We start from the raw sequence: 72,089 nt of genomic DNA, 5'->3' as shown, positions 1-72,089 counted from the left end.
AATGTTTTCTCTATTCTCTTTTGAACTAGAGGTTTTCCATTGCTAATTTATGCCACTTCTTTTCCCTACTATGCTAATTTCCCCAAAAGCTAATTCCTTGTAAATTCCATAAAAATATAGTACTTTAAGGTTGTTGGAGAGGAACTCATCATTAGTATTACTACAGTTATAGGCTTTACAATCTTTCTAACAGTATAGCTGTCACACAAACTCACATAGAACAAAATGGATCTGAAAGATCCTAAATCATAGAATCATAGAATCATAAAGGTTGGAAAAGACCTTCAAGATCATCTGGTCCAACCATCACCCTACTACCCATGTCACCAACTAAACCACGTCCCTAAACACCAGGTCCAACCTTTCTTTGAACAGCCTCAGGGACAGTGATGCCACCACTTCCCTGGGCAACCTGTTCCAATGCCTGACTACTCTTTCTGAGAAGAAATGTCTCCTAATTTCTAACCTAAACCTCTCCAGCAGTAGTTTAAAATATGTTTTATGGGAATTATCTGTGATTTTGTTTGGAGAAAATAGCATTGAAAGCATGCAAGGAAAAATAAATTAAAATGGCATCATTTAATGTGATTTATATACACAATATACCTATTTGCAATTCTTTAAATTAATACACAGGAGGTCTGAATCCCCATGCACTGGAATGGTCTACAATGATCTATGGCTGTTTTTAACAACATAGCACTAAATTTCTATCTGGCTTTCAGTCCCAAAGTTGACTCGGTGTCATAACTTTGATAACTCTTATCCATAGCTTTGCTGTCATTTTTTGACAGAATGTTAGTATTTTATCATCATTACTTCTCTGTAGCAAACAATCACATGTTGAAAAAGATACTGAAATGTCATTATCAGGGGCCACTAACATAGAATCTCTTTTAAATTTGTAGACAAAGCCATTTTGATACCCTGTTCTGGCTGATGTAGTAATGTTTTACTGTACAATTTCATCCACTGATGTTGCCAAAGGACAATATTCTGCCACATTGACTAATACATTTCTCTGGATATAACCTTCTACTTTCAGTGGGACTTGATGCTGTGTAAGATGCCATTCAGCATGAATAAAGGCATCAAAATATGGCCGAGTTACTATCCACATAACTTAAACCTCAGTAAAGCAATGAGATACACAGATTGATGGCTAACACCTGGGATGACATTCCTATCTTAACCCATGCTGTCTGACCGAAGGTTAGTAATAACAAGTGCATGGTTTGTCATCAGACTGAAATACAGTCACAATAATATGAAATTTCAGAATAAATATCTGCCTTCACTCTCTTTTATTCCCCTTGTGGTTTGAAGTCAGGTCCTTAAAATATTGTTTAATATGATTTTAGAGATTTAATAACAATATATTGACCAAGAGAGGACAAATGTCAGTTCTTTCTTCAGTTTGTTCTTGGTGGGATAGGTTTGTTTGAAATTGCTTTTTCTACTCAGTCTTACATTAAAAAACATCTTCTCAATTATCTCTGAAGCCATCAAAAAACTTTCTTTGGTTAATTGGAGGTCCTCCTTTAATAATAGCTAATACAAGTTCTATGAAGCATTTGGAAATACCTTGAACATAAAAGGCATTACATCAAGCTGGATTTGATTTTTATGCTGTTATGTATCATCTTTCACACCAGCTGAATTACTAATAGCAACAAACTCTAACTTATATATGGAGAACATGAAAAAATGTTTGAATAATAAGGTATACTTATGTTATTACATAACTTTGAAACCTATATGGACACGAAATAAGAAAGAATGTTATTGACTGCATAAGTACACCTGCGCTACGCCGTTCAATTCATAATATATTTCTGAATAATTTAATAGAAAAGAGAATGAAATTCGTCATGATTCCTTTGGTACTTCAAAGTCTTTCACCATTGTCTTCGCACAAAATTTTCCATGCTTGCACTATTATTTAATAAGACTGTAGTGGGTTTACGTGGCAAGGTTTTGGTAGCAAGGGGCCATAGGGGTGGCTTCCGTGAGAAGGATTTAGAAGCTGCCCCATGTTTGGTAAGGGCCCCACTGCTGACCAGAGCTGAGCCAATAAGAGATGTTGTTTTGCGCCTCTGTGAGAGCATATTTAAGACAAGGGAAAAAAAAAAAAAACAAAAACAAAAACAAACAAAAAAAAAACACTGCGCCACACACAGCAGGGAGAGTGAGAGGAGTGAGGAACAGCCTTGCAGGCACCAAGGTCAGTGAAGAAGGAGGGGGAGAGGTGCTCCAGGCGCTGGAGCAGAAGTCCCCTGCGGCCTGTGGTGAGGACCATGGTGAAGCAGGCTGTCCCCCTGCAGCCCATGGAGTACCACCGTGGAGCAGGGTTCCACGCTGCAGCCCGTGGAGGAGACCACGGTGGAGAAGGTGGACCTGCACCGACGGAGACTGCAGCCTGTGGAAGACCCCTGCTGGAGCAGATTCCAGGCCGGACCTGTAGCCCGTGGAGAGGAGCCTACGCAGGAGCAGGTGACCTGGCAGGAGCTGCTGCCCGTGGGAGATCCAGGTTGGAGCAGTTCGCTCCTGAGGGATGGACCCCGTGGTACGGACCCATATCTGGAGCAGTTCTTGAAGAGCTGCTGCCTGTGGGCAGCCCACGCCAGATCAGTTCAGCAAGGACTGCATCATGTGGGAGGGACCCCACAGCACAGGGGACGAGAGTGACTGAGAAGGAGCAGCAGAGAAGAAGCGCTATAGACTGACCATAACCCCCATTCCCCCGTTCCCCTGCGCTGCTCGGGGGGAGGAGGTGGAAGAGGGTGGATGGGGGGAAGGTGCTTTTGGTTTCTTTCCTTTGTTTCTCACTTCTCTAGCTTGTTAGTAATAGGCAATAAATCTTACTATCTCCTTATGCTGAGTCTGTTTTGCCCGTCACAATAATTACTGCACAATCTCCTTGTCCTTATCTCAACCCTTGAGCCCTTTCCATCGTATTTTCTCCCCATTCCTCTTTCAGGAGGGGGAGTGAGAGCACGGTTGTGGTGGAGCTCGGCCGTCCACCCGAGTAAAACCACCACAAAGACAAGCAAGTGTGGTAGATAGAAGGGTCATGTCCATAGGTCAGCAGCCTGGGTTTCCCATTGCATAGTCATACAGAATGTGTACAAAGAAAAGACAACCCAGTGCCAAATTTTGTATCCATGAATTCAGATTAAGTCCAAAATTGTCTCAACAAAACAGCGGCAATGACTTCCACTTAAGAATAAGATTCATAATAGCCCAAGAAGCCCAAAAGAAGCACATTTTAAATGATGTCTTTGACTCAGGGCTGTAATCTATATAGGAGGAGGATATATATCTGGTAAAGTACTTCTGCATTTAGGTGCAAAGTGAGTTTTTAGGAGGATGACTGACATATCATCATTAACCTACAGTTTTGTAGCTGCCTAGAGAAGTTTACCTGAGATTAAATGTACAATTCTCAACCTTCCTTAGCCAAAAGGAATCTAAGTTCAAATCTTTGAGTTCACAGCTTTGACCTTCTTGTATGATGTCCTAAGCAGATATGTATCCAGTAGACATAGGCAGAGAGAAACTTCCCTGGCACCATATTGCAAAAAGAAATGCAGAGGACCAACAGACAATAGAGGGAAATAAGGAAAATTATGATTATAATCAGTAATGAGGATGCTTATTTGGTAGCAAAACAATATATGTTTTAACTCACCAGTTTTGATGAAGGCAAGTATTTCGTTTCATAGATGGGAGCCTGCATTAGTTACTTGTTCAAAAATTAGAGAATGACATCATCTCCTCTGGTTGCAGTTTTGATGGAAGTGCCCATCGCTGCTGTGGTTATGATGGCAATACACTGAATTTGAGCAGCAGAACAGACTCTCAGAGCGTAGAAAATGGTCTTAAGGCGTGAAATTGTTGCCATTAGCTCAGGCGTGATGGCTGTGCTACTGGTTATATACATTAGAAGAACCTGAACAACTTAGATAGTAGAAGTATGGGTGCCAAAAGTATCTTACAGACTGAAATGGATGTTAGGAGGTTTATGGATCGAGATTGCAAGTATTCTTCTTACATTGTACTTGAGGGTGTCCAGCAGGGTTGGTGTCACAAAGGCAAATATGTTTTAAACAAATTACGAACAACCTCAGGGAGAAAAAATAGAATGAGCTTAAATTTGAGGAAAACCACACATTGACACTTTTTGTCCTGCCATAATTTTATCTAAGGAGAATACCTCAGTGCAATACCTCAGTGTTCTTCATACTGGCTTAAACTGTGGAATTTTGCAGTCAAGACCTGTAAGGTCAACCCTCTTCAAATATGTTGAAATGTGCAGTGAACCAAATTATATTTTAATATACATGTGTATGTGTGTACTATACAATACGTATATATGTGTGTATGCGTACTGACAAAACTGAAATACTGTAAGGAAATAGGTATATCTAATAAACAGATGTGCTGGCAGTAAAATTGCAAACCTCACAGATAAATAAATGACCTCCATAATTACAAAATATAAACAACTCCATAAAAATAAAGAAAAAAGAGAAAAAAGAATAAGCTTATTCCTGCTAACCTGTCTTTGGAATGAGATGCGAATGTAATTTTCTGACTGTTTTTGATGTTGACAACAAACGAACAATGGAAATTGCTCTTCAAAAAAAAAAAAAAAGCTCAAAAGCTCTTAACGCAGATTTCATCTGCATCTGGTGTGATCTATAATGACTGAGGTATATTGACAACTCAATACCTTTAATTTGGTGGGAAAGTAACTCAAGGCAGTCCCCGTTGACTTCTCCTGTAATACATTAGTCACAGAAGAGAATATTTTGTGTATTTGTGATCAAGCCTGACCCCTAATCCAATTAGATGGGATCACTGATTTGTTAGTTTACGTTTCAAGGATTTGAATTCTTTGTATTTTGGATTTTTTTTTCTTTTTAATTGACTGACCAGTTGACATGATAGACTAATTCATATACTTAAGGGGCAGAATAAGCTTTTGATGTGCAGAACATGATTACAAAGCTCTGAGGTCTTGTTTTAAAAGTCATTCTTTCACTGTTCCTCAAATGGCACTGCTTGAGGGATTGTGGAAGAAAATCATTATAAAGTTGCACATTAACCAAGACACTTTCTGCCCCTCTCTTTGATTTAGCCATACACTGCCAAACAAATCAAAGATAACACTTGGGAGCTGCACGTTGCAGTGACGGATCTCTGGAGAGGAAGAGAGGAAAATGAAGGTTGAAAAAAAGAGGATGAGAAACACAAGGAACCAAAAAAAGTTTCAGCAAGTGTTGGCTCTGCTGTCAGTCAAATGAAAGAGAAGAGGCAATTTGATCAATTGCAAGCTCAAAGCCAAGGATGAACAAATAGAAGTTATCTCCCTGACAGAAACAAACATACATCAATTTTGATTCACCCAGTTGTTCCGGTTTTATTGTTATTTTATAGACAACAGCTTTCTCCCTGCTCTGGTGATATGTTGATGTACCATCTTGATCACACATACTGCATAAATTTAATGCATTGTGTCCAAATTATGTCCTAGAATTGTTAAGACTGAGAATTGAGAAGCAAATAAGGATGGTTTCCATTCGTTTCAGGGCTATTAAAGGATATAATCTCTTAATGCCTCAAAAGGCCTGACTATTGAACTTCAGCTACAACTAACGCTAATTAGAGGCCTGCAATACTTGATATGACTACAGAGAAAAAAAAAAAAAAAAAGAAAAAAAAAAAAGTTTCCACAAACCAGCTTATTAAAATTGTAATGCTAGCTCACTGCAAACAGTTGCTTGCATGGGCATGTTGGGAGTGCTTATGGAATGAGAGAGGGGAAAGTTGCTGTAAATGCAGTCAAAAGAAAGGGATGAATCAAAGAAAACATGGTGTTTTTCAGGAGTGTTTTTCAAGAGTTTATGGCAGAGTTTCTGCAACTTCCATAGCTAGAAATGACAAAAGTAGGTAAGAAGTCTTGCTTCAGGAGTCACTGCTGACAATTACACGACATTTCCCCCTTGTGTAAATTTTCTGTGGTGACAGGGCAAGCATTATTTCAAGCTGTACTCTTGGAATTACCTGACTTAATTGCATAAAACCGTTTTTACCTGTGACGGCACATGGCATCCCTTACACAATCTTTACCACAAAATGTTTTATGCTGGAGTGAAAGGGCTGAGGGAAATACACAAAATATGTAAAGGGGCTGAGGGAAATACACAGAATATGTAAATGTATGAGTCATTACAATGGAGTATAGACTGGAAAGCCACATTTTCTGCAAGGTGTCTAAATACCCTTTACAAGATGTCTAAATAACATTTACAAGACCAAAAATTTGTTATTAAGTGGTCCTCTAAAACCAATGCAAAACAAAAAGTGATGCTAAAAGAAGTTATCTCCAACTTTACTTTGCCCTAGTAGAGTTGTGATACTATAGCGTGCTCAGATTGATGATGGAAGCATCTCAATTTCATTTTTAACAGGCTGCCTTGTGGAAATCTGTATTAAAGTGAGAGAACTCATTAAAAAGAGTAGCACAGAAAAGTGTTAAATTAATCTATGAACTTTTATTCATGACTATCTGGCCTTGGAAGATTATTTGACATTGCATATGGATGTCAAATACTTGCAGACTGAACTTTATTACAAGTAGCTATCAACTCTAGCTTACAGCTATGACGGGTTTACACTTGAATACTTTCCTAACTATACATATGGCTTAACCATACCTTTATATGTGTAGAGCCTGAATGCAGAAATAACACTATGACATCTTTAAGAAAGTGCATATAAATTTTAATTAAGAATACTTTTTTTTTTTCTGCATTTGACCATGTGTCTCCACAAAAGCAGAACATATGCTTTGAAGCTGAAAGTGGTATCTGTGTGTCCAGTGACAGGATATATAAAATGCTAGTATTTTGTATGTGTGTGTGAGAAAGGAAAATGTTTGCATTTTTAGGTAAGATCATTACAGCTGGTCTAATGAAATCACAGGTGGTGCATTTTTTTGTTTTGTTTTGTTTTGTTTTGTTTCAGTACAGTAGTCCTTGGTAACTGCTTAGTGCAAGATGTATCTGGTCGTAAACCTGTGAACCAGACTTGAGTTTTGGATTCAGCTCTCTTGACTGAAGCAAGCTTAAAACTGGTTGCATTAGTGTGGCTTGCTCCACAATGGCAGTACTGGATTTCAGTATTTCAGGATTTGCTCATTACAGTCAATATCCATGAAAACTAATAAACACTCAAAGTGTTTTCCTTAACCTGGAAATTGCACTGTTTTATGTTAGCCCAGGGATGTGTAGGATCCCTGTACATGAATCTGTCCCTGCAAAACCTGGAAAGTAGAGAAGGATAAGCCCAAGAGTGTTTAGGAGAACTACTAAATTGTTGCTTTCTTGTTCTGCTTGCTCCCTAGGAAGCCTCCCACCAGCTATAGTCTCTGACCAATGGTGGGAACTCTTGATGGTGTACATCCTCTGAGAGATTCAAGAAATGTTCTTACTGGTGATATAGACACCATAGAGCTGGATGCCTGCTTAAGTTTCCTTAACCTCATTACTCTGAGACAGAAATTTTATTTATCCTTTTTAAACTTTAAGTGAAATCAAATTCTGGATGTTTCCTTTAACAAATATCAGCTTGCAACACTTTCCCCCACATTGTTTTTCAGCTTTAAAAAGTGAGAATTGATCAACTTAGATGAATGTGCATTTTTTTTCAGAAGAAAATGTAGCCTGTGCTTCTTGTCCCCTCAAAAGCATTGCATAGCAAAAGTATGGATCCACTTCCTTTTGATTTTATAATTATTACAAAACTGAAGTCTGGCAAGAAGCTGCTAGGAACTTGATTGGGATTTTCAAAACAGATCTTTTAAATTTCTGGTTTATTTACATTTTTAATGAGTAGATGAGGAAATGCAACCTAAGGCTCTCTCGTATTGCTAGAAGCATGAAGCTTTTAAGCATATGTGGACTTAACACGCTATTTGTTCAAACTATATGCTAGTAATACATGATCTGGAAATAATGTTCACCTACAGACATGCAGTCGTACATCTTAGAATTATTTTTTGTGTCAGTAATGTCTTTTAATCTAACTTGCATGAAACAAAAAGAACATAAACTAAAAATAAATAGAGATGCAATTCATGTAAAGAATTCCTAAAATAGGCAGACAATTGGGAGCAATTTATTTACTCAACATTTCATGATGGTTTCATCAATAAAAGAAAGCATATTTTTCTAAAGATATTTGCATTGATTTTAATTATATCAGATCAGCATAAAACAGTTCATTTTAAATAGATACTGACATTCCAATATTCCACATCCTATTGACTCTAAATTGTTGTTTGAGAAGATAAAAAGGGAAAAGAAAATGCAACAGTGGTACACAATACAGTCTGCTCTACAGAACCAGGTAAATCATAGTTTGCAAAATCATTTTCCCCTCTAATAGAGTCAAAAATGGTTATTATACTTTAAGGTTGCTGCATTTTATCTAATTTATTCTTCCATTCCCTAACTGCCTAAGCAGTTTTTTCAAACGTTGCACAGTCCATCATACGTTGCATCTATTTTCTGTATGAGAGGAATTGTCTTGATTTCCATAACAAAACAATAACACTTTGTGCTATTGTGATAACAATACTGCAACAATCTAAGATATCCACTAGCATTTCCATCTCTGCCTTTGTGTCCAGTAAACTCAGATTTCATCAGTGCTATCCTAATCCAGTAAACTAGGACTGAAGCGCGGGTCAGACAGTATTTTACATATTAACAATGCTATTCATATGCCTCTGTGCATAGAAGGACCTCTTTCCTACCTGCATCAATATTTTAGATCAGAAAGCTAGGACAACTGATCATGTAGAATGTGACTAGTGCTCACCTAGCCATAAGTTGTCTAAGCAATTTGTTCAGATAGAATATCCAAATACCCTCCTTAGTACTGCAGAGAGGAAAGGAGTTAGTGGGCTAGTAAAGTGTTTTTCTGATAGGTGTTGCATTGAAGCATGCGTTTTTTGTTGTAAATTGAACTTCACAAAATGGCCATCTCTATCACCCTGCTCAGACCTCTCCTTCATAGGCTCTGCTACGCAGACATTTCCTCTTTTTCACTTCTGTCTACTTAAATTTCCATCCTCCAAAACTTCAGTACCTTCTTAGGAGCATCAAGTCACTTGGCAGGCTAATTGCTTTTCTGCTAGAAGTTATCAAGTGAATACACTATTTTCTATAGTAATTACAGAATGACCCTAGGGCAGAATGTGTACAACAATAAAACTCAGTAAGAAGGCAAATCTCTCCTATTGTAAATGCATAAAACTCCTCTAATGTCAATGGGGTCGTATCTATTTCTATGGACAGATAATTTGGCTTGCATTAGTAGGCCACTGGTGGATGCTTCTCTTGTCTTTTTAAGAAGTATTCCTATATGAACTCTACCTGTCATTGCAGGAAGGCAATTACACCTTTCCTACCCCCAAGGTTATGATGACCAGTACTCTCTCAGAACCAACTGTAGCAAGTTTACTTTAAAGCCACTGAAATCATTCTCTCTGTCAACATATGGATCAGTCTGCTCACTTTCATTTTGAGAGTGTTTCAAACTGCCGCTTGACAAAATCCCCAGATAGCAGAGCATTTAACTATCCTTCCTCAATCAATAACAAATGTATGCTCCTTTTATTTTCTCTATTAAAAACCTCAGGTACAATTACATTGACTTTTTTTTTTTTTAATATGTTTTTCACGTATGCATTTAAACATGGAATTTCTGTGTATCCACTGCTACTAGGACAAGGACTTTAATGCTAGAAGCGATAAATCAGTCTGTGGCTTGTTCAGCCTTGACTGCTTGTACCTGTATAAAGCAGTAGCCATTATTGATCATGTGAGGTCATTAAAATAGAAGGTTAAAAACAAACAAAAAAACCTGTTACATACTGTTACATTAATACAGTTCATAATTTATGTATTGTATGTGTGTATGTGGGAACAAATAAGTAATTGATGCAAATTTTCTGAAAGGACATCGTCTAGATGCTAAGAACTTCTAACCTTTCTGCTTTCTTCTTTCTTTTTCCTGCAAACAACACCTTTTTATTTATTTATTTATTTATTTATTTTTAAGAAGAGATTAGATGTAAGGGTTTTAAACAATTAGCCGTGAGCTCAAGGCAGAACACATACCTGAAAAAAAAGGTGGGAACATGGTTTTATCAAACAAGGTCTTACTTCTTTAATAGATATTGTGTGATATGTAGCATGCATAGTTTAGTGATGTTCATTTAATCATCTAGTTCACAGCTTCATTTTTTTTTTCCTTGCAGTTATTTTGTCTACAGGATAAAACAATGCTGTGTTTTACGAAGGCTGTCATTAATTCTGTCAGTGCCCTGAGAAACAACAGTACCTGCAAATCAGAAGCTAAAGTCAGAGCTGTTAAACTGATTGTGGCAAGAGGGCTTAATCCATAAACCCATCTACAAAGCAAGGGATGAAGGCCACAGAGATAACGGTGATTGCTAGTGGTCAGATGCCTCACTGAGATGCTCTGGAAGAAACCCTACAGGTTGTTAAGAATACCATTAACCCTGAAATTGCAAAAAGTTTATCTTCTCTGGACTGGTCCTATTTTGAAAAATCCTAGGAAAAAAACATCACCTGGTAAGATAAATGATGACAAAAGTGGATCTCAAAGTGCATGGCAAAGTAAATAATTGACTTGACTTACAAATACATGTCTAGTGTATCTCTAGAAAATTGTGAGGTGTTTGAAAACCCCATAAGCAGAAACAGAGGAAGATACGTTATGAGAGTTCCTACTGATGAACAATCAAATCATCTCTTTGATTAAATAGTAACCAAGGTTCTTAAAGCGACTATGTGTTGACTGGGATATGTGAACTGGTGATGATATCCTATCTCCTTGGCAAGCATCTTTACACAGATTGTAACACTGCCAAGGCAGATCCCAGTATTCACCATCAGAACCTTGACAAATGATGACAATTTTCTTTTTCTTAAGTAGTACAAGTACAAACTTATTCCAAGGAAGACCCAATATGTTAAAGACAAGAGATAATTGAATCTTGGATATATGTATTAAAAAGAAAACTAAAACTGAACCTGTACACATGTTCAAACCCACCTCCATAGAAATTCAAGATTCAATAATATAACTTGCACTGTCTAAAATAGAAATACAGCTTTTCACCTATGTCAAAGAAAAGGAAATAGTATTCCTGGGTGCTGTTCACTCTACTTGAATCTCAAAAAAAAAGTAGTAGTTTCTAATTATCAAGATTAATGTTGATCATTGTTGTTTCTGAATACATTTGGTTTAGTACAATTGCTTCTTCTCTAATAATAGTCCAAAAATAAGCCTGTCAGACTCATTCCTTCATGTTCAAACAGCATCTTTCTGTTCCTCAAGTCAGATGACACTTGATTAGTTTTAATTGCATCATATGTGATCTAATTTGAAAAATTACTTCAAATATAATCTTTTAGTTTTGAATCTGGATTTTGTTTTAAAGTGACAAAATTACTATATACCTTACTGTGTTGTATCTTGTAATTTTAAAGGTTCTCACATCACTTCAGATACTCTAATAGTCTTTTGTCTCAAAGAAAGATGTCATTTGCTTGGAAAAAATTAAGTCACTGTCAGCTACCTGGAAGACAAGAATGAATCTGCCATGATTCTGACCAGACCTTTTTGTTTAGTTGTTTACACTTCAATTGCTGTCAGCAGTTCTAGATAACTTTACAGTAAAAATACTACCGTGGTTGCTACAAACAAGAGTGTTCACAACACAGCTAGCATTACTGAACACCGACATCAGAACTTTGCTATGACTTGAGGAAAAAAAATTAGGTGAGAAGAGAGACTTGGAAGGTTACCCAGAGAGTTAAATCTCTACAGGAAGAAAAATCAGGGTAGATAAGCTTCAGCTTTTCCTGAGAATGACTAGTTTCTTCTGTTGACAAGGTAAGTACATTTACCCCAAGAGCACAGCTGGCCTTAGTTGTGCAGGTAGAACTCATGGAAAGATTTGATTGTCAGCACCAAAGCCTAAAGCAGAAATAAGAAGTATGAAAGAGTGCTCACCAGAAAAATCCTCATGAGCCATCTTAGGAAGAACACTTTCATCATTTTTACATCTCCATAATGGTAGAGTCTGTAACATCTATATCAAATTCATCTATTCAGCAAACACATATATTCATTGCTCATTATCCTAAGATCACCTTCTGATCTCCAAGTGCTTCACAATCCTGACTATTTTGCAATGACAAAACATTTTGAAAAGTAGACAAAAGAGAGCTTGCTATTCTCATTTTGGATTGCTAAGACAATTAAATAACAAATAATAACCCTTTTCTCTGTGGTATAAATATAAGACTATTAAAACTTATCTCCTTTTTAAAGAGGTATTTCAATCTTGCTAATAATATCCAAGTCTTAAAGTGTAATAGATAGCAGTTTTTTTCAGATATTTCACCTCATAGAATAGGACCTAAATTTCTAAGCAGACATTTTTTTTTTTCCCTCCAGGGCACTGAAACTTCACTTTAGAACAATAACAAGTCCTTTAATCTTCATAAACAAAATCAAAAATCTAAGTGGTTGCCTGCTATTTACATTAACCTTTTAAAAAGTCTTCTAGGTTCTATTTTATTCAAGACGATTTTTACTCTTATCCTTTATCAGAAATATTCTGATTGATACTAAAAGCTGCCTATTTCCAAAATGGCATCACTCCTCATAAATTATCCTTTTCCACAAAAACAGCTGTGTGGAGAGAACTGAGATTACAGGATACTTGCCATTTACAGGAGGAAAAAACAAAAAAACAACTGAAAATAAAATTATAAAATTGAGACACTATGGTTACCAATCTGTATATATCATCTCCATTATAAATTCTTCATTGTCTGAGCATATACATTAAATGCAAAAGTTCTTAACGACAACAACGACAACAAAAAAGTCGTTGGGCATCAGCTGCTTTTAGAGTTTAAAAGGTGTTTGAGAGCAGGTATTCCAGGAGATGGATGTAAATTTCAATTCAGTTAAGTCTGGCAATTGTGAACCTGGGAATAAGATGTTTTTGAAAATTTTAACTATAGTGGTGTTTTTTTATTGTTTGTTTGTTTGTTTTTCCCCTGTACATTTGTATCCGTTAGATTATTCTTTTGCACTCTTCATTCTCTTCTTTTATATTCTTTCTCTTTTATATATTCTTTCTCTTTTGTCTGGTTATTTTCAATTTTCAATAGAGACATTAGTAACAGCTCCTTTGAATACCAGAGGAAAAGTGGTCTTTGCCAGTTCTTACGTGCATGTAAGATGATGCCCTAGTACCAAGACATAAAGTAATTAACATTGCCTCGTTATCAATTAAATTAACTGATTCTTAGAGAGTGGAACCTTGATTTTTCAAAAACAAATAAAGATTTTAATCTGTATTCTCTAGATGGTTAGAAGCAATTCCTACTTTTTGCCCTTATATTAAGAAGGAATTTCTAACCAGTTACTAAAGAATATTGAGAGTAAGAGTCAACATCACTTTAAAAATGTTATGTATGTGGCAAAAATACAGCCTAAATACAGAGTTCATACTCTGAACAATTATAGCTGAGAGATTTTTTTTCAGATAGCACATGATTTGTGATGTCTCATTAAATTGACAGCCTCTTAGACAAGGGAGAGCAATTTGAATTAATATATTACGAGTTATAATCTAAAGCCATTGGTTATACTGCCATTTGGTTATAGTAATTCTAGATGAATCAAAATTAGAAACATAGGTTATTTGGAGGGATAGCCAAAAGTGAAATCGTAGAGAAATAATTATGCAGCAAATCACTTGAACTTAATGAGAGACTTACTTGTGTATATATGCATGTGCAAGAAAGAAAACTTGTGCTACTGGTAACAGGAAGTCTTTTGATATGCTAATAATTAATAAAATATTTTCATAGATTTCCAAGTGTCTAGTATATAGGGTCTTTTTGAAATTTCATTAACCTTTGCCTGTAATAAAGACCTATCAATTGATAAGGATGTGGACTGAAGAACTGTATCCCCATGACGACAGCAAAAGAATATGCCGTAAAATTCTCAGTTACAGTGATTTAATTTATTGATTCTGACTAGTAAAATGATAGGTGTATATTTTACACAATACATTTTAGAGCAGACTTCTTCAAGCTACTGAGTGTGTGGTATACCACCAAGTACAGGGTAAACCAGAAGAGAACATACTGAAGATTTACATTTCTGCATATATATAGTTTTAAGAATCATCCTTGTGTCTATGATCAGCACAAAGTGGAAGTATTAAGACACATTTGTCAAAGCATGATGATTTCATTTATTCCTTCTTGATTTCATTATTGTCTGAAACCACAAACTTCAGAAAGTGTCATATATCATTCTAATTTCTTATGTCATGCTTGTGTCTTCATTTATTTATTTATCAATTCTAAGGATTTCAAGTCTGTAGTAAACTTATGTGCAATGCAACAAATTCTTGAAAAAAATAGGAAAATTCTTATTTTAACTGAATTGTTAAATGATTTCATAGGATATTTGTCTCTCAGAATTAAGATCACAGTTTTTATTTAGAAAAATAATTGCAACAGTTTATACACAGGCTAGAGAAGTAAGTGTATACCTAAACAGGATGGATTCACTGAATCTGTTGAGAGAAACATGAAAATCTACTTGAGAGAAACATGCTTTTTTAAATAATTAAATTGGTTTATTTAAAATAACGTCAGCTAACAAGAAATTAAAATATGAGAAAATGACCAGACAGAAGAACAGGCTCACAAAATGATGATGCTTCCAAAAACCTGTGTATAAGTTGTCTTTTAGTCTCAAAAAGCTGAGGCTTAACCTATGACAAGGTGAGTCCACTAAGTGCACATTCATAACCTCAGCTGTACCCACAAACCATTATCCTTACATCTCTACATTCTACTATCATGGAAATACATAAGCCTAATATCTGTTTAAGGGGGAAAATGTGTGTTGGAGTTGTTGGGTATTTTTTATTTTTCCTTTTGTCAATAGTGCTGATTTTACCAATGCTCTTTTGTTTTGTTTTGTTTTGGTTTTCTCCAAGCGAGATTCCTCAGTAAAACACTGCAAGTCATTGCTGCCTGCACTCTGCACACCAGGAATTACCAGAAATTATATGGGAGGTCACAGACTTTTTTTGGAAGAAAATCTTTCCCTTTTTTATAGTATTACTTTCTCCATCTGGCAATGCATAAACTAAATATTAACACTTGGGTCTTTCACTGTCTTCTCTATTCTTTGCTTTTCCATTCTTCCACTTCATTTTCCAATGACATGGCTCCACTTGTTGCATTTCACTCCCTGTTCTCTTTCTTTCTTTCTTCCTCTTTCAATTTATTCTACACCACAGCAGGTGCTGTGTAACCCCAGGGGAGTTCATTTCTTGCCCACCCTAGATACTCTAATAGCTCTTTCCACCAATGCCTTATTTCTGTGCTTTACTTTTCTTGTGTTTACAGTTCCACTGAGTGTAGTGCATCCACAGGCTCAGGTGAAGTTACCAAAAGACATTTTGAAGCATTTGTTGGATGAGAACCTGCAACCAGACTCAGTGTTTTTGTAGAAATACTCATCACACATTCCACTCACCACTTACATACCAGGAAAGTCCCTCACAACAGGTTTTGTTGGACTGAACTGATGTACAGATCTGTCTCTGACCCTTTCTCTCTACTGACAAAAATCAGAGGAAGAGCTGAGTGACAGTGTTAGAGTGAAAAGTGATAATGATAAAAAGATCCTTGGGCAAAATTTGTGAAAACTAATTCAGAAAACTGAATGCTTATTTATTAAAATTGTGAAAAGTTCAGAAAATTATAGAAGTACCTGGTATTTCTCAGTTCTGTGCACTTGTGGCATATGGTTTTATAGCAGAAATGTAAAAAAGGAGGGATATTTTTTGCCCCTGAGAATAATAGTATGATTACAACAAGATACTTTCAGGTATATTGAATATTTTAAACTATTCACTTTAATGTGTGTTTCATTAACTTTGGGGTGGAAATGAAAAGAAGGCTCCTTCATGTTGTTTTTCATACTGTTCCACTTCATTATTAAGCAATGATGCCAAGCTGTTCACCAGGATTGCTGCTAGCAGGCTTGAACAGCTCCCACCAAGTGTGATTAATGCAGATCAAACAGAGTTTATTCAGCGGAAGAGATTGGCAGATAACATTTATCATCTCTTGAGAAAATTGGGATTTCCAGACTGACGTCAGGCTGGTGATAAACTTAGAGGCTGAAGGATGTTTGACCAAGTAGTTTGCATATTCTTTAGAAGAAAGTTGCATCTATTTTGATTAGCTTTGAAACCTGAAGAGAACTGAATTTACACGCAAAGCCTCTTCCAGTGGTTAACTTTGTTTTTAAAAGGACAAGGCATATGGAGGCTCTTATCAGGGATTATAATTTTTTTTTCATAAGCATAAGAGCTGTTAGACTATGTGTTACGCTCCAGTATGGAGTAGCCTGCTACTAACCAAAACATCATCCTCAGGCTGTATCTAGGTGGGAGAATAAAGCAGCCTGGATTTAATTCCCAGATTTGCTTTGTTACCTGCAGCAATCAAGTCCTAGCATTTTTTGCTCTACTTGAGAGAATAAACTTTTCAAAAGCCCCAGTCTAAGAGGAAGGCTGAAATACAAAACAGCAACTTGCTGTCTTAGAATATCTTTTTAAATAATTAGAAGATTTTAATGAGGAAACTGAAAGATGTTTAGTCTTTTCTCAAAAGTCATTATATTCAGGTCAGTTTTCTGGGTTCTGGGCAACACAAAAGCTGTGTTGAAAAACTCATGTGGTTTCTAAGATCTATTGTTTGGCTTTGAAACTCTAACAAAAACCTCTGCACAAAGATCTTCTTAGAATAGTGGTTTTCCACTTCCTCCGAGTTCCTCAGCCAAATACAACCCTAATAGCAGACAGCATAATAAAGAATATCCAAAACATAAAAGCAACTCGCTAACTGTAGTCAGCTAATCTCTGAGACACCCTTTGCTGAATCACCTATTCTGAAGCAGCCAAAAGCTCATTAGTACCAGATGAATTATGTCCCAGGGTTCAGCCATCTCATCCCAGGGTGGTTATTGCCCCTCTAAAGCTGTCTTCGGCAAAAAGACCTTTGCTTCCCTCTCATTTTGGCAGCACACTAATTTAACCTAATCTGCCAGACTATGTATTTCTCTGCCTGACAGAAGTCCTTTTTGATATCACCTTGACCCGTGGCCTGTTTCTCACTACAGATTTCCATAAACATATTCATTTGAAAGTGCTTCAAACTAATAAGTTTGGTGTGGTTTATTTCTTACAGAAAGGATACTTCAGGAAAACAACAACAATAGTTCAGAACAAGAACTGTTTTGTTAATATACAGGAAAAGTAAACAGACAGAGGCCTTTTTTTTCTTATCTCACTGTATAGGCACTTTTAACTGCTGAAGATATTTTTGGCATAGCAGTTTCCTCAGTATGACTGAGGACATGGATTAGATTTTCCATTCCTAAATTAAAACCTTTTAAAGGTACCACTTTTTTTAACATATTTTTTTTCCTGAAACATGTTTGGAATCTCTGTACATTTAAGAAACCCTTACCTGCTATACCTGTTATTAATAACTTACTTTCATATTGATAATGCAGGTTTAGAGATATGCTCTCTCAGATACCTTTATTAGTCCTACTTTCTTCAGAATCTCACCCTCAGCAGTAGCTTTGGCAAAGAGGCTTCATTTTATCCAAGACTAAAGAGCAATTCAAAAAGAACATAACAGCAAAACCCAACAACCAAATATGTATAAACAGACACTGGAATTTTTGTCTCTGCTTATCTGGCAGATGTTCTGAAGTGCGCGCCTGTGACTATTGGAGCGCTGGTTTTCTTTCCACTTGCAAATGACTATTTCTGCTTTTGGTGGCAGTTATATGCCAGATCCCTCTGGGCAATGGTAATACCTTACACTTTGTTTCAGGCTTCACTAGGCCAATATATTTTTAAAGTAATAGTAATTTACAGTTTTGACCAGAGAGTTAATACAGCTGTGCTGAATCTATCCTTGGGGTTGTTTGCATACAGCTGGAGGACCTCGGCTCTGAAGTTATCCTATAACCTTCCACACTGTCATACCTGGGAATTTGCAGTCCTGGTCCTTTTCCTACCCTTGCACAGCAGCAACTCTAGGTTGCTGACTCAGTCAATGCCACAGTTACATGGATTGCCATGCAGAGTTCATAACTCTGTTTTACTTCTTCAGACATTCTCCACAACTTCTTCACCAGGAGGTGTGATGCTGTTCTGTTTCAGGAGCTCAGAAGACAATAATGGCAGCCCTGCGCAATATAGCAGCTTTCTACCTTTCCTTTGCAAGGTCCTTATAAAGCTTCCAGATGAAATCTTCCCCTTTTCATCTCCCTGCAATGTCACTCTGAGAACTGCCACAGCTCAACTTTCCTCCAGCAAATGTCTGCTGCTCTGCTGTCCCCCTGCACCAGTCAGCTGCAGTGCTGCAGCTATAGGCTCCTCTGATTTACATTTCAAGATACAACTGGAATCAAGATGCTTCAAGGCTTTCCAGAAGCATAGGCAAAGTCACTATTGTCATTTGAAGAATTAAGGTAATGAGCCCCATCAAGCAGATACTGTTCTTGGTAGGGACAGCTCAGAAAAAGGCATGGAGCCTGGAAAGGGAGGAGGACACTTTTTCTCCATCATCTCCAGAGGTAAGAGCATGCCTGGCCAGCTGTCACCATCCCCACCCTGCCCCAACTAAACTCCACCATGCCACTGCAGCAGCTATACAGGGGGCTGCTGGAGCCCCACCAACCTCAGAGGAAGCAAGTTAGACTACAGACAGCCAATTGGCCCTTTCTCATACACTTCTGCTCTAGGAACCTGCCTGGTATGCCTGTGACTACAACTAAAGCAAGGAACAAGTGCTCCCCCACCCTCCCTTTTCATCACTACGCCTGCCTTTAGTGAGGACCATCTGCAGCCCCTCCTGATGATAAACCCACACTGAAACACAATTCAAACCTTCATAATCTCCTATATCAGATTCTCATACCATTAATGCCACCAGTGCTGTGACCTTTTAGCAAGATATCAGGCACTAGCAGCAGGCTCAGAATTGCAAACTTTAATTAAAACGGTATTTTAAAATAAAACTCAGTTTAGATGCACTGATAAGACATTTTCACCATGTGAAAACTGAGAGTGCTTTGCTGAGAAAAAAATCATTGCAAGCCTCCTATTAATTTCTGGTCTAGCTGGGTTTCAAGGACAATTTTATTAAAAATGAGCAGAGCTTTATATAATAAACCCTTTGCAGTTGTTATGGCCACCTGTGCTACTTCCCACCCCAATCCACCATGTGACTGCACAGCTAATTTTTCCACTTCATAGCAAGGAAATTCAGCTGCTACAATTTTAGAATATAGGACTTACATACACATATTTTAGACTTTATTATTTTTCTGTACAGCAAAGCTGGAGCTGGCAGAGGTTGTACCTAAACACCTTTAAGTGTTCTTTTTCTATGCAGAACAGTATAAAAGTTCACATAAAATCATTAAAGTCTCTGAATGGATGTGAAATCAAGAATAAAGCTGGGTTCCTAGATGAAGTGCAGAGCACTGAGTATACAGAAAAGGTCTCATAGGAGACAATCTTATTGGATTACTGTTAATAAACATTACAGTTTATTAAACAGTTTATAAAACAAACAACAGGATGGCACTCATCTGAACTGAAATACAAACAAGGAAATTATGACTCTTGAGGCTTACTCACCACAGATAAATTGCTTCCTGCTCTCTCCTCAGCCCTAGGTCTAAGTTTTATGAAAACACTAATTGCTCCCCACTCTCATCCTTAACCACCAATGACTCAGTGAAAAAGAATCATAAAAGCATACACCAGCTTGATTAGGTCCCCGTGGATCAGTTTTTTGGGCTGTGCCCATCTCTCTTTAATTTCTATGGGATAGACCTTTAGTCTTAGGCACAAACAAAACCTAGATGACTGCTTCTTTCCCACACAGGAAGCACAATACAATACAGTTGGGGGAAAAACTTGGCAAGATGCAAAAATTTAAGGTAAGGGAAGAGATTATAATTAATGCATACTGGTAGTTTACATGCTGTCTCATCTCCATGGTAGAAATGTACCAAGCTGTCTAATTGGGAGCCATTTTTGGCTCCTTTTCAAGTTCCTCAGAAAGCATTATACTTCACAGTCTGCATAGTTAGATTATGTAGAATTTGGCCACAGGAGAAGCCTAATAAAAATACTGAGATGAAGAAGGCAACCTATCTCAGGCATAACATTCTGGAGCAACACAAGGAGGTCACAACTGGTGAGAATCTTCATGAAGTTGCATTAGGCACAAATGAAGTGTCCAGTCATTTTTTTTTTCCCCAAACTCATAAATGTATTAACACACACAACCATCACAGTCACATCCTGTTATTATACCCCTCAATGGTCATCTTCACTGGTCTATGACAAGTCAGATCGATTGTTGCTGTCCTTCAAAAGAGCTCTTAATTTTGATTTCAAACCCTACCTTCAGTGTTTCCAGTAGATTTGTGTCTAAAAGGGTGCACCAACATTCTTGCAGGAGAGTGGATAGAAATCTTTCTTGTGTTTGCTCAGAGCCTATGCAAGACATAGAAGTGAAAGCCTGATTACCTTACAGATTTGCAACTAAATTAGTTATATAGGTTTGAAGAAAATTCCTTAAAATATAATTCCTAATATGCAAAATGTAATGCCAAAACAGCAACACTAGCTATTAATTCAGCCAAATAAGGTGGATACTTACCTAGCAGACTATGCAATGAATAGGAAGCTTTGATAGTCAGACCTTAAAAATGAAAGCCTGGAAGCCCTTAAAGTGTCATATCTGACATTCAGGGAATTCAGTTGATTTAATGAGGAGCTGGACAACACAGCCACCTGGCAGGAAAGTGGAAAGACTAGTCATGAGCGGTTCACATGAGCTGTATTCCACTGGGCACCAGCCTCAGCTTCAAGTGAATGCCTATGCCTAGATGCTCCTGAAGCCTCTAGCCAGTCAATAAGAAGAATTTAAGCAAAATACAGACCACGATAACCCTGTGTCTTTTAGTAAAATGTATTAGATATACAGCATTTCAATTTCAACCTGGTGTTTTAGCAAAGAAATGTAAGTGACTGCGTTTGACTGAAGTTAAAAAGTGCAACTCCTAATCAGATTTCAGGAAAGACCACTCAAAGAAAATGGTGCAAACAGCAGGGCAAAGCTACAGCTTCAAACACTTATTCGGAAGCATTCCTGCTCTGAAACTGTTTATTGAAGTCACAACCTTTATTAACTGTATTTCTTACCACCTAAAAAAGAAAAAAAAATCAACTATAAATTATTTGGAAAGGCCAGAATCTCTACATTAATTTACTGAAACTTTCATCCTTCTGCACAGCAGTGTATTTTTTAATACTGCTCAAAAGGTATCAAATATCTTCCTTCCAACCTATTCACCAGCTCTAAATGGGATTTGACATTACGAGGTCAGCTTTGCTTTGCCTTATAGATGACTAACAAATTTGCAGAGACATAGGTTCACTGTTCTCACATGGATCACTGCTCAACAGACCACTGTTTTTTGATGGTAAGCATTTAACTTTCAGCTATTAAATAGAAGAGGAAATTCGGGTTGTAACAAATTACCTGGCATCTAAACAATGCTAAAATGGCCCATTAGGAGTGCCTTTACACAGTGGAACAACACATTAGTTTTAAATTGCAAAGTTCAGTCAATGAAGTGATAGAGCTCAGACCTGAAACATTTTACCAAGCTATCAAAAGGCCTGCACAGTGAAATGTGCTTATAATAAACAAGAATAGAATGGAAATCCATTCTTGTAGTTCGAAGAAGATTGCAACTCCCCATGTGCTTTCTTTCCCCCCACCTAAAGCAAACAAAAATATTGAAATTGATTGTAAAGTGTAATTGTAGATACAACTGACTTTTTTATAAAGTCGACCTATTAAACTGATTTCACCATGCCTTAAATTACTTGGGCATCCTGAACAAAATACACCTTACAATGATATTATAGTACTTTATTCCTACCTGCTGTGAGTTATTCTTTCTTGACTTCCCAGGTAGGAGTGTTATCGGATTTGAATAAAACTGGACACCAATCTAAGGAAGGGATATTTCAGTAAAGATGGAATACAAACAGTGATACTATTGGGGTGGGGGTTATAGAAAAGAAATCATTTAACAATTTGCACTGAAAAGAGCCGGGCATAAATAAATAAATGAAAAACTCCATTGTGAACTTCTTGGAGTATTTCATAAATTTTATGTCTTGCTTTTTAGTAGATCATAGGTGAAGGAACACAAAACGTCTCATTCTCATGAAATGTTGCAGAAAACATTAAAGTTGCTGGTGAAAACAAGCTTCCAGAACAGATGGGAAGTGAGGGTTTGTTAGTGGAATACCTGGAAATGCAGCTATGATCATGATGCAGGGAGCTCTTAAACAGACCACTTAGGGGTATGTGGTTGATTCTTCGTGTTTGCTTCCTCAGCCTTGCCTCCTACCCAGAATTTCTCTACTTCACACTCCCATGGCTCTCAACAGAAAAGTCTTTCAACTCTATGAGGAAGAAAACTAACAGTTTAAATTTGGGCCTCCAACTAACACTGAATTAGAAGAAGAAGAGTATGTAAACCTGAAAGATCACAGAGCTTCACTGCTATACAGTTTTTACTATTTTACAACATTTTTGAACATTAATACATCTATTAAGATTAGCCTGTGCAATCAGAACAAAAAACATCTACCCTGAATGAGGCATTTCAAAGGTCTTAAAATCCTAATAATATTAATAATAAGATAATGCCTAAATATAGCAAAAGCATGCCAAACGCCAAATCAAGGATCTCTCTGGTTTTCTTTTCAATATACTGAGTATTTTGAACAAAGGCATAAATATATGTCTTCTCTTGAAGCATCAAGCCAAAGTCTTCATATATATTTATGTTATAATATGTAGAAAATAATAGACTATATAAATGGAGAACTGCCTGTTTCTTTTTATGCTTGCCTCTGCATCGGTGTCCTTCCTTATACATCCCACGGCAATGAGTGCAAAGGTCAGTTTAGCCCTGTGTTAAAATAACTGTATAAATTTAGGATAACTTATACTTCTCTTTTACTGTATATGACACTCTTATACTCCCTAATCAACTTTTTTTTTTTTTTTCTACATCCTTTTTTTTTTTGGTCATGAAAACTACACTGTACTTGAGGTGATTGGACAACATACTTTCAGAGCGTTAACTACTTTCTTCTTTGCTACCAGTACTGTTTTGTTCTTTCCATACAGAACTTTCAAGTTCTGTTTCTGCCTTCACAGTCACATCATGCTAGGTAATTACACTGTTCTCTCAAAAAAGACTTCAGCAAGGAATGGGAAAGCACCCAGTCTCACTACTACTTTGGGGTATTTCTCCATCTCTCCCTGCTTTGTAAATAGAATTTCGATTAGTTCTGTGCAGAGGGTGGCAGTAATGAGGTTCAGCATTGATGTTTATCCAAGTGATATCAGAGATGAAGGAGAAAGGTGATGATAGATGTGGTGGAGTGATATTCTTCCTATGCAGTTTCCCAGTAAACCTTACAATGGTTGAATAAATTAGAGTTGTTTGACAGTGTGTTATGATGGGACTGGGTACCTGAGAGCTTGGGTACAAGACTGTCTAACCGCTGTTGTAATATCTAAAACCAGTCTACTAGAAAATCCTGTTCAAGTGGTAGGGAAATCACAGTTGAGATAGGCATAGAAAAGAAGCAATTCCTGTACTTATACAAAAATGAGGAAGAAAAAAGGCATCAGAATTCAACCAAAATCCAACTAACATTAAGATTAGAAAAATATGGCATTTTTTGTAAGACTCTCCTTAAGAGAATCTTCTTTTTGGCTAAGTTGGGGATATCTTATCTAAACACCCATCCCCTTTAATAAGTATCACCAGCAAGGCTCTGAAAACAAAAGCATTAAACTCACCTCTGTTGACCATGGTATTTGCATTTTAAACAGAGCATCTTGTGTTAAATAAGAAAACACTTTTCTTCATTTTGCTACTTTATTTCCTCAGTGGAAGCATTTCAACAAAATCTATTTTGATAGAAATTATAGATATTTCAGCAAAATATCAAATGGCAAAATATTTCAGTGTAATGTAGCAATGTATCTATTTGCAAGAGCCACAGAACAAGCAACTTATTGAATAACACTGTTGGAAAGCAAATCTCTCCATGAGCCCAGAAGAAATTCCCCTATTCCAATGAGACTTCTCATTTAAGCTAGTTCTTAATATATTTCATGCAAGTTGTGGTGGGTTTTGTACAGTGCTAACTTTTACACATAACATGAGGCCATATGTCAACTGTTCAGGCAGCCCAGCAGGAAATGTAGCTTATAAGAAACCCCTATAACACATGCATTTCACAAGGATTTAGGGTCAACTGACTAATATAAGGCACCGAAGAATGTAATTTACTGCATAGGTCTTTAGAGGTCAAAACTGACAACATTATTAATTGTACTGCCAAAGAACTTGACTGTATAAGCAATATAAACAACACCAAGCACTAAATAAGGAAGAAGAAGGTTACAGCCAATATCTATTCATGCGTCATCTTGACAGGGCAGGTAACGCTTCCAGAAAAGCCTGCCAGGTCACCACCTGTGTTTATAACACTCTTGGTTTCTTCACATATGCATTTTAGCATGGTGCATTAAAGTTTTGCTGTTCAGCTTTAGAGAAACTCATCTACTACACAGTGGTGGTGTCTCATCTTAGTTAAAACCATATGGTGTTTCCTTACAGGTAATATGTTGTACTGTCAGGAAGATAATCATATGTAGAGTGGTGATACACATTCATTTTGTGAAGTCTCTTAAAACTTACTTGGATATCAATTTAAGCCCACCAGGTTAAAACATCTGTGAGAAATTACAGTTGTAATCGACTGTCTTGGATAACATGCTGTTGCCATGAAATCCTAATACTATTTCCCAAAGAGAAGTATAATGCTGAAATGAATGATGTGACAAAACTACCAAAGTAAAAAAAATAAAATAAAATCCAGAAAATAATAATTTTTAAATCCTTTAAGTTGAAATGCAGTAAATTAAACCAAGGCAATACCAATATGCTAGGAAAATATGTAAAGAAGGAATATTTGACATGCATATCTAGAACTTAAAGAGCATGCATTTTTTTCCACTTGAAAAAATGTTCATGTTCAGCTATACAAAATAGTTTTATTTGTACCTAACATTAATCCAATCAAAAGTATCGGGAAAAAGTATAGTCTGCCTCTCACTCTTTAAACCAGGGACCTATAGCTCACTGTTATGTCAGTTACAGTTTTAAGCTCAACTCAAAGAATAATGCATCTCCAAGGCTGAAATTTTTCCAGCTTCTGTATAAGTGTTTGAATAAATAATTCCTTAAGCTGATTATGTCCCTTGTCTAAGAAACATAAATACAGATAATTTTAAATCAGTTGCAATTCAAGTTCATATACCAACACATTTGCCAACCTTGAAACTTAAAAGTATAACAATAACTGTTAAGAAACATTTAGATAAAATGTGCTGTTTCAACCTGTAATAAAATAAATATTTTAACATAATGTCTCACAGATTTGTAAGAAAACTAACCTAGGTATCACATTGTTCCTTGGCTGCTGAAGGAGATGCCTAAGGAATGTGAAATGATACTGGCAAATGGTTTCAGTAACCTCCCAGGCTGTCAAACCTTATGCTGCACAAGACTAATAGCTCTTTTATAAAGCATCTCTCTTAGCAACACACCTCAAGCCTAAAGGCTTGGAACATCAGCTTTTTAAGGGAAAAGTGATAAAGGTTCACTAACATTGATAAGCTGCATTTTGATCTAGAAGCCAGTCACAGAACTGATTAGCAGGTTGAATTCTAAAGATAATGGACGAGAACTCCTATGGTTGAATTCTAAAGATAATGGACGAGGACTCCTATGGCTTGGTCGTATGGGAACTTAAGGTATTTAAATTCATTTTATTTTATTACAAGTTTTATCGTAATTTGCAGTCATGGTCTACAGATTTCCTCCAAATGCTGTGAACCCAACAGGAGGCACGAAGAGACACAGAATTTATTTTAGCTCTCTAAGCTTAAAGCAGGAATGACCACTCCATGGCTCACATGCCACGAGGGACGCGATACACTCTCAGCTGTGACAGAACTCATATCTTACACATAGAAAGAATTATAAACCAGTGTGGCACTCCCGGAAAAGAAACTTGTAAAACAACAAAATTCAAGTAGCAAATAACCAAAATGAACAATTTATAGTCAGGAAGACACACAGTGATGAAAAGTTCTGCATGTAGTCACAGCAGCACAAATTTTTAACAGATGCCTGCAGGCCTAGCATTGTACAGTACAAGGTTTGTCTCATCTGTGACTGATGCAGCTTCAGAAAATGAAAAATTATAAAGGGCAAAAGGCCCTCAGAGAAAGCAGCCAGGGTCTCACCTGCCTCATTTTATGAAGTAACTTCAAAAGTTATTTCAAATTTTGTTATGAGTAGGTAAACTGTGATCATGAACAGGCAGGGCAGGGCAGGGCAGGGCAAGGAAGGGCAGGGCAGGGCAGGGCAGGGCAGGGCAGGGCAGGGCAGGGCAGGGCAGGGCAGGGCAGGGCAGGGCAGGGCAGGGCAGGGAAGGGAAGGGAAGGGAAGGGAAGGGAAGGGAAGGGAAGGGAAGGGAGATGACATATCAAGGAGAAAAAACAATGCAATATGGGAAAATCACATCTTATTTACAGACTGATTTTCAGCCTGATTGTCTTTTAAGAATACTCCAACAAAGGACTTCCATATAGGGTAGCATTTCACAGAAACTACAAAGAAATTATTGCACACTATCTTGGAAAATGTGGTGTGTGATTATCAATCATACCAGAAAGAACAGCCACCTGATAAGACATGCATTTGAATTGCACTCTGTACACATGCACACACACACAAATATACACTTATATATACATATGGAAGTACACGTAAAAAGTCACAGGATACATATGCACAAAAAACAAACGTATATATAATATAATATAATTAATATAATATATGATGATGATATGAAATAACCCTAATTCCATTTTACAGGAAGCAGAGAAGATGTGAACGAATCACTCAGCACTGATAAGCACAGCAGTGACCCAGGAAATGCATATAGCAATTGGTGGGACTGTTCCTTCACATAACATAACAATGAAAAGGATTTGAGTAGGTGTCCAATGATATGTTAACTCAGATTACTTTTTCAGCAACTGCACATAAATAATTTTTGCTTGCAAGTGATGAGATTTGTAATCCTACTCTCACTATACAGCTGAGAGGTTTTGCCCAGTATATGCACAGAAGCTTTGCTGTAACTGAAGAACTGAGAAACTGATTCTGCACACTGCCTTTTATCAACACAGCCCAAGATTTTTTGAAAGTGATGAAAAAGTGTCCTGAAAGTGTGACAGCTATTGAAAATCATAGTCTTGATTAGACAGTGTATACTCAAACAGGACACACTCTTTGACTGGAAGGGAGAATGGTTGTTCTTTCTTGCCTGAACATGAAAGAAGGAAGGTTTGTGCTGTCAATAATTTTTCAGATACTATGATACTAGATGTATCATATCACCTAAAAGCTCCATCTGGATGAAAGACTTGATGTTATTTGTTCACATGTTAAAAATTATGCTCTTCACTGCATCATCTAAATGTATATTCATTAAATCACCGAAGCACTCATAACTTCTCCAATGAAAAAGAATGAAACAATATTCTGTTGCAGTGCTCATTGGCTGCCAAAAGGTAAAGACTATCAGACAATTGGAAACTATAAGGCTGAAGTAAAAGATGTGTGAGGACTTGTTCATGAAGACTGCAACCCATTCAAAGGCAAGACAAGGACTAGGTAAGTTATCGAGCTTTTCTTACAAACTCATATTTCATCTCAACATCTTTATGCAGGTACTGCAGTTTAGATGTCACTATAAACACTTACAAAAATCCTATATAGTGCAGGCAAAGCAATGAAGTAAAGTCATTACTTGAAGAAGTTCTGATAGTTTTTGCTTCCATCTAATTTGGTAACTGATCTTCCATGGTGTTACTGTCTTTTGAAAAAGCCATCTCATTTTTATCTTCAATGCACTGAAATTTTGGAGCAGATTACTTTCATATCTTGGTCTTTTCTTCACTAAGGTGAGGGACTGAGGGATGCTTTGATGTTGCAAAAAAAAAAAAAAAAAAAAAATGGAGAGAGAGAGAGAAGAGGAAAATAATGAGAATATTTTGGAATGAATTTGGTTACCTAAAACTGAGACATAGAAATTAGGCTGTGCAATTCTGACTTGAAACAAGAAAAAACACAGAAAAATGAGATTATCCAAACTGATATCTGAATGAACTCAAATGTCTTTTATACATCACCTCTATACTAGCATTTCAGTTCAGACCAGTAATATGTTTTTGAATTAAATTTCCTTGTTGTTCCTATTTACTATGCCTTGGTCTGCATCTCAAAGCAGAAAGCACACAAACTGGATTCCTTTAGGATTAAGTTAAATCACAGGATGCACTTCATGATCTCAATTGACATGCTTCAACCACATCTGAGTATTCAGTCTGTGAAATCAGTTTAGAGCTGGTCCAAACCAAAACCTAGGAATGCCTACAGTGTGTTTGCCGGATCCTCAGAACCATCTGATTTTCTACACAGATCCTTTCCACTGTGTAGCACACTTTGCTAAGATATAGACAACTTTGCAAAGGCCTGTAATATTTCATGGTGCCTTAATATATCTGGAGATAAATATGACCAGCTTACAGTTGTATTTTGAATACAATTCAGCCTATAAATACAAATAAGTTAGACATCACTGGCCAGAATCATTCAGGATTACCAAGGAAAAAAATAAAATTATAGAATTAATTCTGAAATAGTTGGTGGATTAAATAAGGACAGCACAATAGAAATCAGTGGAGTTAAAATTGATTGTGCCATCTGTGAACTTGGCTTACAGACTCATATTGCTAGTAGATATTGGAAATAAAATTGCATGCACTAATTACCTGATTTTTAGGTTCCCTATAAATATACTGAATTTAGCAACAATGCTTGAGCATAGTTAATCCATAGATACTATCAAGATAAACCATTATCACTCAGCTCTACCCCATTATAATTGTAAAATAGTGGCCTACCCTGAGAACCACACTGCATTAAAAACTCTTGCCAAGTGGCATGTATTTTAACAACCCACAACATTATTTGTGTGACCTATTTTGGAAGATCTTTTTCAATAACCTTTTTAGCAGACCTTATAAAATCATTTCATTGGTAAACTTTGGGATCATCAAAATATATATTAAATCTTTATTCTCTATATATTTTAATTTGTATTCTTTGCATTTTTAATTTGTATTTTAATCATGAGATACAGTAAACAGTTTTAGTAGTAATATATTTTTGAAAAAAATATATCTGTGATTAGTGACTATAGAGGTAAAAAATAATAATTTCCATCCTCTAATTTTACTGTTAGTAGAAAGATATTGCAGACAGAAGAATACTATGGTTCCTATTACAATGTTTGTAATGCCACTGAAAAATAATGAGCATTACTTTAGCATTCATGGAACTCCATACTCCTGAAGTAATGTTAGTTGCTTGTATTGCATTAAAAGAAATGAAGAGTTTTGTGACTAATTCTATGCAACTGAAGAATCAAAGAATATCTTTTGGATACAGATAGCTCTTTCCTCCCTTCTTTATGCATTTCAAGCCAGAATGCTCACAGCCTTTTCCATATTTGGTTTCCAAACCTTTATAGTGTTTGTGATGTTTCAAATGCATAGTTTCTATTCCATGGGGTCAGATTGTTTTCCCAGGCTGAAGGGACAGGGTAAACACATTTCCAATTTCAAAGCTGTTTGTTTTGGTAATTCTAGATAGAGAGGTTCTGAAATTAGTTCACTTTTATGTTTTCCAAAAGGCTGTTTCAACTCTGAATGATTCCCCTAGCTCTTAATTTGCTAGATTCCACATGTGTAGCATAATGTCTAAAAGGAATGAGGGGCTCCAAATATTTACTAATGCAAAAAAATAAAGAAAATCAGTACCCCATACTCAATACCCTTAAAACACCACAGACTTCATTCCACTTAAGAAACAGCTCTTCCTACTATCATTATTTCATTGGCATGCAGGAGGAACGTGTTGTCTCAAAGGATATTTCAACAAGAAAACTGAAAGGAAAGGGAGCTTTTAAACAATGTAGAATGGTGATAATTTTGACTCTAATTACCTTTTACATGAAGAGAGCCCTCAAACTGAAGGGTGTTTGAGAAGCATGGCGATTTTGTGTTACTGTAGTAAACTAAAATGCAACCTAAAGATGCCTTGGATTAGATATTTTGGTCACAAATTTGCCATCCCTTGCCACGAGCACTCTGAGACTATTAACACCATTATTGTCTTATTTGTATGAGAGTCATGTCTAGAAAACTCAGATGAGATCAAATCTATATAGAAGCAGGTATCTTTGTAAATAATCTTGTACTCACTCCCACACGAACTAGATACAATGAATAAGAAAATAATTTTTCTTTACAAAGATCTGGTAAACTAGCTGCTTTGAATCACATAGGACACACCTCTTCTGACTTGCTATTGGTCTGAGAGTGGATTCAGGCAGGCTGTACTCCCTATATGCTACATTCTGGGCTTCCACACCATCAGAAAGACCATATCACTAACTCAGTGATTATCCATCTGATACAACATGACTGTGCACAATGGTTTTGTAGAACACCTCAGTAGGAGGAGATTTATTAAGTCGCTCAGTGGCAGACACCCAGTGGGTGGCAGTTTTGACACTGTAAGCATCTCAGTGAGTTTTACTTTGAGATAACTTAGGTCTAGCCCTGTGGGTTTAGTTTCTGATAGCACACTGGCCGGCATCCTCCTGTTTAATTTCTTGTCAGAGGAATCCAGCTTGTGTGTTCTGAGGCTACTTAGTGGAGCAAACCAAATCTCATCACATAAGTGGCCTAGTGAGGATATTGGGAAATTTGACTGAAAAGCACACTTCTAATTCAAACTACAACACTAACATACATGTACATGCATGTTGTTCCACTCTAGGATGAGTTTTGCCTGCCTGGTCAGTCAACCCCATGACATTATGAGATAGGGAGATGCAGGTTCAGCAGAAGACAGCCTGTCTGCATGGCAAGAGACAGCACACTCTGGAAAACTGTTCAAGGCTTCCCCTTCACCAACCTCTAAGACTCCAGAAAAGTCTACAGCTTAAAATGGGCTTGTAACCAAACACCATGGATTTGATTGTCTTCTACATTAAACCATGTATTTCTGGGAGAACAGACAGAATGAATAAACCCAGTCATCCTCTTAGCCCAATGACTTACCGTCCAGAGTGCATATTTTTCCCTCAGTCAATATATACTCCACATAAATGGTTGCCATAGCTCAATAACTATACCATTATAAAGAAGTGAATTCACTCCCTTTCCAATTTTTTTTTTCCATTGTTATAAGTACCTGCAAGCAGCTGTATTTTAAAGCTAGCAATATGAAATCTTCTGTGGGACCACTAGCTTTATGAAAGTTATTATACAATAGAAGGAAATTTCATTCTCCAGATAACTCATGTGTGACTTACAATTTTTGTTTTCTCTTGGTAATTTTTTCTCACATCAGGAAAGAAAGTTTCATGGTATATCATGTATCACATTTTAAATAACAAGTTTTAGTACACAATATTCACATTCATTATTTTAAATAAGACTAAGGAATCTAAAACTATAGAAAAAAATGTCATATTTGTCTAATCAATAAAAATAAAGCTTATTAACCATGTAAACATTTGCAGATAAGTGCTAAATTAGAATTTTGGGAAATGCTAGTTTCTTATGTAGTTCTTAAAATCAAAGTGAAAAGGGAAATGCTCCTAAATACATCAAAAGTCAACCGTCTGAAGTAGATTGTTAATCGTTTCACAGTAAACTTAACATTATCAAAGAATTCTACAAATGTTTCTATATGAATGTTTGTATATACATGTACGTGTATATTTATGTATACACATGCATCCATACCTAAAGTTACTTAATATACATGTACTTAATGTTATGTATATGCATAAATATGCAAAAGCTGGGACCAAAAGGAGAAATAAACTGTTATTTAAACATTTTGTTTCAAAACACATTATTTTAGGCTGCACCCTCCCTTGCTGATTTGAGAAAATCATCTTTAATTCATATGGACCAAAGCAGCAGGAGATAAATACTTTTTACTTTTAATGAAAACTTTCTGACTTGTGTCATTTCTGACTTAACCTTGACAACACTTAAGATGCATTTATAATAATATTTAAAATATTTCATGAATTCACAAGTATGACATCTCCTCAGGAATACGAAAAAGTAATCAGTGACAACAGAATGGAAATTAGAATATTTACCAGGTGTATGTCAAGAAAGTTCAGCAAGCAGCTCAAGTTGGTAAAACAGTCCATACGGAGGTTCAACAGACTTGTGTTGCATAATAGAGTGGGAGAATGATTTCTAGAACATGGCCATAGTTAAAGTAGCCAAAAAGAGAAAGCCATCAGTAATATATATATATATACATATGTATGCATAATGCCACTAAATAACAGTGTGTAAAATTGCAAAAATCATTTATAACATGTTCTTAAAAAATAAAAATGAAACACTAGAATTTACAATAAGTCTAAAGTTAGACAAATGCTAAAGATTTTTTTTTTTTTTAAATACAGTCTAAAACTAATGAGAATATCCAGTCTTGTTTTCATGTGACTTGTGAAGGCTGAAAAAAAAAAACATTTGCTATGTGAAAATCAAGGGCACGAATAGGAGCACACACATTCATATGAGGTACATGCCTGTATGTAACAATTGCTTAAAAATGTTGTACTTCCCTGATGATTTCCAGTCCATCAAATGCAGATCCTTGCTGTCACTGAGGTTCTCTTACCATAATCAATGTTCAGTGCAAAATTTAATGATACTGCACTCCAGAATCCTACCATACTATCTTATCTGAAATAGTTGATCTAAACTAGATAAAATAATCTCGCTAAATTTGTCTACAATTGTTAAATCATCTCCATGACTGGAACACCTGAGCTCCTCATTGTCTTTTAGTGTGTGCATCCATCAAGAAAAGTCATTTTTACTTACAGTTCATAGACCAGAAACCTCAGAGTAGAGCTGCACAAGACATTTGGTGAGCAAGTCTGAAAGTCTTCCCTTGCCAAAAGCATAAAGATGAAGCACAACTCCCAGAAGCATCTGACAGGTACCAAAGCTCTGCATCAAGAAGGAAAAAAGTAAGCTCTCTCCCCTTGAGATGAAAGGCACAAGATAAAACTGCAGCTGCAACCTCATATTGCAGTTCCCAGTCTTTAGACACTTTGCTGTCTACTGTGACCCCTTGCTCATGATGAGGAGTGAATGGAGATTGCTGCAATATCTATGCCTATGTGTGAGTGTTCACCGACCTCAGCTCACTGAAGGGTCATCGACCCTAAGTAACCTTAAGAGACACAGAGTTATGGAATTGAATTGGTCTCTTTCTGTTCTAAGATGTTCAGGTGTTTTATGATGAGCTGCAGAGAGGTACCTCTCTGATAACTACTTGGGATGAGCAGTCTCTCCACCATCTCAGGATTTAGGTGTGCAGATCTGCTGTTTGTCACAAAGTACAGGCTGTGGTAATGGCTCTCCTGTATTTAATGACTGCATGGTTAGCTGCCAAAGTCCATGGCATAGGCTTCTACAGTCTTCTTCATACTTAACTCCTCACATGTGAAAAGTCAGGTTTTTGGCATGTCCAGAATACCTTTCCCTTTGAATGGGACTACCCAGGTTTTGTTCAGACAAATTATTTTTTCCATTCAGCAGAACCTGAGGATTTTGACCATCTGAGTAGGAGTTCTGGATGACCTAAAGTGCCAGACAAATGCCACTGTAGATTTGGGATCAATTTAGAGCAAATGTGATCCGAGTCCAGCATATTTCAGATTCACTGTATACCACACAGATTAAATCTGACATATTCTGGGATTGCTGGGCTCAGCAGATGCACAGCCTGGTAGATCTGCAGACATTTTAAACTTTATAGACAGAAACAGGGAGAATGTCACCAAAGAGTATTTGAATCCATATTCTCTATCTTCTGAGGAAGGTGTCCTAGTAACAGGTGACAGGTATTCAGGAGTCATTGGAGTCTCTTGCTTTCAATACCAGAAACAGTTCATTTTGTATTGAATAATTTACTAGTCTTGGATCAGAAAAAGGAGGGAGGTAGCCAGAGGGAAAAGCCAGGGTTATTCTTTATCCTAGTGGTAATGGAAAATAAAACAACGAGAGTATACCATATTTTCTGTAAGAAAGCATTAAGCAGATTTGCTCTGACACAGATTTGGCAGCGCAGGTGAGACAGGGAAGGAAACCTTTATTTGTGCTCACAATACAGTTAACAAGCTAAATTCTTATCAGGATTAGATACTGAGGCACACTCACATATAGATCTCGTGTCTGAGCAGTTTTGCTAGTAATTGTACGGGCCTCCAATAAGATAAGTAATGTTTTTTAAAGAGCCAAGCCTCTGGCACAGAAGTTAAAACTTCCCAGGCACTTTTCACTTCCAAAAATAAAAGTGAACAAGGGTGCACATGTCGTTTTGACTCTAGCCCCAACTCGTCCCAAAGCATTGAATGTTTCTACAGCTGGGACAGAACACTGAGCTCAAGCGTCTTGAATGCCAAACTGGAGCTTAAACAACAGAACAGAGTACTAGATACATTTTAGCCATGTAGACAGAGAAATAAAAACCAGCAATAAACAAGAAAAATTCAGATGGTGTATGAAAATTTTTGTGAAAGCAAAGAATGTCAAGATTATTAGATTGTATATTAACTGAATTGCTTAACTGTCTGATTTCCTACAGCTATACTTGGAGTATTTAAAGACAAAAGAAATGAAATTTAAATTAGCTACATATTATGATCTTAGCCTCTGATCCATGAAAGCACTGAAGCACCTACTCCAATCCATATTTATTTTAGCATAAACATTTGTCTAAATATTATGTTGAATGAAGATATTTTCCTAAAAATGAATCATCGTCTTCCCAGGGACACTCTGAAGCTGGCCAAAACATCCAACTGTATCTGGTTTTATTTCACTTTTAGATCTGTTCAGTTGAATCTTACATCTAAAACAAATTAGTGTTTAAGGAATATTAAGAATATTAATAGGAAAAGCAGTATACAAACAAAGAAAAACAATAGGTTAGGCCACTTACCCTTCCCGTTTTCTATAGTCAAGTGAAAGTTGAGATGCATATAGCTGCCCACCACTCCACCACTCTCCATATATTTACCAGTAACAGCAACCCCCAGGTCCTAAACACAAGGAGGAAACTATAACAAGGATAAAGACCTTTTTTTTTTTTTTTTTTTAATCTATCACTCTGACTATAAATTTCTGCCACCATAAAGACAGTCTGAGGACTAGGTTCCAGACTATTTTTCAGCCCTTTGAAATATCTCTGTAATTGGAATAGGTGTGCAGTTGTTAGGAAGGGGGGTTTAACACGTAATGACTTACTCTTTTGGCTTTGAGTTGTTAGCAGAGATCTTCAAATTTTATGCCACAGCCTGTTCAAGACATTCATGTAAACTCGTTTCACCTATGAATCCCTAAACACTGGAATTTGAATTTAACTCCTCTTCTACCTTCTTTCATAGATGAGTAGACTCAAGTCTCCTCTGCTACAAATTCTAATTCTGTTTTGTTCTTCCAAAGATCCTTCAAGCAAATTCAATGTAGCAGCATAAGCAACAGACTTTGAAGGAGTCGTGCTGGCAAGTGAGCATGGCATGGTGATGGGAATTGCTGAAGGGTCACAATGATTTCCAAATGGCTATTTGCATGGTAATTGCAATGGAATAACGTTTTGAGGCTGTGTGGCAGCAATGACTTCATATGGAGATTGTGTTATAGTGTTATTGGGTGAATAAGAGGGATTTGAGGTCCACAGCAGGTGGGAAGGAATAAAAGAGTTGGGGCTCTGTATGGAGGAAAGGGAACAGAGTGGGAAAGGAGTAGAGAGACATCGGTAGAAAAACAAAAGAGCAGAAGATAGCCCATTTATGGGAATTTCACCTTTATCTTCTGTTACTCAATTTATCTGCCCTTACTCATGACCACAATAACCTTATCCCAGTCCCTTGCTTAGTGCTTCTGTCCTCCCTGGGGCAGAGAGGCAGTGCAGAGCAGAGGCTTCAGGCAATAAAGCAATAGCTACCACCCTACCTAGAGCACGTTGGTGCTACCAGACATTAGGACTGTAGGAGTACATCCGTGCTGACCTACATGTCCTCCAACATAGGCAGAACAGCCTTTCTCTGCTACAGCCTGCCTCCCTAAACAGATGCTTATGCTTCCTATACCTTTTGCTGGCTCTGCTCCCAGGCGTAAGCTCCAGCTTCCACAAATAGATCCACAGCAATCAGTGTGACTGCTCATGTGAGTAATGGCTCACAGCTGGATGCAAACAGTCATGAGCTCCCTACATTTTCAGTTTTTGAATTTCAGTATTTTTCTTGTGCCTTTTTTTTCACTGAGAAAATGGATAAGTAAATTGCTTTTCCTTAGCTCCTCTATGTTTAGGATCAAAATGATCGGCACAGTAAGACAAATAAGGAATTTTATTATGTGAAGTTACCCCAACTCTACTGCAACTTATAGCTTTTAATTGTTGTTCTATCAAGCTATTTTGCTGATTTGGTCTTTAAGAGCACTGAACCACTCTCATGTGATTTCAAAGCATCCCCAATTCCACTAAATCCAATTGAGGTGTTCAGAGGTTATCAGGGAGTGCTGCTATTTTTTGTGAGATCACACTGAATTCATTTTTCATTAGATATCCTATTTCTGGTAGGATGTGGGTTGAAGTATGCAGTAATAGTCCCTAATGACAATGCCCTCAACAGAAGTAACTAGAAGAAACTGATGTTATTTTCTTAGATACGTTTATTTCAATAAATCTGAACAGAAGTCAAAAATAGAGAGAAATCTCAAGAGGATAAAAAAAGGGGGGGGAGGGGGATTTTTTTGCTGGGGAAATTATTTTCATATACTTGTGCCTATACTGTGGGACAGACTTTCAAAAATGTTCAGTGTCCAGCCATTACTTCTGCAAGAAATGATGTCTGAATCTTCAGAGAATTCAAACCGCATGCCATTGGCTATTTTACTGATTCCTTGAAACACTTTAGGTTCTCCTGAAAGCTCAATCTGGAAATAGGCAAAACTATCTTCTGAAAATCCTTGTGCTTCCTAGGAAACATCACAAAACTCCCTTCTCAGAAGGACGTTGCAAAGAGCTTCCTCATTGATCCTTAAAAAAGTGAATATTTAAATGAAATGCATTTGAACTGAAATCTGGCTGAAAATACAAAACAAATATCTGATTTTTTAACTGCATTTCTTCTTTAATCCTTTAAACATACTGCTTTATGATTTACTTCTACGTAATCATCTCTGGAGCCTCCTTTCCCTGTAGCTAACTCTGTACTTGTCTGCGGGTTGTATAGCAGATCATTCCTCATTATTCCTACTGCTATTCCTTCCTTTGCAATTACTAAAACACTTTGCCCCAGTCTCCCTGCTCTTCTCCTCTCCCTGCTTCCAGGCCAAGATCAACTTCCTTTCTTGCTGTAATTGTAGCAAGGTGGTACTCCCTTTCTCATGCTCTCCCTCTCACCCCATTCATATATGTAGCCCTCACATCTCTATAAAACATTCCTCTGACCAGAAATGACCTCTTCTTTCTTGATAGTCTCTTACTGTACCTGATGTTCGGTGAAGGACAAATATCCCCCAAAGAGAAGAAGAGCGAAAAAAGGCAGAAAGACTGAATCACACAGCCCCCCTCCAATTTTCAAAATTAAGGAATATTTTTCCTAGTGCGTTTTATTTCTGTGGCTACCTAATTCTGGGCAAAACCTGTTTTTGAGATCAGGACTTTTATTTATTTATTACTACTAGAGGCACACACGCAAACAACTGCATGTGAAAATTTGTTTAACTCAATAAAACTATAAAACCTGAAAGGCATAGACACTTTTTTTTTTTTTTCCAGCTCTGTTCTCTTGCATAGATATTTAAGCAACTGCTCTTTCCAGCAAAGCATGTTTAAGATGGTGACTGTTAGGTCAATAAGGCAGAGAGACGACTATCTGGAAGATTTGTGGCTATCTGAAGAGGAAACATCTTTGAAGAAAGGCATGCCTGTCCAGCTAGAGGCATAGGCATGCCGTGTGTTGCAAATTTACATTTGCAACACAGAGCAGTATCGCAACATAATGAATAGGCAATGATAGACTCATTGGCAAGATAATATCTCCTTTCTTTTAAAGGTTGTCTGTACATATCGGGACTGCACTTTTGATGGAGTGATAAAGAAGCACAAACTGCAGATATCTGCCCCCTGCCTCACCTGAAAATAACTTCACTTACCACTGCTAGGAGTACCTCAAACAGCACACTGAGAATATAAACACGCACATGCAAACATCAATTGTATTTGTAAACCTAAGTCATTTTCTCTAGGCTGTTGGTTTTTCTTCATTTTGTTCAGACACAGCAAATAGATGTGTCAGCTTTTTGTTGGTTCAGTAACAGAGAAAAATCTCTAGAATCCGATTATCCCAATTCTTATATAGTCTGCAGTTATTTAAAAGTAAGTAGTCTGGAGATTTAGCTTTGCTTCAGAAATCAAAGTAATCTTATTGTACCCCAATAAGTATGGCCTGAGTAGCTCCATTGCAACAGTCCCTCCATATCCTGGTCTTAATTGTCTCCAAATTAAAAAAAAAAAAAAAGCATTATATGCATCTTACTGTGAGAAAATGAATATTTCTGATCCCTGCTGCTAAATAACATGGTAGAGAATTCCTGTGAACGTACACCAGATCAGTCTGCTAATATAAAAACTGTCCCTTGAATGTGCTAGTCAATCATTTTTCATTTCACCAATTATTTATGATTTGTTAAACCCATAGACTAATTTTACAAACAAAGGTGAATGTTACTTCTTTATCAAGAGGGGTCCCTGTGAGCTCCCAATCTTTCTCAGCACTTGACAGGAACTTGATTGCAATAATGAAGTATTACAGCTACAGTACCGTTAAAAAACACAGCTTTTGTTTTTGAATTAAGTTGTGACAATTGCCTCCCATTTGAATCAAATTTACTCAAGTCTCACAACAATTTTTTACTCTGTGATTTTTTATTACACATATTACCTGAGTGCTCAGGGGCTCCTATCACTGTGGAGGATGCATCCTGCTGAGAGCAATAAATGAATTTGATGGGCAAGCAGACATTGCTCCAGAGTGTGTGCAGTCAAGGGTCCAAAAAGTGCTGTGTTTAGCAACTGTGCTTAGGGGTGACAGTACAATCCTGCCAGTGCTGGGAGCTCTGGTTTTGGTCCAAGAGTGCAGAGGCATGGGTCTTTCAACCAAGTACCAGCACAGCCAATTTACACCATCACTCAGAGGAAAGAACTGGCCGTAGTTAGGTGACTGCCTAAGTGTGGCAGGCAAGCCTAGCAGGGCAGCTCACCTCACTGGGAGCAGGGTCTCCATCTCCTCAAAGCCATAAGAACAGACTCAGATGCATAATGGTGCTTGCTTGTTTAAATGGCTGCAGGAGGGAGGCCTAAATCTGTACGTAAATATTTCCTGTCTTCAAAGAACCTTATTTTTGACAGGTTTTAAGGAAAAGACATGTTTTCCTATTTTAATGAAGTTTCCACTTCAGTAAGTCAGCATAGTTTAGGAAACATCTGATTAAAAACATGTTCTGTTTTTTGAATATGTCTGAAACTCTGCCTAACAAACTTGAACTACATACAGTTCCTTGTTCTTTTTGCTCATTCTGCATTAACTTACCTACAAAACACTTCAGAAAAAGTATTTTTGTGTAAAACATGCCAACAAGAATCAATATATAAGCAGTAGAGAAAGAATTCTGACTACAGCTTGCATTATCTCCAGCACATGAAATTTAACCAGCAGAACTAGAATTCAGTAAAAATATATACATATTAAAAATTAAAAAATAGCAAGTGCAGAACATTGAATTGATTCAGGGTTCTCCTGCCACCTGGGAAAGCACGAGGAAAATGTTTTATTGCACAGGAGAGTCCAGACAATATTGACCAAGTCCCTCTTGACTTCCTCTAAAACATTTGTTGCATTGAAAACAACCCTAGGAGCAGAGATTTATTTCTGAATTCCCTGGGTGTGCAGAGAGATACAAAGGTCCTAAATCTGCTGACTAAGATAAATTACAGGTTGGAATATATTTAACAAATGATAATGCAAAATGCAGGAAAATGTACAGAGAAACAGCAGATAGCAATGGAACAGAGTACATGACCTGCCTGAGAAGTTACTGCACTTAGCCAAAGAGCAGATATAACTGCAGATGAATTCCCTCAGCTTCCAATCCCTACAGAAATAATCTACTATTAAGAGAACACATATTTCTCCCTGCAAGTGAATCCTTCAACTGCATAACAAAGATGACTGGAAAACTGCTATTGCTGTAAGAGAGACTTTTTTGAGAGACCTTTTTGAGAAAGGTTTGCAGAAAAGAATGTAACAAATGTGCTGGACTTCATTTAATGAGTTAAGCATCCAAGAGAAAATAATAATAATAATAATAAAAAAAGGAAATATCAGAAGAATAAGCAAGTGTTTATTAATAGACACACCTCCTGCTATTATGGCTGCCTGCTGCACAGTGCCTTGTTTCATGCTTTGAAACATCTGGTGTTGGCCAGAATTTAAGACAGGACTCAAGACTCAATGGACCAGTGGTCTAATAGGGCATGGCAATTCCTGTGGTCTTATTTTGTAGACAGGTGCAGTCAACACTGATTTTAGTTCACTTGTTTGTTTGTTTTTTAATCTCCTCCCCTGTTTCTCTTTGCACATAACTGAAGAAGCATCTCACCAAGCTGTCACTGCAAGCCTCTGGCAGACCAGGTCCTACCTTGGGCCAGAGCTCAGCAGCCAAGCAGAAAGTACCAAGCTGCAAGAGCAGCTCATAGAGCAATGCAGGTGAGAAAAAACAGAACCTGTCACTGCCTTGCACTGACCTGCCTTCAATATTCTCACTTCCCCTGCTTCCAGGCACTCAAGAGAGGAGTGAGGTTTACCAAGCCTTCCCTCTATCTACTTAAGGAAGCAGCTAAGAAACTCCCCTGAAGTTAAAAACTGAGAGCTCCGAGCTGAAGATTGACATAGACAGTTAAGAGGGGACAATGGAAGGGGAACTTGTCAATGTTAGCTAGGAAATGAGACGGTTTAATAGAAAAAAAAATCATACTCATAAATTAATCATACTCTCCTACTGAAACTCCTACACATGCTGATTGTTTCATCGTTTGTACAGCGCTACCACAGTGTGGTGCACAAGCACTAGGGATGAAAATCATTCTGCAGAGGATTCAAGGAATTTTTCTGGAAAACAGAACTCAATTCATCTCCATGGAATCCATTGTAAGGCAGGAATAATATCTTTTTTTTTTTTTTTTTTTTTTTTTTTTAAGAAAGAGAGAGAGAGAAACACGAATATAATTCTATCTAAGAGAGAATTAGTTTCACCAGCCAGGCTGAAAGGAAAAGAAAGGACACAACTAGTTTCAGGGAAGATCTTTTCCAGAGACAGGTTTTGCAATCCCTCTATCACCAGAATACTCCTAATTTTGCATATTACTGAAGCCCCTTCCTGTCTGTGCCAACAAGTTCTTAACTTTTTCCTTCTTTAGAAAGCCAGCCTTAGCACTTCCCCTCAGCTTTGAATTTGCTTAGAGAAAGAAAGGCCATCAGGGCAGTCAACAATGTTATGGCTTTTCCTTCATAGAAGTAAGGACATTTGTTTTCCTCTTGAACCAATTTTCACCAAATAGGTAGGACTTTCATCATCTTTGAGGTTTCTTACTCCATGTAAGTCTTGGTTAATTGAGGAACAATTTCAGAAGCAATTGGAAGCAAGAGCACAACACAACAGGATCATATACTCTTGCTTTCTTGGAAAACCAGGCTTAAATCATGAGGTTTCAAGCAAATATATATATATATATATATATATATATATATATATATTCTGAATTAGAATTGTTTGCCCAAATAGAAATGCATTGAATTATTTCTTCATTCATTTTTCATATTTTTTTTTAACTTTAGCAAAACACATCATCTCTTTTCATACTCTGAGTAGATTTGCTTCTGCTGAGAAAATGCAGATGAGGAGCAGATCCAGACAGTTCATTGGTGGGGGGGGGAGGGTGGTGGAGAGAGAGAAGGAGGGAGGGAGACCTACCCTCTATTACTAGGTAGATATTGTCACTGACTCATAGGAATGTATGCCACTAGCCCTCCTTTTTGTCTTTCACCAGCTAATGTACTGTTTTATTGTGCTAAAAGAAATATTATTTTTAGCTAGTTCAATGATATCTCAATTTCAATAAGAGTCTATTGTCAGATGGGAACCTTCTCCCCCCGCAAATTCTTATTCACAAGGACAGTGACCCACCCATCACACAGCTAATGGTGCAGCCAGCCATGAAACACGTATCTCAATTTCTTACAAGCTCTGTGCTGTAATGACCCACTACACTTCTGAAACAACTGCAGCAACTCTCCTGATACCCATCCCAGGACAGATCTATGCGGCATTCAAGTATGGAAAAATATTAAAGGGCAAGCTACTGCCACATAATGCCTTAATTCTGGCACACAGCTCTATTTAGCAGAGCACTGAGGCATGTGAGGGGTCTATATCATAAGCTTTGCTTCTCAGGAACGTGACCAACAGCAATGTCTACCAACCCTTGGCTGTGTAACACACAGTGGTGATGCCCACCTACAGCCTTCAAACAGACTTGTCAGAGTGCCTGGCAAATAGAGCAGACACAAATAGAGGTGAATATGGGGAAAGAGATAAAAGCTTTCAAGAAGGCAAGGTCTGCTCTCAGTCCACAATAAATCTTCCTGGGGCTGCCACCTGAGTCCTTTCTGGATGTTTAAAAATCCTGTATTTCATAACATGCCTCAGTTTGGGGAAAGGCAGAGAATAACTCATTCATTGTTACTCAGGACAGCTATTACAGCATTGTGTTTGGAAGTAATCTACAGAAAAGCAGTTGACCTGCTAAAGATGTGATACCTGAAAGCAACATGTTGAAGAAAAGCAACTGCAACACTCCAGAAAATTCTGGGTGACAAGAAGAAATGAGACGTCTGCAGTATGATTGCTTTTTTTTTTTTTTTTTTTTTTAATAAAGCTGCACAGCCAACCAGATTTCATTGCTACCCATATCTGGTTTATAGATGAGTCATCTCTGTGCTGACAAGTACCTTCTTTCCCTGTCTGTAGAATATTTTTTCATCCCTGCCAATATCTGTTATGGGGTCTGATTAGTTCCAACAACTGATCAAATAACAGATTGTGAAAAATAATCTACGGCTAACAGGAGATGATGAATTTTATGTTTGTTTTACTCTTTCCTTCTTTTTTTTTTTTTTCTTCAAGCGTGTAAAACCAGCACCTACAAGGCCTCTCGTGATTTATCCAAAATAGCAGGTCCTAGCTACCTTTAGCAACATGCTAAAGAAATGCTTGTTGTTTACAGGATATGACATAGCATTTCCTACATTCCTGATTCAGTCTTTGATCTCTCCTGACAATTTATTTTAGAGTTTTTCTGTCTTAAAGGGATATAATTGGTACAAGTATTTCCTCCAAGAAAGGGAAGGGAAGGCTGAAATATCATTTATGGTCTTACAAGGGTTTAGAAAGTTCAATCATGTTCACATTTACTAGACAGGAAATATTTATATTTGTTTTCTTTCCCTTTAACAGCAAACCACTAATGACTTACAACACCTTTATTACAGCATGCTCCTGTGAACTGTTCCTTTAAGTCTTTTGATTGTGACCCAACAAGAAGCACAGTGTGTCTCCTTGGTGTCAGTGTAAGTCATGATTGCAGGGCAGGCTGGCTTTCTTTTCCTGTTATGCACACTCAATAACTCATCTTTATCAAACAAATGATTGTAAAGCTTTGCTATCAGTTGGATGTGTCTCCACTTTGTTTCTTTTCTTTGCTGGTTGTCCTTTGCTTCTTCTTTTCTTATGTGCTACTCTTTACCAATAAGAAAGCCAAGTTTGATCTAAACTCTTTTACGAGTTGCTAAAGCATAACTTAGCACCTTTCTGTGTACATAGAACTACATCTTTGTCAAGATCAGCCAAGTTTACTTCTGGAAGAAGCTTCTCTGCCAGGAGCTTTATTAGTCAACAGTGCTGCATTTTTAATTCATTTTGGCATTTTGTCTGCTTGCACTAGGTGTCCTGCGTCTTTACTGCCTCCCAATAAGCAGGACAAAGACTTAGTGCCCCATGACAAGTATCACTTTCTTCCTATTTCTTTCGTGACTCAGTGCCTCAGGATGCACACGGATAAAGTTACAGTGCATGATTAGGTGCCAGCTGAATGTCAGCCACTTAATTATCTTTATTCTAACCTACAAGATTTTCTGAATATTCCTAAAATATTCACCCTTTTGAAAACATCCATTCAACAGGTATTACTAAAACAGCATTTGAGGTCATGAGGAAGGGGACACAGAGCTTACTGAAGTGAACAACAATGACAAAAAAAATGTTGGTTATTGCAGGCATCCACAGAAGAAGGAATGATTCTTCATTGTCTAAGAAACAAATACCAAGTGATGGGACCACTTAGGCATTACTGGCAAAGGCTGCCAAACTTTTGGTCAGGAAGGATGCAATCTAAAGCAAAGATCTACAGCTCAGAAGCAGAAAGCAAGTTAACTTTGGCAATGGAAAAAGAGAGAGGTGAATATCACCAGAAGACTACAAGTCTAGCTTGTCCCAGACACATGCCAGTCACTCGGGAATCAGTTGCAGGTCAGAAAGTACACAGAGAAAAAGGCTGTCACTCAAGTATGCAAGGCCAATACTTGTATTTTGCTGTACAAAGTTGGAAGGAAATAGCTTCCTGAAGAGCAGTGCAATCAGGGATAGGACCCATATCCTAATGAGATTTTTTCCTATTATTATGAAAGTTTTTAATTTTCTTCTGCTATGTAAGCACGTGTTTTGAGTGGGAACATTTCACTTAATATCAGTATTGTCTGGTCAAAGACTGTGAAAAATAGTATTTACATCACTAGGAACATATGCCATTTCCAGAAGATGCAAGCAGAGATCTTCTTGATTACACTGTCCACATTTCTAGGATTGTAATGGCAAATGTAATTCTACCTTTTGCTTCCCTCATTTTGGGGCCCATAAAGGAGACATCTAATCACTTGCAGAAAGCTTCAGCTAATATTTGAGACCATTCACAGATTAAATTTAATATACTTTTAGTATCCTGAAAGGATGTGACAATGTATCATGAGATTGATACTAGCAAAATTAATGTTTCTATTATTATTGCTATGTACCGTGTACCGAATCATCTTTGTGAGCTAAGGTGAATATTGCCAGCAGAGGTTAAAAGCACACTGGAATTAGAAAATGTGCTTGCTAGTTTTCAACATCCAAGTACAAGTGTAGTTATGAAAGCCTACCAAGATTGTTTAGACCAGAGAGGCCTTACAAAATCTTAACATTACAGAATCACAAAATCACAGAATCGTCTAGGTTGGAAGAGACCTCCAAGATCACCCAGTCCAACCTCTGACCTAACACTAACAAGTCCTTCATTAAACCATATCACTAAGCTCAACATCTAAACGTCTCTTAAAGACCTCCAGGGATGGCGACTCAACCACTTCCCTGGGCAGCCTATTCCAATGCCTAACAACCCTTTCAGTAAAGAAGTTCTTCCTAACATCCAACCTAAACCTCCCCTGGTGCAACTTTAGCCCATTCCCCCTTGTCCTGTTACCAGGCACGTGGGAGAACAGACCAACCCCTACCTCGCTACAGCCTCCTTTAAAGTACCTATAGAGAGCGATAAGGTCGCCCATGAGCCTCTTCTTCTCCAGGCTGAACAATCCCAGCTCCCTCAGCTGTTCCTCGTAAGACTTGTTCTCCAGACCCCTCACCAGCTTCGTTGCCCTTCTCTGGACTCTCTTGAGCACCTCCATGTCCCTCTTGTAGCAAGGGGCCCAAAACTGAACACAGTACTCGAGGTGCGGCCTCACCAGAGCCGAGTACAGGGGGACAATCACTTCCCTAGACCTGCTGGCCACACTGCTTCTTATACAGGCCAGGATGCTGTTGGCCTTCTTGGCCACCTGAGCACACTGCTGGCTCATATTCAGCCGACTATCAACCAACACTCCCAGGTCTTTCTCTGCCAGGCAGCTTTCCAACTACTCATCTCCCAGCCTGTAGCTCTGCCTGGGGTTGTTGTGCCCCAGGTGCAGGACCCGGCACTCGGCCTTGTTGAACTTCATACAGTTGGCCTCAGCCCATCGCTCCAGCCTATCCAGATCCTCCTGCAGAGCCTTCCTACCCTCGAGCAGATCGACACATGCACCTAACTTGGTGTCATCTGCAAATTTACTGAGGGTGCACTCGATCCCCTCATCCAGATCATCGATAAAGATGTTGAAGAGGACTGGCCCCAGTACTGAGCCCTGGGGGACTCCACTAGTGACCAGCCTCCAACTGGATTTGAGTCCATTCACCACAACTCTTTGGGCCCAGCTATCCAGCCAGTTTTTAACCCAACGAAGCGTATGCCAGTCCAAGCCATGAGCAGCCAGTTTCTTGAGGAGAACGCTGTGGTAAACGGTATCAAAAGCCCTACTGAAATCAAGGTAGACCACATCCACAGCCTTTCCCTCATCCACCAAGCGCGTCACTTTGTCATAGAAGGAGATCAGGTTCGTCAAGCAGGACCTGCCTTTCATAAACCCATGCTGACTGGGCCTGATCGCCTGCTTGCCCTGCAAGTGCCGCGTGATGACCCTCAAGATAATCTGCTCCATGAGCTTCCCTGGCACTGAGGTCAAACTAACAGGCCTATAGTTTCCTGGGTCTACCCTCCGGCCCTTCTTGTAGATGGGCGTCATGTTTGCTAGCTGCCAGTCAACTGGGACCTCCCCTGATAGCCAGGACTGCCAATAAATGATGGAAAGCGGCTTGGCCAGCTCCTCCGCCAGTTCGCTCAGTACCCTCGGGTGGATCCCATTCAGCCCCATCGACTTGCGCACATCCAAGCTCCGTAGCAGGTCGCCAACCATTTCCTCATGGATAGCGAAGGCCACATCCTGCTCCCCATCCCCGTCCACCAGCTCAGGGTACTGGGTATCCAGAGAACAACTGGTTTTGCCGCTAAAGACTGAGGCAAAGAAGACATTAAGCACCTCAGCCTTTTCCTCATCTCTTGTAACTAAGTTTCCCCCCGCATCCAGTAAAGGATAGAGATTCTCCTTAGTCCTCATTTTGGTGTTGATGTATTTATAAAAACATTTTTTGTTATCTTTAACGGCAGTAGCCAGATTGAGCTCCAGATGAGCTTTGGCCTTTCTAATTTTGTCCCTGCACAGCCTCGCAACATCTTTATAGTCCTCCTGAGTGGCCCACCCTCTTCTCCAAAGATTATAAACCCTCTTTTTTCTCCTAAACTCAAGCCACATTATGACTACTGAATTGCCTGCTTTTAGACTGTGTTGGCTAGAATATTGCAATTGGGCGTCATATAAAAAGGTGATCTGAATTGTTTTGGAGGGAAGAGTGCAGCTTGTGTATCTTCCAGCTTCTAATATATTTCCTAATGAATGTATACTTTTTACAAAATACAAGTACCAGAAAAGGAATCAGTGTAAAGATTTCACAACAAACAGGAAAATAACAATACATTCTGTAGTTAGTCTTTCATAACATCACTGTGGAGAACACGGTTCTTATATAGCCTGATATATAAGGAAGATCACAGATCTTCCTGATTTACCACTCACACACATTTGAAATAGACTGCTGGCCATGTATGTATGTTATAGTCAGGGTAGTACATGGCCTCCAAAAAGTGGTGAGATAATAATTTTTGCTGTTTCTAGTCTGTGATAACCTGCAGTATTGTAATATGAAGTCTTAGAGTGACAGAGTGTTTTGGTACCTTGCCATCCTTCCCACCCAGGCCTATAAAACTTGTTTTCCCAAGCAGCCTGTGGGCAGTACAGGTCTTTAAACTCCCAGCCAGTGTTCCAGGAAATAAGGAAGTTACTTTCTTACCAGCCAGATCTGATACAGAAAACACAAATTATTAGTTAACTGCGGAAAGAAAGGGGAATAAAGAAACAAACAAAGAAAAAGTCGATCTCTAACTTCCTAAATTGTTCTCCAAGAAATTTTGTGAAGAGTAGTGGAGGTACCATCATAGCGAGCCCACAGGAAGGCACATCTACAGAAGAAAAAAAGGCTTCTCAAGGAGTCTGAGGTTATCAGTGTGGGAACAGAAGAATGAATGTTACTAAATTACTTCAGGTAATGTTGATTACAACTAAAGTATTGCTCTAGAGATTGAAAAGGTCTCAGGTAACGCAGAAGCTACAAGCAACTTAGGGGCATGTGAGCCTTGCTGTTGCTCAGTTATCTGGATGAAGGCCCAGAAGGGCTAAGATGCAGGATCAGAGAATACAGGACACGGGAAGATCTTTGATCAGGATGGAAGAAATAAAACTTTTATTCCTATAAACCTCAATAAAAAGATTTTTACATCTGTTCCTGGAAAAGGCTGCTGTTTATCAAGAAGCACTAAAGGACTTTTCTGCACCAACCAACACAACCATCCCACAAGAGTAGTTTTCCCCCTGCAAGACAAAAGCAAGCAATCATGAATCAAATACACAGCTATTGTATTTGCTCCTTAACCTTTGTGAAGGTACAGTGTAATTGTGGGACATTTGAAATTGGCAAAATCGGATTTCTAAATTGAACTACTGTTTTTGCAATTTTTACATTTCCTATGTACTAAAGGCTTATGAGAATTTATTCTTAAAAGCTGGGACCTCTGACTGAATTGCCATTGCTGTTTGCAAAACATATCTTGATGCAGTCTGTTTTATTTTAGTTGCATACCTAGACCTGTAGATTTTTTTGTTGTTGCCGTGTTTTATATTTTCTGATGTTGCTCCTTTATGACAGTTCTATCACTGATATTAAGACATGGTAGATAACGAATGGCTCTTCTCTTGTTTTATTTCTAGGCCTTAAAATGAAGAGTTTTTTTAAAAAACATTCTGTCTTTTGGACATGAAATGAATACCTTCTTTGAATGGAAAAGATGTTAAAAATCAAAAGAGCTGGAAAAAAAAATCATATATGTTATCTCAACCCTAACTTCCTCCTTAACTGGGCTTTTTCTGGCTTCCTTACATCCAATCCTGCTGAATTTCAGAGCACTATAGATGCCTAACAGAGTCTAGATTGTATCCCATGTACCTCTTCATCCTGGCATCTGCTGAAGCTGTCTTTTGGTGGTATATTTTGTGTATTTACAGCATCCAAGAGAAGCAAGTTTCTCCTTTTGCATGTGCAAATATGCATGCAGTTATACATAACTTGCTGTACACATACTAACACACAAATTTACTTCTTCTTTTGTACATATACTTACATAGGAGGAGACCAATGGGGAGTTAGCACATGCTATCCTGGTGTCCACCTTCTGGTAGGCCTGCCAGAGATCTTTCACCTTAACTTGCTGATACAGCTTGCACATTTTTTGGCCTTTGATTACTCTCTCTGCAATGCTGTTGACTTGAATATCCCTGTTTTCAGTTCTGTCTTGTGGAGATATCAGTTTAGCCCCTTAAACCCATGCAGGGATCTAGGTTTCCTTCAGGTGTCAGAAAGGTCGCAGGATTAACCTGCTTCAAATTCGAGCATGGATGCATATAAGCTTAAAGACATAAACTAACAATGTTTTGTGAAATAGAGTGGAGAATTAAAATTGGTACTTAGATCATAATGCTTTCAGTACAAGCAACCATAGGCCTTACTACCAAAAGAATAGTATTTGATATTGGGAACAAACTGTGTGTTCAAAATCGAAAAGGCAGCAGGCCTTCTCTTGATGAGTTTAAGCATTCAGGGACGTATTCTCTCTCCTTTTGTGCTCACTGATTAGTCTTTTACTCCCTTTATATTCCTACTGTAACTGGGAGGGCAGAATGTGAACTATACAGTAGCAACTCAGACGGCAGAATGCAGTCTGCAATAAGCCACAAAAATACAATGCTCAAAAAAGGAAACAAAATTACTAGCATGGCAGTGAAGCAAACTGACACTACATAATCAAATGGCAGGATATAGGTATTAAAAAGAGAGAGAATGAAGTTATTTCATTTATTTGTCCTCCATTATTTTGCTGCACCTCGCTGTTATATGCCTTATTTCTTGTTTCTTAGGATTTATGTATGGTAAAAGGACTGGATAACTACTCTGAACTTTACCACTATAAGATCTCTACCTCATATGACTGAGAAAAAATCCTGAACACCATTTTGCCAGCTCCAGGGGTATAAACAGTTTACAAACCTCCTCTCCTCCACTCTTTCCAGTTCATTTTCAATGCTGAGTATCTGTTTTAAGCACACAGAGCAACCTTGGCCTGCTCCTGCTCTATGGGGATTTAACGTGCTTTAGCTTTCATGAAGAAAGAATTCTGCAGAAATACTTAAGCTGAAAAGCCACTTGCCTGAGCCTCCCCCAAATCTGTTATGACGTCATTGGATCTAAATGGATGGGTGTGACAGGAATGTGAATATTCAGGTCCTGGGGTGAGTTCAAGCAATTGTTAAAGCTCACTCCAAAGTTGTAAGAGCAATTCTATTTAAATGTGGGTGGAAAACTAGGTTACTTTTACACTGAATAAAGCTATGAAATACTGCTGTCTTTTTAAGTGCTACAGGGAATGGATGCCAGCATGGTATCCCAGGGAATGGTAAATTCTTAATGTGCAGAATTGGAAAGCACATCTTTTCTAAAGGTTGGGGGGAGTGATATGAAAGATTGAAAAGCTTTAAAAGACACAGCTGCAAAGCCAGCTACTGTGTATCCTTGAGATGTTCCTACAAGGACTCTGTGATGTACAATGCCAAAGGAAGAGAGATCTATGGAGTCTGTTGAGACAAGGTACCTCTGTCAACGTTAATAAGAAGCGAGGTTATCTCACTGCTATGTTTGGGTCAGAAAAACACTGAAGTTTCTCAGAAGACACATGGCTAAAGAGATAATGAAGTAACTGAAGAGCTACCACTTTTCCCATAATCTTTCCCCAGTATAAGAAGATTAATGATAGAATGATAAATGGCCTTACAATCTAAAGGAAGTGAAAGATTCTTTTTTTTTTTTTTTTCCTTTTTCCTTTCTCTGTTTTTCATGTTCAGAATTCAGACACTATTTTAGGAGACTGTAAAGCTTTCTTCATCTCACTGAGAATGCTGTTTTTATGGATATGTGCAGTGCCCAGGCACTTTAAAGTAACACACTTTTTAAAAATCTCAGTAAAGAAAGAACAAACAAATCATTCAAAGCCTACATGGCTATAGGGATGAACTAAAAATTTACACAGGTTTGAAGACTCTGGGTCAGATCTGCTCAACCTAGCTCTGTAAAAAACATCCCTGATGGCTCCACATGCTTTACATTGGTATGTCTACCAATCCTAACCTGGCCTGACTTATTTTATTTTTTCTCTGAGCCTTAGAAAGAACAGCACTGGGCACAGAACAGCAGTGGACTGTCAAGCTCGTGGATGGATTATCAATAACTGAACAAAGAAACGTCCCTCCCGCTCACAAAAGGAACACAGCAAAGAAGGGATCTCACAAGCAAGTATGTCTGTCACACCAAAACATCCCCTTTATGCTGGCACAGCCCAAGTTCTTTTCCCTAATGTCATAGCCAAAGCCCTCAATAGACATAGATAGCATATCTCCTGTTCCCTCTTCCATCTTCCTTCCTGGACTTTCCTTTTCATCTCACTCCTATCTACTCAGGTAAAGAGTCACAAATGTGTTGTTGCATCAGTCATATGCAATTTTGTTTTGTTTTCCTTTTTATCAGAAGGTTAGAATTTAATTTAATTTTTTTTTTTGATAGCGTAACCTGAGGTTTTTACTTCACCTCCTGACTTAAGCAGTTACTTTAATACCATCCAAGAGACAGACTGTGTTTTTCAAGTGGGATCTAAATTAAAGATGACATTTGACCGGTACTCCATTTCTATGCACTGGAATTAGCCTCATCCTGCAAAGCCCATGAGCACCCTATAAGACTTTTGCATCACATGGCATGTCTACAAAGCAAAACAAAGGTGTAATTTTACTAAGTGCCAACATCATCCTTCCTAGTCATTCTTGCTAGTACAGTGAGAGTTATACAGCATTGATGATGAGCATTTCATCATGCAGTGGCAGCCAAAGTAGGTACAGATGGTTCCTAGAGTGTTTTTAGGCGCATTCGATTGTATATTGACTGCTCTTTTGGGTAGAGTAAGGTCTGTCAGGTTGTCAAAGACTGGTCTAGCACCCCCTGAGCATCTTCAACCTCATAAAACTTCAAATAAAGTACTTTAATTCCTTCTCTTTTAAAGCAGGGAGAAATATAAATTTTGCATGAAAAATATTTGATGTATATGAAGTAGCAACATTCCAAAGCAGAGTCTCTTTTTGCTTCCTGTAAGATCTTTCCTTTATTCTTCTTGTTTTCCAGGTCAGTTTGACCTAGAAATTTGTTCCTTTTCACATTTTCTTTCTTGTCTCCCTCTAAATTGCCAGCACCAATTTTCTACGCATCAGCAGAAATGTACCTGGAAATTTAAAACATCTGGTAAAGACAAGACCAACCATCCCCCCTTCTTAATTGCCTACCAGTGATGTTATGCCACCTTTTGTTTGATATTTCAAAGATTTCTGAACCTCACTTACAGTTAGCCAAGAGTCTTCTGAAATCTCCCCCTTCCCAAAGCCCTCATTCTATTCTTCCTGCATCTTCCAACAAACTGAATTTGAATTTATCCTGCTGCGCTTTTAGAACACTAAAGACTATGAGTTCTCCCTAGAAATGTATAAAAGAAATCCATTTTTTCCCTCCTTCCACAGAATTTCTTGAATTTAATTTACAGTATCATGTGCTTCTCTCATTTTTTCCTTTTTTTTTTTTTTTTTTTCCTTCTTTGGGCTATGTAATTTCAATTTTGTCTCTGCTGTCAGATCATGGTTTCTAGAGATCTTACTATTCTTGTAACTTTCCTGTAAAGTATCTCCACCTGATCCAGATCTTTTGTTAAGTGAGGGCCCAAGATTCAGTGTAGTCCTTTAGTCTTGAGGCCCTTGAATTTTTATCAAAGCTGAACAAATTGGAAAGATTACCTCAAGTGCTTTGCTGCCTCCCCGTATGGTATTTGGATTCACCACAGCAGTATGACATTTTTAACTCATGACTCATATGTATTAGCTTGTGGTTCAGTACAACCCCTGACCCTTTTCTGTATAACAGCTTCCTAGCCAGCTGCTCCTCATTCCTTATTTATGCAGTTGATTCAGCTTGCCTACGTGAAGTACCACATACTTGCCCCTATTCCATTTCAGCTTGTCTTTCCCAAGTTGTCAAGATCATTTTGAATTCTGCTCAGTGAGTCCAGCTTCCTTCATCTCAACATGTTAACGCCTTAAGGGTGGTGGTCACTAATGAACAGCAAGCAGTTCAAGGCAGCTCCATACATATCTCAGTTTTGGTAGGGAAACAGTGATAATCACCTTCTGTGTAGAAGTTTCAAATGGTTTTGTACACACTTTGACACAGATCTTTGCAGACCATGCTTCCTTTACTTTCAAGGATATAAGGAGTGACAGGGTCAGAAGACTTCCCAAAGTCAAGACACAAGGGATCCAGCTCTTCACTGACGTATCACAGAAATACGTTGTTTTGACACATTTTTTTCCTCCATAAAATCTGTTCTGGCACTGTTTGTCTCCGTGTTAATTTCCAAGTGCTTAGAATAGTTAGGGGAGCTTTGTTCTAATACCTCTCTAAAAGTTTTAATTGTCTAATACACCTGTACTTCACAAGCTAGTTGGATTTTTAATGATAGGCATCTTGGTATCCCTTGTGAAAATGACTATCTCTGAACACCCTACAGTGACCTCATTTCCTATAACTGGATTCAGATCTTGGATGCTTAGTGTGTATTTACTGAGAAGAAAATTATTGGCAACTTTGACTTGAGTTATTTAGGGGAACTAAATAAACAAGTCACCATATTTTGATTCTAGCTTGTCAGAAATATTAGGAAATAAAAAAAATAATTTATACCACTTTTTATATTTCTTGATGATTTATTATCTTTTCAAATTAAAAAAATAGATATGATTTTCAACACCAAGACATCATATTATAGTTTTCTAAATTTGTCCCAAGTTAATTATTTTTTCCATTTAAAAAGTATTTTTCAGAAAATCTACTTTTAAGAAAAGAAAAAGTAGCTGTGACTTTTACTCTGAACTGCAGTTTCAGCATACATATAATTTAACGCAACATGGATCCACAGTACTTTCTGGGCCAATCAAGGCAACTTTTTTCATAATGTGATTTTCAGTGTTTGTGAGAGTAGGTTATTGGTTAAACAGATGGGGGAAGTGGGGAGCAAAGTGAGCTTTTGAAGTTATGAGATCATAGAAAATTTATTCTGATGGTTGAATCAAGGTACCTGAAAGCTGGTGATAAAAAAAAGGATTTTGCAATTTCTTGTGTCTAGTTAAATTTGTATCTACTCAGGGCATTGCCCTTATACCATAGCTGGAAAACCTGTAGGACATCCAAGGTTACACTGCAGCAGGGCAACTTTCCCAGCTTCTAATAAATTTAAACCAAGAAGCCCCCTAAGATATTGAGTCTGAAGCTGAAATTGCCTTCTCTCTGACAAGTTAAGGAAAAGGAAATGATCCTACACAAATAGAGACATTTTGCTAACCAGGCACTCAGAAATCACTCTATGATAATATATTAAAAGTGATGTCAAAAGTGATATTCTTATTTTTGTCTCTATTTAAAATTTATATTTGATATAAAACATCAGATACAATAGAAGAAAAACTGTCGTCTTAAATGTTGGGTGATTCAGAACCTGTAGAACCAAAAGGTAACTAAAAGGTTCAAGTCACTAAGCAAATGGCTACAAAGAAATATATCGGTTCTTTGAGTTTGACTCAGCCAGGTAGTGTAATGGTTTACTGTGGACCATCACAGGTCCTTGCATCACCTTGCCTTTCTGGAAGTCAGCACTGAGCTCTGTTCTGGCTTAGGTGGACTGCCTGGAGCAAGGGTCAGGGACATTGCCACCTGCCCCCCCAAGATTTTGGCTCTCCCCTCCAGAAACTCTCTCTCTCTAAACTTAAAATATGGCCTTTCCCCCTCAAAAGCTGCAGTAACAGAAAATTGCCTGCCCTCTCACTCTGAGGACTTCCCTTCCTCCCCCTGGCACAAGGGACACAACTCATATAATTTTGCATCTGCAGAAGTGATCGTTAAAATTTGCAGACCGCTGCCCCTTTGATTATCCTGCTTTTCGAAAATTGAGGGCACACTTAGAGGAAAATAAAGACTTTACATAGCTTTCCCAGAGTGATAAATACAAATGTAAATAAACAGACAAAACTCCCTCAGTTTCCTTAGGGAATTTCCACGCAGACTAAATGGGTATCAGTCTATTTGCTTGTCCCCAGTTAAAAGCAAAACAACCCCCTTTTGTAACAAGTTCAGAATGTTAATGACTGTTGCTGTCTACTCCATCATCCAGAAACAGACACATTCAAAAAATAGTTCTAATTTTGAAAGTACTGATATGTGCCAATGAACTTGTGTGTCAAAAGTGGTAAGTATGGGTATTTAAGGGGCTCCATAACATCTATAGCTCCATAAGCAATAGAAGTTTAGCATTCACATATCACTACAGGTATTCAAATAAGTGCATGGAGATATGTATCTCCCTTTTATCACTTCAACAGTTTTACAGTCAACTATTTCACCCTACTTAAAAGTCAAATTTACAAAGTTCTTTAGCATCACACGTCTCCATCAACAGTATCATAAACATGGATGCAGTCTGGGCATGTATTCTTTCCAAATCCCACAGAGAAAACAGGAGTTATACTTCTGGATAGGTAGTGAGTTCATTTAGACAAAAAATAATGGCTGCTAACTACACCTTAGCACAGCTAACTACAACCAGTAGGCTACACTAAAGATAGAGCAACAACAGTAATAACGATAAAATTCAGTAACACAAATTTGTAGAACAGTAATAGTTGTGGCTTTGCCATTTTTATGAGGCACTAATCTATTTGCCTCATAAGGAAGCAGAATATAGTCTCATAAAACAGTACAATGGAACTATGGTATAATGACTTTAGCAGGTACAACAAAAGCAGCGCTACAGACACTTTCTTGACAAGCTATATGATGTAGGACGACATGTATAATATAAAACAAACCTAAATTTCATTTGATTGTGATTTCAACCTTATCAGGACAGAAAGGGATCACAAGAGAACACGAAGTAGCAAAGAAAAATACAAATACCCAGTATATGATGAAATACAAGCTTTTAGCTGCCTAACTGTAAAAATATTTCAGCAAATGCCCTGAACACTAAAGGTATTTCCGCAATTCATATAAAGCAAGAGTTTTAAAAGCAAATCATCACCTATAAAATAAGAAAGATTTAAATGGCAGAATTAAACAGCTTTAAACTAAAAGAGGGTAGATTTAGACTAGATATAATGAGGAAATTTTTCACTCAGAGGGTGGTGAGGCACTGGACTAGGTTGCCTAGAGATGCTGTGGATATCCCATCCCTGGAAGTGTTCAAGCTTTTGTTGAAGCTTTGAGCAACCTGGTCTGGTGGGAGGTGTCCCTGCCCCATGGCAGAAGGTTGGAGCTGAATGGTCTTTAATGTCCCTTCCAACCAAAGATGTTCTATGATTTTATGAATTAAACAGAAATAGTCCTTCAGAAGCTGTAATTTTATCACATTTTCTCTGTATGGAAAAATATCAAAAACATGCCTTTTAAAAGACTATATCACAGAGTTTATGCCAGTCTAGTAAAGAAAAAAAAAAAGTAAAATATAAGTTTGGTTTGAAGTTTTGCTTAATCATACACTTTTTGCTGTTTTCTATTATTGTAAAGGAGTAATTATACATATGTTGTCTTATATATTCATGCAACAGGAATACTAACAGAATAACAGACTCAGTATCCCAGCTACTGGCAGTGCAAAGGTTGGTAAACAATTTACAATGTCTGTATGTATTTACTGATGGCCTGACGCAGTGCTCAAAAAGTCCACTGGATGTCTTTTTTCATTAGGTACCAATATAATCTCATAATATTGACTCTATTTTATTGTGATTTTGAATTTAAAAAACGGAGGCAAATACCTGGTTTTATTTTACTGTCTGTATGGGATGTTTTAATGTGAAATCCAGGTCTGCAGCTGCAGTGCCTCTGTTCTAATCACAATCACAGTTCTAAAGAATAACTTGAATCTCTCTGATCATCCATGATAGGACCAAGAAAATTGAAGTTACTCCCAATTTTGAAGGGTCTATAAAGGTCTGAAGGGTCTATAAACTGACATCTAAGGTCTGTACATTTCTATTGTACTTTGTTCATGGTGCAACCCCACTCTCTGAAAATGTCCTCTTGAACAGCTGAAAGTGCTGCAAGCTTACTGTCCTACATATTTTCTGTCCACAGAGCTGCCACAGAGACGAAAGTGGGTGTGGTGGCACTAAACATGCCATGGGATTCATGCGGTCTGCAAGATCTCACAGGCATTCTTAAGGCTGCCTCTGTTAGTATGAAAAGCAGGCGAGAGTGATTTGAAGCAGGTTCAAGGCCATCACTAACCCAAAATGTGTATGTGTCTTTGTTCACGTGTAGATATATATGTGTCTAAGTACATGTACACATCTGTATAGATAGAAAGACACACATAGTCAACACTTAGTAGTCCATGAGCCTACTGCTTCCTTTCCTGCTTTCAACTACACCAGTAATGGCTGTTCACCGTTGTCTCCTCTTCCTGTAGTGTCTGCTTTTGTCTTCAGCATCAGATATTTTAATAGCAGCGTGAAATTGTTCTAATGAGTGACTTGAAACAGAAACCCAAGTCCTTTAGATTACAGATGTTTGCATCAGAGCTGCAGCTTGCAGAGATAATACTTGTTTAGTGGATGAGCTGAATATGGCAGTTCAAGTAGATTTCAGCAGGTTTTCATTTACTTAGCCTCACAGCGAATCAGCTGAATGATACTGTGGTACCTAGAGTTATCTGCTACAACATACCCTTCCGTCTCTGAAGGTTAGGGCCAAGGTGATCACAAAATCATAGGTGACTGCAAGGAGGGAACCTTTCAGATATTTTGAAGGTCTTATACAGTGCAGAGTAATGTAGAATAGTTATGCTCCTCAGTAAGACTGGGAAAAGCAACACATCTTTAGTTGAAACTAGTCTTGGTAAGGGCTGTACATGCAGAAGACCTGGTGGAACAGGACAAAATGTATCAGGAATGCAAAGGCCAAACATGTTGGGATGTCAAGATGCATATATCCACCAGAATCAGAGATACAAATAAACAAATCTGTTTGCTAGCAAATCAAAATTCGATGAAATGTGTACACGTCATAAATGACTAAAACAGTACCTAAAGGTCTTGAAGCTTTAGCTGATGGATTGTCTCTGTCTCTCGTCCCTTTTTAATGTTTCCTTCTCTTTTGTATAATCAGAAGCATTTATGAACAAAGCAGTAAGATTTTATTGCTGTGGCTTGCAACAACCAGTCAGTTGTCTAGCAGCAAGATAAAATGACACAGAAGCAAAGTTATCCTACTTTTATGTAAATTCTACCTTTGACCTGCATGCAGCTGGCAGTGCATATTTTATTGTGTTCACTGGGTTTTCATTACACCCCTTGTCATTTGCTGAAAGGTATTTTAACTTCATTTAAATCTCCTTCTGCCTCAGAAATGTCAATAAATGTCATTGTTATCATCAGTTTTGTCCTGGCTTGGCTTTTCTGAGTTTTCTGTCTCTAGATTTGATTAAAATTGGGAAATAAATAGTGAATAACATATTGATTGCAGACTGGGAAAGGTTGCAGATAATTTATTATCTGGTGAGCATGATACCAAGTTTTTTTCTACTACAATCTTCAGACTAACAAAATTCATTCTGATGGGAAAGTAGGTTTTGTAACCATTCTTTAGTGCAAAGTAGTTTTGCAAATCTTTGTTTGGTCATCTATAGACCATAAATCAAGTTAAGATCAAAGATAGTTACCCATACAGTTAGTTTAGCAGAGACCTTAAAAAAGAGGCTATTAGAGAGTATTAGAGCTGAAATAAAAATGCTTCTCTTGCAGGAAAAAAATAAGAAAAGAAAAAAAAAAAGAATGAAAGATCAACAGACATTGTCTGTGAACACTAATCTAAACTATAATTCACTGTATTATCAGTAATTTCATTATATTGCTTTACCCAACCTTACAGAAGAGTGGGTATTTGGAGCTATATGTCTTAAACTGACATTTTTTCGTTCTCCAATACTGCATCACTAGCCAAGAGAATGAAAACTTAAAATGCCAGCATAAGCTTCAGTACTCTTCATCATACCAATGAACCCTCATGAATCTTCCTGTTTTCAAATCTTTTCATGACTGAGACTATGTGAACATAACAATGGCGATGATTTAGAGGAAGCCACAAAACCAGGTATGACATAGTCAGGTTCTTTAGTCTTTCCTGTTTACCTCTTAAAGAGTACCTGATCTAACACCCATATAATCTAGAGAAGATCATTTATGACTTCAGTAGTCTTTTCCTGTATCTGCTACTACAGGACTCCCTCTCCTCATGTCAATCTAATGCCTCTTGTCACTAATGGCAGTGGGAAACGTTCTCTGAGAAAATCCTTCTCTGATGTCTGCAGGGCCAAAGTTTTCTCAGCATACTATTTGGCAGAGGAGGCTGCCTTCCACTTGAGGCAGCTCAGGGCAACACCTGATTTGTAAGTGGAGGCACTAAGTGTTATCGTGAAACAAACAGTAATCAGAAAACATCCTAATATGTCTGGTGGGCCAAAGAATCACCATTATCTTTGAAATATCACCCTGAAATATCAACAGTGTTGCTGTTGATTAAGAGCACAGGACAGCTCATGTAGGTAACCACTCTGCCACAAAAATGGCAGAAAGCCAGCAGAGCCAAGAGGAGCATTACCAGTAGAAGCTGTTCTTGGAAGCTAGACCACAGTCCCAACCCTCTCCTCTCCACACCTCTCTCTCCCCAGAATCACAGTAATGGTTTTGTGGCCAAAATGAACTTACAGAATGGGTGCCAATGCATGCCACTGATACTAATCCCCAGTAGCAGGGGAGAAATGTATGACACTCTTCAAGAAATATCTGAGACACTTAGCCTCTTTCCATCATCTCTGAGTACCTGACAATCTTTAATCTGATCATTTGTGCTCCACAGAAGGTAAGGAAGAGTTACAATCCACATTTTCAGAAATAATATTTTGCATCATATAAGACCATGCTGAGAAGGTTAAAGCAGGTTTTGTGATTACTACAGCATCAAATTCAAGAAACCCCTGAATGAGTCAGTCATCCAGAGCGGATAGGCATGGCTTCCTGTATAGCAAATGCAGAGTAGCAATGCATAAACAGCCACCTTATTAAATGGCATCAGTTTACACCTCATTAAAAGACATCAGTTTAGGTGCACTACTCCCTACAAAATATGCATAGTATCTTTTACTATTCCTTTGCCAGTTGTAGAAGTAGCAGGAGGAAGTTGCATGTAGTACCAGTAGCTAGTTGTAGGTAGCAGTACTGTGTATAAATCATTCAATTTAAGAGACTTAAATGAAAAATACTCAACAACACTGATATATCCATGTAATATCACTGTAATAACAGCTAATACACAGTACCTGTCCCTAGCTGCTGATCAGATTTTGCACACACCTCCCAAGTCATTAAGATTGCCGCTCTAAAGTGACATTATCAGTCAAACAATGTATTAATGAATGATTAGAAATAATACAATGTAAGCCTTTCCAGCTGTATTAGAAGGCCCAGATTCAGTACCTCTGGAGCATTTAGGATAAAAACAGTATGTGGTAAAATATGAGGGGATTTAACTTATCTTAATACTATCTTCTGGGCATTTCTAAAGAATAAACATGTTTTCATCCACAAATTTCATGTGCAGTTGGAGACCAGAGTTACCATTTATTACAGGAAAAGACTCTTATGGAAAAGGACTAGCCAGAAGAGCTGTCTCACTGATAAGAGATAGAAACGAACTGACTAGAAATGAGATGCCCTCCTGTAAGGTATTGAGCTACATTAGATTTGCTCTGTGTTTTATTCATTTGTAATATAAGCAGGTCATGGCGCATTTACGCGTGGTTGTATTACTCTTCAGCTATTGCTTTTTTATTAATGTAAAAAAAGAAACATAGAGCATGTAGGAAAAATAGCTGAGATGTGAAGGTGAGCAAAATGGCAAACAGAACACAGAATCATCCCGTGCTTCTGTTTCAAGCTGAACCATTGCATTAGCCTGTGAACCTCAGTTCCCAACTTCCTTGCCTCTGTATCCAGTTCCCTTGTTCCACCAGCAGGTTGCTAATGGCACTGCTGTTAAAGAAGAAAGACTCTTCAGCTGCAGTTCTTTTGGGAAAGCTTCTATACAAGTTAAATAAAAGATAAATGTTATTATTCTGTTTCTTGCCCCATATTATTCAGACAGTGCCAATGACCCAAACAACAAAAGAATACTCACTGTCAGTTGCAATCAGTAGGGAAAGAAAGACTCCAGAGAATTATTTAGCACAGAAATATATCTTGTGTTTCATCTTCCTACATTTCTAGTCAAGCTAGAAAGGGATTTTCAAGAATATCGAAGTGATTTCAGCAATACAGATTTCACTGAAACTAATGGGACTTTTGCTCCTAGTTGCTTTTCACTCTCCTCATTAAGTCTAAGGCATTCTTTTCACCAGATTTCTACCTAGATTACAAATATTTGCAGTATTTCCTAGGGTACAATTAGGTTTAGTAGTGTCCTTCATAGCCCAGATAGAAATATTTCCAACATGGAAGAACACCAATTTCATGCCCTGACCACTAAGATGCCCTCAAGCCTTCGTGCATAGAGGAAGAATATGTCAATATCTACAAGAAAAAAACTCATCAGTACAGGCAATACTTTTGGCTTATAACAAATATAGAGCATGATCACTAACTAGATCTTCATTTCCATGGAAATCATGTATCTTGAACAGCTAAGAATTAGTGTTAAGATATATAACTGACAAGGTAAGCAAGGAAACATCTCAGAATAAGGTTTTTTTTTTGCATAAGTATTATTATTCTGTGTTTCTATTGCAGCTTATGATTCTCTCCATCATTGTGCTTCAGGCAACGACAAACCTTTTCACCTTAAAAACAGGCAATGGGATGTTTGAAATGGCATGTGAGGGAGGGGGTGCATGTATATATATATTTTTTGATTTCCCATGGCATCTACTTAGCGATGATTCCATAACACCCCATCTATGCAAGGAGCAGCATCTGTATCATAAACTGTAACATTGCACTGCTTCAAAGCTGGAGCAGATTTGCTCCCTACACTCCCAGTTCTCTAATTCCTGCTGCTGACACAGAAGCAATACCCAATCAACTGACTGAGCAAAGTGTTGACGGACCCCAGAGATGCTTCTCTGCCCCCTCTGTGATGAGAGGGCAAAAGGAGAAGAAACAGAGTCCATTAACAACTTGAGGGGGATGTCAAGGGATTAAATATTGTTCTGAGTTTCAATATGAGATGTAGAATGAGTCAGAGCTCTGGCTGATCCACTGGGAAGAGAGGAGCAGGCTGTGGAGACAGATAGTGAGGAAGAGGCTGCAGTGAAAGAGAGGAGGCTTGGGTCAGCCTGAACTTTCAGGTACATCCTCTGTCAAGAAGAAACATGTAGCTGAGCTGTGTCACACATATCCTCTCCTGTTGCCCTTGAAGGGCGCAATTTACATTCTTGCACTGACAGCTATGCCTAGCATAAGGGAAAGACCAGTCAGGGATGCAAAGCCTCCTTGTTTCTCAGAGTTTTCCCTTTGTCCGTTGCCTGTGGAAATATCCAGAGCATGGGGGAACAGCACCTTCCCTGTAAACAAAAGTGGAGCCAGCAGGGGGCAACTGCTGTACAGTTAACCTAGTTGCTTTGCTAAGCAAAACAAAGCCATAATTTAGTTCCTTATGAGTATCTGAAGCCTGAAGTTTCCCTGTCAGGAAAGGGATCTGGAAAACCCCTCCTTGGACAGACTGTCCTCTAAGGTCTAAGATGTGGCAGTGAGCAAAACAGCTTTCCTTACACACTTCATTATAGATAATTATCTGGTTCTTAACCCTTCTCTGCCTTACAGTCCCCGAAATTCTTCGTTGTTTGTTTCACTAAACCACCATCTTTTACAGTTAAGTTGTAATTCAGAAAACACTAATGCATCTCTGAACATCGCAAAGTTTGCTCTAATGAATCCAACACATTACTTAAGCAGAGAAAAATGCACCATATCTGCACTGCCTCAGTGAATTTCACAGAGTATACAACAAAAGAAATGTTTAATTACACTGCCACTAAGGCTTATTATGCCCCCCCCACCATCCTCCTCATCCCAATATGATGGCAATAATCAAGCTAATCAGGAAGTTGCTGTTTATAAATCAATTAATATATCAATTAATGCACTGCTTAATGTGCTGCCTAAAGCAGCTATTATTGGCAGTACATGTCAGTTAATTGTTTCCTTCCTACCCTACTGGCTCAGTGGGAATGTACTGGCAGAAGGTCTCTCTTATGTTTGTTTTGCTGACACTGAGAATGATGCTGGACTGTTGCACTTCTGGGTACAGGAATGCAATAATGAGTATATCTCCCTGTTTCACTGCCTGAAGGGAAAAAAACCTTGCTCCTGGACTTTCTACCATAAGTAAAGGGTGAAGTACATTCCTTTGCAACATAAGATGTGTAATCAAGGACATTGCACTTCAGACTGTGTCAGACCCAGACCCTTCTCCACCAGCAGCAGTCTCAAGGTCTACTGAGGGAATACATAAGGCACAATACCAGCCTAAAAATTGATGCTATAGGCTGTTGGATATATCTGGCACATCAGTAGGGACTCCACACCTTTCAAATAGTGTTAGATGTGTAGCTGTGAATAGTTGCAACCTGTTTTTCTCCTAACACAGCAGCACACCACAAATCAGAAATTAACCTCAGAGATATAGCCGAAAGTAGCAAAAGTTAACATAACAGTAAGGTAAAGCAGGAGTTAATTAGGTCCCTATGAGTCTCCCATTTTAGCCATACTGTTTTTCCTGACATTCACTTCCTTTGTCAGAACACAAAACTTGGACTAATAAGACTAAGCTTATTTGCTAGTGAACCTTGACAACACAACTTGTAAAGGTCTACCACTGTTAGAAGTTATCTTGGCTTATCTCCATTGATGTAAAGTCCAACAATGACTTGCAGTTGTAAGCAAAATGGTATCAAGTTTTCTACAACACGTTGTTCACACCACCACATTCTTGACTCTTGTACCTGTTAAGTACAACCCTTGCATTAAAGTGGCACGAGATGATTTGTCTGTTCAGGTCACATCAGAGAATTTTGGAGGGACAATATGAGGATTGGAGTTCCATATTGGGACTGAACAAGAACAATAAGAAAAAAAAAAACTTGTTAAAATAAGGAAAATAAGAAACTATTCTGTTCTGAGAAGTTATTATAGACTAGCAATCAAGTTCTAATTCTACTTAGCTACATAATTGTTCTAGTTAAATTATATTACTTTGAGCGTAAGACATATCAAGTCATGGGCTTTCTATACAATTAGAGTGCAATAAATCAAAGTAATTTGCTGCTATATTATATGTAGACACTTACGTGAGGGCTCATTATCTTCAACCTGCCACAAAAAGTTTTGTGCCTTTGTACATGCAAAAAATATATAATTGTACATAAAAATAATGTACCCAGTTTTGAATTTCACAGTCTCTGAGATTTCATAAATATTTTAAAAGACCCTCTGTCTTTACAGATATATCTTTTCAATAAAAAACAGCAAGTCAGAGACAATCAATGTTAAGTGTAGCAACAGCATGTTATTGCTGAATGTTGTCCACACACAAACAGAAGAAGAAAGGAAGGATGGAAGGAAGGACGGATTCGATACAGATAGTGAAGTAAACTTGATCAGACTGAAAGTCCCCAGATGTGGAAAAACTGACTCCAGCTATCATCACATAAGTTATTAACTCTGAACACCGTCTTATTAATGAGACACTGAAGAAGAGAAATGCATACCAGAACATACAAGAAAACATAAATGGGAAAAAAAGAAATTCTGGAGCTGTGAGAACGGTGGTGCACATGGAACAGACGATGCTTTCAAAGGTACTCTGTATTGACTGAGCACTACTTCAAATGAATGGAAAAAAAGCTCTCAGTAGCAAAAGGGAGCTGAGCTAGTTCAGTGCTCAATATCTTTGAAAAGCTCTCTCTATAGCATGCAAACCCCAGCAGTTTTCGAACTTGTGAAATACTGAGTGATTACACGCACTTCCACTATCCACAGTCCTGGGTTTTTAGTACAGTTTGGAGCATCACTCATGTTTTTATTGACAGACACCTGCCGAAGGATCCTTTTGTCTCAAGTTAGACATATAAACACAAAACTATTTTGAACATATGGAGGCTGTACAGTATCAGCACTGGAAAAAGGAACAGTAGTTCAAAATTGAAGGAGAATGTCACTTCCCAAGTAAAAAAAAAGGTATATAGTCATGGTTTGAAACATGACATGGCTTCAGAACTACAATGTGAAAATAGCTTTAAAGCCCCAAATGACCACTCCTTGTTGGGAAAAAATGCCTTCTCCAAGTTTTGTTTGTTTGGCTACAAAAACACAAGGTTGCTTTTAATCTAAAAGGAAACTGTTACATAGGAATAGCTTGTTTTGTGTCACTTGGCTTGCTTTGTAGTTTTCAAGGGATTTAAACCAACAGAGTTCCCACCTTTCAGAAATACACGAGAGCCTTAAACTCTACAGAAAACATCTCTCTATAGAAATTAAGGCATACCTATCCACAAATGCACTTCGCAGAGATTTAAAGTCTCAGGTCTGATACCACCTTCTGTACAGTACACACAGTACAAATAATTCTGATGAAATTTATGTGAGGAGGAAATTTTACTTAGACTTTTGTCTTAGACCTCTTGACCCTCTAACAAGGTTTAGAAAGAATTCATTCTGCCCAAGGCCAGATTCAGCAAAGAAATTAAGCTTTCATTTGAATTCAAAATTAAGGTTGAGATTTTAAAGCTGTCTGCTAAATCTAGCCCTATGTCACTAGGGGAAGCCATGCGTACTGTGAAACTCATCATAAGTAGCAGAGCTTCACTAGTCTTCTTTTAAATATTAGCTTACTGAAGATTATGCTAAAATATTTGGTTTTGCTTTTGCAAATACAGAGGAGATTTTCTATTTAAATGCATGAGATGAGAGAGACCCAATGGTCTGAAGATGGAGGCACAGCTTTGGAAAAAAAAAATTAAAAATCACCTGGGGCATGGTAACATACATGATTGGAAATATTCTGCAACTGTTTAAAAACTATTCCTTAATTGATTTCATGGAAGAGAATTCACTAGGTCTGGAGATGCAGCTGATATTCAAATACATCAAAGAAGTACTGGAGGAGATACTGGACGTGATTTGTTCACTGACCAGACAAGACATAGAGGGCACATTTCTGGACAGGAATGAGAGAGATTGCTAGCAAGACAATACTGAAGGAGAGTTAACAGAGGAGAAAAGGAATTTGACAAATAGGACATTCAGGATGAGAAGCTGGAAAAGACAATGAGAACCAGAACTAGTTCCAATTAAAGTTTAAGGAAAGAAGAGAATGAAATTAAAGAACTGCCATACTAAAACAAAATTTAGTGTGACAGGCACATATTAGTAGGTTTGTCATCAGCAGAAATGAAGCGAACAACAGAATGAATGCATTTTGCCACTCTTGGGCTAAAGTCAACACATAAACATGAAGAAAGAGTCAAACAGATGATGGTCTTAAAAATATTAGTAAATACAATTTTACAGCTAAACAAGTGGTAAGAGATGGGACATGCAGTAAAAAAGCAGTGATTTATATGCTCCTGTGAGAAAGCCTCTCTGTGTTGACAAAAAAAAAAAAGAAAAAAGAAAAAAGAAAAAGCACTAGACTGAAAACGGATGTTCCATGTTCCAGTTCTGCACACAAAAAAATTTCAGTCATGGACCATTACAGTGCCTCCTGTTAGGAGAAGCTGAAGTTACGCTTTCTTATCAAACAGAAAACGTTCCAGTTTCCTGTCTGAATTAATAAATTACTGCAGAATAGGTCCAAACCCACCCCATAATTCTTACCAAACAGCTCCAAATCCATTACTTCAGTTACTTCATATCCATAACTTCAGTTACTACTGAAATGTAAAATGGTGAGAGAATTTTGTTAGTAGACCCTAGAAGACAGAAGGAAAAAAAGTCAAACTGTACTTTCCATGAGCAAGAGCCAGTCAACGTGTCTTCATATGTTACTACTCAGACATGAGATCTTAAAAAAATACTTCCTCCAGTAACATGGATCAAGATAATTACATATGGTTGATTGTTGAAGAGATTATAATTTTGCAGGAAAAAGAAAAAAACACATTCAAGTAGCAAACAAAGCAAAACATGATAACAATGTAAAAAACATGTAAACATGTAAAAAAAAACATGTAAATAGCATGTATCAACACTATCCAGCAGTCTCATTGGGAGTTAAAACAGCTTTAATAAATACAGATTGTTAAGTCTGTTGTGCTTTACACCTGTAAAACACTATATAAACACTAACAATAGAGGACTGGCTGATCTCCCTGTGGCACTACTTCTTCCCCCCTCTACACAGTTATGCCTAAACATTGACTATACAAAATAAAGAAGTGGTTGTTGTTGTTGTTGTTGTTGTTTTTTCTCCCACTCTTTCCTCTTGCATAGGTAATTATCTAGACATAACTTTCAAGGGAATCATCACCATCTCTTATGAAACATCCATTTAGAGTGTTTAAGTCATTTACAATTGCCACTGAGAAAAAGACCTTTTTTTGTTTGTTTTCATTCTTATTACTTTTATTTCTCTGAGTGTTCCTTCATAAGGAAAAGTTACAAATAGAAACTCTCATTGTATTTTTATTATCAATAATGTTTTAACAAGTGTCTGGAGATGTTAATTAAAAGCCTGTGCAGTACCTACTGTCCCTGACCAAGAATGTTAATCTAGCAGATGCACATCATCTTTGCTTAAGATTTGGATAATCTGTGCTCATACAGCTGTTAGTACTTCTCATTTTTTTAACACTACTTCCATCCCCTAAGAAGTGAGGTATGGAAAGATTAAGGCCAATGACCATCATATGTCTATTATGTAAAGTTGGAAAAAAAAAAAAGAAAAAAAAAGCCTACAAAGGATCCTTGAACACAGCTCCCTTTGACATCTTAACATGATCCTTACTGTTAAGCTTCCTGGATGACTTTCTATGCAATAGATATAAGATTTTCTATGCGATTCTTAGCTTGCATCCTATAATATATGAATGACAGCATATCTTAAGTGCTATGTCTGCAAAGTGTAAGCCATAAAGTGTTTTTCAAGTAATCATGCAATCTAAAGTAGGTTGCTTACTATGACTGAGAAATGAATTCTAGAGATATGAGTGCTGTTGTATATTTAACATTGTAACTCTCTTTTTCAAATATCACATTTTAAAGTATCCTAATCTTGGGGTTTTATAGCTCATCTTGAAAGTTTGTCAAGCAAGCTTTCATGAAACATACACATACACTTGTATATACCATTCTTCTTTCTTCCTTTTGGTAATCATCAGTCTTTACTTTCCTTTAATGACATTTTCTACCAGTTACCACACCTCTTAACTTTGCTTTGGTTAGCTCATTTTTTAAAATAGTCACAATCTAGCTAAACTTGTGAATTTTGCAGTTTATTTAAGGTAATTAGTAAGGAGGAATGAGAAAAGCCTTCTCTGCAATATTATACATACCACATGCTTAAGATATGTACTGCTAAGGAAAGCAAGATACTTGCCACAGTTTCAAAATTAAATCAGCTCTAACAAAAGCAGATCAATCGTTTTTAATGAATGAGGAACATGTCAAAAACACCATAAATTCAGGGTAGCAGAATACATGCTTCAAACTTTTCTCTCTGCTTCTTTTTTTAATGATAATGAGTTAATTGACATACTCCCCAGAGGGGCAGGCTTCTGAACACTGATAATATCACCTGCAGCTGAGCAGATTCTGTCACTAACTACTTGAAACTGCTGGAACACGTCAGGTATTCCTTTGCTAGTGCTGACACTAATGAATACCTGGTTTTGCACAGTTTCAACCACATGGGGGAATCACATCTTGCTGTCTTCAATTTTCAGCTGGTAATCTCATACATGAGCGTATTTAATATCCTCTTGACTTGTACCAGAACAACCGCTAATATCTTCTCAAGCACATATTTTGGAATCTTTGCACTTGAGTACTTCACAGGTAGGGGGTAAATTACAAGGATTTACCTTCTAAAGGTTTATCAGAAGTGCAGTTACCCCCTACTTGTGCATCTCTGCCTATGCAATACCATAGATCTAGAATTACAGAATCTGTCATAAATCCTAGTTCCTTATGGGAACAGATCTTACATCCGGAACCCAGTACACAGCTCCCTGCAGACTCCCCGCAGAAAACAAACATCTTTTCCTCCCCTTCACCACCCTGACAGTTTTCACTGTTACTACCAAAGAGCTGCCAAACAAGGCTTGGCAACTTTCAATGACGTGCATCATTCCATAACACGGATGGATCACTGAAACTGTGGGCATATTTCTTTTGCTACAGAGAACTATAACAACAGTTTGCAAAGACTCTAGGATCTTGATGACATTTTCAACCCCTGTCAAATTACCTTCAAAGAAGCCATGGGGTCTTATCCATTCCTTCAGACCTGTTTTGACAATAATGTGGAACTAACAGCTGATTGTTGCTCTAACTATCTAGATAACATGTCATAACTTTGTTCAAACATCTGCTATTAATTTACATTGGGAAACAGCCAACAGGAGCTGTTTTTTTGTTTGTTTGTTTGTTTGTTTTTTTGTTTCCCAGCACAGTACTTACAGTGTAGATCTTGGAAAAAACGATGCAAACATTGTTCACCCGGTGTACATTTCAACCCTTTTCAGTGACTGAACTTAGAGTGTATGTAGAACATCTAATATGAGAGGACAGCTCTGCTACTTTAATTGCAGTCAGCATGTTAACTACATTATCTGTGATAACAGATGGACTCTGACAATACTACTTGAAGTCTTACTGACACACAACACTAGTCAACACACGAGCAAAGTTCTGATCATTCAGCTACCAGAATGATCTGACTTGTTCAACTATCTCTTTTGCAACACAAAGTCTTAATCTGATGTTATCTGGTTTTGAAATATTTTGTTATTGTCACTCAATACGCTGTGGCCCTAGAGGTTATAAAAGATACATCAGGAGCTTCTGATATCCTTTGGCCTTTGATTTCTCCACAGGCTTACAAAAACATTTGCAAATGTTTCCTCCTGGGAATGTAATACTTAGACTGAATTTTATGTAAAAACATCCAAATGCTTTCTTTCAACCACTGAACATAGAAGTAAACACAACAAAGGATTTGTCTTCTTTGTTATCAGCTTCATTCTACAGTTCATCCCTAAAGTCCTGGTACCCTGTTTGTCCAAGCTATATACAAGCTAATTCAATTCTTTTTTTTTGAAGTCACCAACCATTTTCCACCAAACCAAAACTGAGTGGTCCCAATACTTCACTTCAGGGACTATTTCCCATATGTACTGTGGATAAGACTGTTGGTTTGGTTCCCTTCACCTTGTATAGTCCCACAATATTACCACAGCATCTTCAGCATCTTAAAATCTCTCTATACATTTTCATTTTGTGATCCAAATGAAGTAATACAGACCCTTGACTCTCATGCTAGAAAAAAAGTACTTCCTTGTCTGTCTTCACACCACTTCAGATATTTAAATAAGGCAAAAAGCCACATCCCAAAAGTAACTTTATTACAAGTATAAAGCTATGGTCCAGGGGAGGTCTGGATGAAGTGCCAAGTAGTGCTGAGACATCCTTAACTTGTGTGGATGCAAACCATTCTGCACCATTTTGACTAGAGAAAGAATAATTTCCTGAAATGGAAGAATGTAGCAGTACAAATATAACCAAACATAGCACTAGAATCTGTAATGTGGCCACATGATGATTTCAGTTTCCCTTACACCAACATTAAGAGTGCTGTCTATATGGATTTGCACTATCTTTCTACTTTGGGATTCACCAGCTGTCTCCAATCTGCCTTCCAGAGCAATTCCACATTTTTCTCTTCAGAAGCATCATTACTGTATTGCTGGCTTTATAACTCACATTGCTATAGCAAGCACTACACTTTGTCTCACTATTATCTGTGCTTTGAATGTTTCTGTATGCAATTATTTCAAAATTAAATATTTTCATTCTTAAGACTGAAAAGATGTCA

General features: G+C 37.7%; 1 long non-coding RNA gene across 1 annotated transcript; it reads right to left on the bottom strand.

Annotated features, from left to right (window-relative positions):
- Window positions 1–32,165: 32,165 nt before the first annotated feature.
- Window positions 32,166–37,092, bottom strand: LOC308199754. Its single transcript, XR_013954912.1, has 3 exons — window positions 35,862–37,092; window positions 35,557–35,656; window positions 32,166–33,557 (listed from the first exon to the last, which is right to left on the bottom strand). It is a non-coding gene; the product is annotated as an uncharacterized lncRNA (long non-coding RNA).
- Window positions 37,093–72,089: the final 34,997 nt, after the last annotated feature.

This window comes from Anser brachyrhynchus, assembly GCF_964034855.1.
Source record: "Anser brachyrhynchus genome assembly, chromosome: 1".
Taxonomy (NCBI): Eukaryota; Metazoa; Chordata; class Aves; order Anseriformes; family Anatidae; genus Anser; species Anser brachyrhynchus.
This window is presented reverse-complemented; position numbering and strand designations above follow the sequence as displayed.